General features: G+C 35.0%; 1 protein-coding gene, 2 long non-coding RNA genes and 1 other non-coding gene across 4 annotated transcripts; 1 reads left to right on the top strand and 3 right to left on the bottom strand.

Moving 5' to 3' along the window:
* Window positions 1-7,138: 7,138 nt before the first annotated feature.
* On the bottom strand, window positions 7,139-7,968 carry LOC121232303 (uncharacterized). The gene is made up of 2 exons (XR_005930693.1): window positions 7,871-7,968; window positions 7,139-7,353 (listed from the first exon to the last, which is right to left on the bottom strand). It is a non-coding gene; the product is annotated as an uncharacterized lncRNA (long non-coding RNA).
* A 15,268-nt stretch (window positions 7,969-23,236) lies between these two features.
* On the bottom strand, window positions 23,237-44,441 carry LOC107948142 (uncharacterized). The gene is made up of 3 exons (XR_001697251.2): window positions 44,203-44,441; window positions 24,464-24,548; window positions 23,237-23,626 (listed from the first exon to the last, which is right to left on the bottom strand). It is a non-coding gene; the product is annotated as an uncharacterized lncRNA (long non-coding RNA).
* Window positions 44,442-45,843: 1,402 nt separating this feature from the next.
* On the top strand, window positions 45,844-46,553 carry LOC107943093 (glycine-rich protein 5). Its single transcript, XM_016876823.2, has one exon. The coding sequence runs from the start codon at window positions 45,968-45,970 to the stop codon at window positions 46,289-46,291; it is 324 nt and encodes a 107-aa protein (XP_016732312.1). The 5' UTR covers window positions 45,844-45,967; the 3' UTR covers window positions 46,292-46,553.
* Window positions 46,554-49,911: 3,358 nt separating this feature from the next.
* On the bottom strand, window positions 49,912-50,018 carry LOC121204291 (small nucleolar RNA R71). The gene has a single exon (XR_005899219.1). It is a non-coding gene; the product is annotated as a small nucleolar RNA R71 (small nucleolar RNA).
* Between the last annotated feature and the right edge of the window lie 22,071 nt (window positions 50,019-72,089).

The raw sequence follows: 72,089 nt of genomic DNA, 5'->3' as shown, positions 1-72,089 counted from the left end.
TTTTCTAAAAAAATTGTGTTTATTGATGTAAAATATAACTTAAATAAAATTCTAAGCATCTTAATTTTCACATAATTAATATTAGAATTATATACCAATTAAAATTTAAGTTTAGTTTCATAAATAGCATTTGGTAATTAGACATATTCAATCAAGTAGCATTTAAGAAAATTTACTGGTACAAAAATGAAGATTTTTTGTATTAATAAGTTAAAATTATAAAAAAGAATGAAGAATTATAAATTAATTTTTCTTCGAAGATGTAGTATTAAATCATATTCGAACAATGATGATGAGATAATATGATATTTTAATATTATTTTTTTATAGTTTTTCTAGAAGTTTATACTATGTCAAGCAAACTCGCTTAAATTTGATTTTTTTTATCTATATGTTATTTGTTTGATGCAAGTGAAAAAAGTTTTGTGGGTTTGTTTTGGAAAGAAAGTTAAATTTTAAAAATTATTTTTTAATCACTATTATTAATTATGTTTATTATATTAGTTTAAATATATTTTATGTTTATCATGAACTATTGTTATAAGTTCTTTTACTTTTTTTTTTCAAATTAATGTTATAGTTTAATTTCTTATATAGTTCTAAAATTGTATATTGTTTAAAAACTAAAAAAAATTAACATTATTAATGTTAAGCAATAATAATTAAAAAAATATTAATTAAAAATTAAACGCATAAATTTAGATGCAATGCATATGACCATAACATCTAATTTGAGGAAATTACTCAGTCAGATTGCCAAGTCTTTGGCATTGACTACAACCGCTTCATTGGCATCCTCATTTGCTATTCCTTTTTTGCTTAGGCTTAGTTTAGATGAGCGGCATGTTTACATCTGGTGAGGTTAAAATCAACTGTATCGATGTGATTAGTTATTGTAGTTGTGAGATTGGATACTATAGTGATGAGATTAGAAATAGCGGTGGGTATGTGTTTGAATTTAAATGCAGCTGTAGCGGTGAGGTAAGAATAAAAAATTATTATTAATGACATTAGATTAAAAATGATATATAATAAAAGTTTTTAAAACTATTTTACTTTTACGAAATTACTAAAAACATATGAATTTTAAATTTATTTAATAAAATATTAAAATATATATTTCGTTATTTTATTAAAAATATTTTAATTAATTACATAATTATTTTAAATTATTTATTAAATAAAATGATAATCATTTTTAATTGTTTTTTATAATTAGTTATTTTTTTAACAATGAAAAATATTATTTTTATAAAAAATAACATTATATTTGGATTAAATTTTATATATTTACTTAATTAATTGAAGGAAAAAAATAAGTCCAGCTCCATATGCCTATATTTACGGAGTGAAAGGACTAAAGAGAGCGGGCAATTTTTCTTTTTAATAAAAAAGAAAAAGAAAAAGTAAGGGTTAGTATTGGAAAATTACACTGTCACTATAGAGGGTTATTTCTACTGAAGCATTTTTCATCAATAAAAATTGGGAAGTTCAATTCGATACAAAGAATTAATTGAAACTCACCACAAGTCATCCAAACACTATTTTACACAACAATCGAGAGAAAAACGGGACTAAACACACTGAACCATACTCAACTGAGCATCAAAGGCGGCCTAGCTGGACACTACGATTTCCAAGTGTTCCCCTTTCAGCGTCCTCAATTTTGCAGTGTTCTCAAATTTGTCTCTGAATACTAAACATTGCAACTCAGTTTGAATCCAATATCACCTTTTGAATTATTACTTAATCTCCCATCTTGTTGCCTTATGCTTTCCAATTTTTGCAGCTCAGGATGTAATTTTAATGTTATTTTGCGACTTCCTTTGCTAACTTATTCCCTACTGATATTTGGTCTAGCAAGACTATTATTATAGCTGCCACTAATTTCAAATTTTTGTTGCTTGTTAGCAAACCAAAGCAGCTCAACCTCGATGATCAACCCTGGTTGCAATCATCCAAAATTATTGCCTTTAAAGTTGCTGCAATATCTTCAAGTTTGCTACTGTTACATTCTTTAATCGACACCTTTCTCCTTCAATTTTTGCTGATTCAAATTACCATTGGGTTATCTCTAACTTGCAGCTGCTTTTGACTTTTGCTATTTGATGCTATTTGATATAATTTTTGCTTGTTTCCCTTCTTAGAAATATGCTCTAATGTAAAGTGTGAAATGAATTAACTTGATTAAGAAACTTCTTGTTACTCGTACTGCCTGAAACTCCAAAAACACAGATACTCGATGTCCCTATTTTCACGTCCATGTTACTCGTACAATTCAGCCAGAAACCCAATAAACACATACTCGATGTCCCTATTCTCACATCTACGGAAAGCTACACCCCACAGACGTTACCACCCCATGTTTCTATTCTCACATCCAGTGACTGAGCCTGAAAATTTTTTTGAGGGTGAAATTATATTATATAGTTTTACAACAATAAGAATACAATTTTGTTATTTTAATAGCTCATATCTTTAGAATTTTTAAAGGGTTGAATCAATTTTTATCATTTTAAGGGGTCAAAGTACAATTTTATCGTTACTAATTTAAAATTTAATAAATTATAAAAGGTCTAAATTAAAATTTTATCATTTTCGGGGGGCCATGCCCCCCTAGGTCTCTACTACGCTCCACCACTGCTCACACCACCGAGTGATTACACCCAGGGGTGTAGCTAAGGGCTAGCAGGGGCCCTAACCCCCCCCCACAAAAAAAAGTGAGAAAATTTCCACTTAGGCCCTTTAAAGATTTTAAATTTTAAATTAGTAAAAGTAAAATTAAACTTTGGGTCCCCTAAAATTGATTAAAAATTTGATTTAATCCTTTAAAAATTATAAAGATATAGGCTATTAAAATGGTAAATTTGTATTTTTATTATCATAAAAATTACAATTTAATTTCGATTCCTCCTAAAATTTTTTTTGGCTTCATCCCTGATTACACCCCATTCATGGCTACCACTCGGTATACTTATTTATACATGCATAACTATGTGAGCCTGATAAAAGGAACCCACAAAGGGTTCTCACAGGTGGCTATATGCCCTTACATTTATGTATATTCATAGAGCGTATATTGGTAGATGCCACGAATTTTCTTAATATGTGCAAGTGTACATAATCACTAGAAAGTAATATAGTTGTAAATACTAGAGTTATCGTCTCCACAGGGACTGATTTTAAAACATAAATTGTGTAGTTAACAAATGACAACTTGGAAATAAAATATAAAATTTTATTGAATGCAAAGAACCGTCCAAGGCAATTTAATAATAGTAACACAAATTGTAACACCCCAAAATTTTAGTTTTTTGAATTGTTAAAATTTGTTTAGTGAATTGATCTGGTTCTTCGGTTAAGTGTGGTGTTTGTGTGTGAGAGGTCTTGTGTTCAAATTCCTTCCCTTGAATTTTTGTTATTGTTGTCACAACCCCTATCTTTGAACATCTAGTTTGTATATTATTTTTGCCTAATTGATGACAAGAATGAGCCAATTGGTTTAGTGGTAAAGCTTTAGCTTTCCAAGAGGTCTTGTATTCAAATTATTGTGCATGTAAACTAAAAATATTTTTTCTATTTCCTGTCAGTGTCACCCATGTGGTAGAGATTAGGTTAAATTCAAACTTTGGATAATCTGATAAGTTGTCAGAAAATAGGTTTGGTTAGGATTTTTATTAAATGATTAAATTAATTAAAAAGGATTTCTCAAAAATCTCTCCTACGTTTCCTACACACACTCTCTCAATTTGCCGTCCATTCTCCCATTTTCCCAATTTTTCCCTTCCTTATCTTTTTATTGTATTTTCTCTGTTACCTTCAATTTCTTTTCTTTCCTTGCTGTCAACATGATTTCCAATAGTTATTCTTACGATTTCAACCCTTTTTCATTTCTTTTGTTGTTTTAGTCTCTAATTTTTTTGATTTGGTGTGTGGGATTTGGAGTTCCATAGTCGTGGTAAGTGTCGCGTAAGTGTAGTGTTCATTTTCCTTAATATTATTGTTAAGAAAGATGTTCTTGAGAAATTTTATTCGAGAAGGTTTTGTGGGTGTTGAGTGTGTTTTGGTGTTCTTTTATGGGAATATGTTGGGGAAGATCGTGAGGCACCTAACTCTTTTCCGGTGAGTAAAGTGTATTAGGAATCGGTTCCTCTCTAGGTAAGGGTTGAATATCTTAGCAATTGTGGCCGTATTGTTAATTTAGGTTTGATGTGCGATTGTTAATCGATATGGTTTTGTGGTGTTTTAGGGTTTGAAAGTGTGTCGTAACTTCACGTTTCAGAATAAACCAAGTGTGTAACAATAATCTCAAAAAAACAACGAACGGCGTGAAGCTAAAAAATTCCCTATCGACACCACATGATTGTGTGCTAGATCATGTGAGCCACACGAGTTGGATTAAATGGGTTGTATGGGTCACACGAGCGTGTGTTAGGCTGTGTTCTGTAAAATTTAGTTAGGGTCGTCTTCGAAGTTCAATTCAAGGTTAGCCACTTCGTAGGTTCCGTAATGTGTTATGTATGACTTATAGATATGAAATATGATATTCAACTTCCATTAGTGCAGTTTCTGAAAGCATGACAAAATGTTCTGATATGTATAGCATGTATGATATATATGCATATGTTATCCGATTAGTGTTTCCATGTGCATTGGGGTAGGATAGTGATATGATGGAGCAAGTATTGACAGTTTAATGATTTGCCTTATCTGTTGGTTTTAAACTACATATATGTTTTGGTGTCTTAACCACAATTATCTTATTTTGGCAAATTACCACACTATATCTGGCAGCTTGACTGCACTATTCTGAAAAGTAACATTCACTCACTTATAGGTGTCTGGGGTTGGATGGGTATTATTATCCTTATTGATGTGTAGGGGTGGACGAAGATGATTTATAGTGGATGGGGGTAGGGTCTGTATCTGTATCAGTATTTATATATGTATCTATGTCTAGAGGTGCATCTGTATTCATATCTATTACTGTATCTGTATCTTTGCTGTTTGTATGGGTTGAGTTACACACACTGAGCTTATTAGCTCACACTGAGCTTGTTAGCTCACACTTTACTTTTACCCTCTCAGGTAATCAACAAACCTAGGAATGGATGGCTTGCAGGAGTTTGGGTTGGATTCTTTGAAATAAAATGGTTATTAAAAGACTTTGTGGTTATCATGGACTTTTCGGACTTTTTGGGCTGTAAATTATTTTAGGACTTTTTCTCCTTTATTTATTTGCTTTAACGAATTTACAACTGCTATATTTCTAAATAGCAAAATTATTTCTTTTACAAACTAAGCCACAGTTTAATATTTTATAACTTAGAGGATTTTCGCTACAAAACAAGTGATCACTCAAGTGATTTTCTGTAATAAAATAAATAGTTTTAGTAAGTATTTCCCAAAAAATTGGAAAGCGACTTAACAACATTAACATTGTTCTATTACACGATTTCAAATTAAAATTTGGTTTTAAAACAAACTTATGTAATTCCTCAAATTAAAGATTCAGCCATAAAACGAACTTCAAGATTGAATTTCTTGACCAAATTACAAATATGCTCCAAATTGAATCACTTATAACCATCTTTAAGATTCAAGACTGCACTCAAAATGAGAAGCTCTGTCACTTGTTTACTAAATATGTTGTTCAACTCTTGCAATTGTTGATCTATGGTAACTATAAATATTTCTACTCGATAATGATGTGCCATTGTCATAGTCTTCTTTTGTCTTCCTTGTTGCCGTAAAGATTTAAGTACATCAAAATAAGGAGTGTCTATGTCTGGAATCACAATGCCATACCACTCACAAAATTCTTTCCCATTTTGCAATAAACTCTCCCAACCATCATTTCTTAAATTCTAAATGAAATTTTTTATAGTGGAAGCCAAGTGCATAATATTTACAATATCTATCCTCCATACTCAAGATCAATTCTGACCTCTTCCCTTCCATTCTCTTTTAAATTTGGCCAAAGTGGGGGAAATTGCAGGTGGCGCCCTAACTTTGATAAAATTGCAATAACGCCCTCAATTTTAGAAAAATTACAATGAAACCCTAAAAGTTTGTAAAGCTAAAAAAATCACCCTAGTCCAATCCTAACTAGAATTTATCTCTTATCCTTCTTCAAAATTTAAATAGAATTAAAATTTCATCACCTTTTTTTGTCTTAATTTGAATTCAATTTGATTTGTAATAATAATATTTAATATTAAAATTTTAATTTATATATATAATTTTAATTATTATTCTATGCTTTCTATAAATTAATTATTAACCCCTCTAATTTTAATTGTAACTGAAATTTATTTTTTACGAGTTAACTTTAAATTTTAAGCTTCGATAATAATATGCATAAATTTATGATGAAAAATTTAATTTTTTTAACTTAACATAAATGTGAATTGCCATGTGGATGATAGGCCAACAATTAAAATTTTTTTTAATTTAAAAAAAATTCAAAAAATATTATATTTTTTAATTTTAAAAAAAATTAATTAATTGCATATGGATATACTCGTGAACTATTATTCTTTTTTTAAAAAATACTAACAGATAAGCGTATATTACCAAAAAAAATTTAATAGTTAATAGTTAAATGTAAAGGGATAGAATTTGATAGATTTTTTTGAGCCGGCTTCTAAGAAAAAAATATGTTATTAGTGTTTAATATTGAACTAACTGTAGAAGTTAGGTTAAATTAAACTGAATAAAATATAATGTACCCAACAATTTGATTTGTAATAATATTATTTAACATTAACATTTTGATTTATATATAAAATATTTTTTATTATTTTATACTTTTTATAAATTATTTTTGAAAAAAAATCATTAACGCCTCTAAATAATGTACCCAACAAGTTGGGGTGTATCCTTAATCAATGACGTGACCATCTTCTCTGTGTATAACTTTGGTCAAGGCAAAACCAAGCTATGAATTTGTTGGACACGAAACGACCAAATCTGAACCACTGTGTTTGGCTTCACACTATCCCTGTTGTTCTTCAACACTTTACTGTAATATCCATTTATGATATATGACAAGCCCAATTACACAGTCTGAGTGTTGATTAACTTGGTTCTGATACCACTAAATATAACACCCTAAATTTGACCTAGACGACAAAGCTAAGTTTAAAATGTCACGATATTTATCTAGAACACAATTATACCTAAAGCGAGCCTTTTGCTATCATAAAGTTATAAACATCCAATATCCCAAACATAGTTAAATCTCAGTGGTTAATAAAACAGTACAGAATTAAAACATAAGTTCACACACACATATAAGTCCAATAGACGACTGAGTCCCACATCCGTCGGCCGTTTAATTCTGTGAATTCCCTGAAATACATACGAATAGTTAGAGTGTTGCAGTATAGAATGGAACATAATTCAACTATACTATGTCTCAAAACTTTGAAAATCTTGTGTATCCAAATACAATTTGTTATCATCATTTACATGATAACCTAAACAAATTCAGATGCAAAAATGTCCAGAATGCAGTAGAATAGTTATAGACGCACATAATCCACAACACATTAGCAGATACAAATATTATGATGATACAGATACATATGCAATTTCTTAGTCCAACCGTTATGTAACACCCCCGTACCCGAGACCATCGCCGGAGTCGAGCACGAAGTGTTACTAAACTTAATTCATCAATTAAACAACTTAAACAACTTATTACCAACCATGCATGACAACCAAGCATATGCACATCACCAATATCAAACATAACATAAATAACTAGATTTATAAGTCAGAATCATTAGCTCACTAAAGACCAATATATTTAGCCAAATTATAATAGCACATGTTATAAAATTAGGTCCCTATACATGCCACTCACTTGATAATTCTAGCATATGTGTTTATACTGTCAAGGTGTTGGCTTGATAGTGTGATGCTGCCTCCGACTGTCTCCAACCCTGAGCTAACCTGACAACACTAAAAGAAATGAAAAGGAGGGGGTAAGCTTTATGCTTAGTAAGCTCACATGAAATAATAATAAGCAATTTACTAACATGCTTCCCACAATAAAACTAACTCATTTGTACATTTACACATGTTCTGGTTAAGCTATTTTCTTGAGTAATAGTCACTAAATCATTTATATTTAGAGCTACAGAACTCCAAATTAATATCTGTAAATTTTCCCAAAAACTAGACTCATATATCGTTCTACCATAAAATTTTCAGAATTTTTGGTCTAGCCAATAAGTACAGTTTATTATTCAAAGTCTCCCCTATTTTGCTGTTTAACAGCTTCGACCTTTCTTCACTAAAATTTATTTATCTCATAGTACAAAACTCAGATGATGTTCTCGTTTGTTTTTATTAAAATTAGACTCATCCAAGATTCTAGGCATATAAATTATACCCAAAAATTATTTTTATATAATTTTTAAAAATTTTTCCAAGTCAGAACAGGGGATCTGGAATTCATTCAGACACTGTCTCACAAGAATTCAAATATCACATAATATGGAATTCTTTTGCTTCCCCTATTTCTTTATGTGAAAATAGACTCAATAAAATTTAATTACATATTTTATTTGAAATTTAATTCAACTTCCACAATTTTTGGTAAATTTTCAAATTCATGCACTGCTGCTGTCCAACACTGTTTTACTACTAAAGTTCACTTTTGCACAATTTCACATAATCCATTCCATTTTACCGAGGTTCGCTCAAATATCGAGCATATTGCTCATAAATTTAATTAAACATATACTTGCACTTGTTCATCACATAATCACTTTCACATTTATTTTCACTTAATCAATTTCCCGTTGAACTCATCGAAATAATAACAGATACACAATTGCCTGCACATTTTCTCATTTCCACACTTGTAGCCGAAGCTATCTGGTACCCATAGTAGCCTGCACTTAGTACTACACACGTGACCTAACCATCTGATACACGTAGTAGCCTGCACTTAGTACTACACACGTGATCGAAGTTATCAGGTACGCATAGTAGCCTGCACTTAGTACTACACACGTGATCGAAGTTATCAGGTACGCATAGTAGCCTGCACTTAGTACTACACATGCAACCAACAATCTGGTACACGTAGTAGCCTGCACTTAGTACTACACACCAGACCTCACAATAGCTCATTTGTATCGTTTCTATTCCGAAGGTTCAATCGGGAAATTCGTCACTTTTCAACATTTTACTAAATTGCCCTAAATCAATTTAAATTCATAATTTACATCAAATAACCATTTGATAGGTAGCCACATTTCATATGATATCAAAATATATTAACATAAAAAGAATCGATAGATTATTTATATACGAACTTACTCAAAGTGTCGATCTCACTATCCATAGTACCAATTGTCCATTCATAGTATAATAAGACACAACTCAAATAGCAAATTAGCTTTTAAGAATTTACATAACATAAATCACATATTTCATATATCACTTGTCATGTATCATCATTTTCTTGCATTCAATGTAACATTCTTTCATGTCATATTTCCACATCCTAAACACCATTCCATCAACTTTTCCAATATATTATATCATAAAATATATGCAATAATAGTAAGAAATATAATTCAAACATAACATTGCATTATTATTATCATACGAACTTACCTCGATACAAAATATTAGCAATCGAGCCTACTCCTTGTAAACTTTGTTTTTCCCTCGATCACGACTTAAATCTCGTTTCTCTTGATCTATAATACCAAATTAATTTATTTAATACATACATTCATCAAAAAATCCTTTAATACGAACTTTGGCAAAATTACCATTTTGCCCCTAAACTTTTGCATAATTACACTTTTGCCCCTAGGCTCGGGAATTAAACTTCATCCCTTATTCTTATGTTTTATGACATGCTGATCATTTTTCCCTTCTATGACAACATCAAATTCTCACTCTAACATGCACTTATGACTATTAGGTATTTTTACCGATTAAGCCCTTTTACTCGTTTTCACTTAAAACCGAGTAGCACAAGTTGTCTAACATAATTTAAAACCTCATATTCTATCATAAAACACCAAAATACACAAATTTCACCTATGGGTATTTTTCCAAATACGAACCCTAGGTTGAATTATTGCTTGCATAAGCTTAATCAAGTTACCGGGATTCTAAAAACGTAAAGAACTTGAAAACCGGGGCTAGAATGGACTTACTATTGAGCTTGGAAAGCTTGAAAACCCTAGCCATGACTTCCCCCATGCTAATTTCGGCCTCCATATGGAGAAGATGACCATTTTGTGTTATTTTTCCCATTTTATTTCATTTAATATGCAAATGACCAAAATGCCCTTACTACTAAACTTTCAAAAAAATTCCATCCATGTCCAATTTTTGTCCACAAACTTCAAAATGGTCTAATTACCATTTAAGGACCTTTGATTTAAAAAAACTCATAACAATTAAACACTTCTAACATGTAAAACTCAACTTTTGCACTTTTTACAATTTAGTCCTTTTGACGAAATTGAGTGCCCAAACATCGAAATTTTTGAACAAAATTTTCACGGAATCATTCCGTGAAATCGTAGACCATAAAACAATAATAAAAATGAAGTTTTCCTCCTCGAATTTGTGGTCCTGAAACCACTGTTCCGACTAAGCCCAAAATCAGGATGTTACACGTTACACACCATCTTCGTTCCTCCCCTACACACCAATAGGTATATTATACCTAAATATCCCTACACACCTCATACTGTCAGTATGACACATTGCAGTGCTTACAGTCTCACTACTAGATTAGCATAATATATAGGTGATTTGACCACCAATTCAACACAAAATACTTACTTCACTTCATAACCTCCCCACATGCAATTTCAGAATATATTTCAGTCACATATATATAAGACACGGTTGCAAAATAGTCACACAATTAAATATAACAAATGCTGATATCCGAAATATCTATCTCATTCCAATGTCTAGAGTCATATAACATTCATGATAAATAAATTCATACAAATCAGTTCAATTCATTGGACGGCTTACCTGCCTTGTATGTTAATTTCCACACTAACAAGAACTTAAAATTCGGGCTCCTATGCCCACATGGTCTGCACACGCCTGTGTGCCTTACCCGTATGTCTCAAATATAAACTCAGTGAGTCACACAACCTGGACACACGCCTGTATGTCTCACTCGTGTGACTCTAATATGAACTTAGTAAGTTACACGGCCTGCACACACGCCCAAGTGTCTCAGCCGTGTGACTCTGGCATCTCATTTCCCACACACGGCCTCTCCTATACCCATATGGTCATCCATGTGTCATCGATAGTCTTGATTTTGGCGAAGGAAAAATGCAGAAAAAGAAGGGTTTCAGTATCCACCTGAAGAAGATTGAACGTAGAAGCAACAGAGACACTCCGAAACCTAAAACAGTCAATATCTGTCTAGTTACACAACTTAATCAAACTTACAAAACTAATTAAATAGTCAATCAAACATATTAAAAATCTTAACGCAAATCTCAAACTCAAAACAACCATTACCTTCTCATGATAGAAAAAATTCACGAGCCTAAGACGTCTGGGGAACAGGTTTCCTCGGAACCTTCTCCTAACGAACACCAATTGAACGTTTAGACAAAGCAATTAAGTAATATACTCAGGAAATCAACTTTGATAAAAAAAGACGACAATAAACGACAACAAATGCTAACGGAATTTTAACACCAAAACTTACTGAATTGACTTCCAGTGAAGGACGACAGAGAACGAAACTCGTACAATAACCGCAGCGAAATTAACTAGTAGAATTTTGGAATTAAGCAACTAAAATTTGAGAAAAAGAAAATAAAATGAAAGTAAAAAATAGAAGGAAAGAAGAGAAGAGGAGAGGGAAAGCTACGTTACTAAAAAAATAAAGAAAATAAATAAGATTATTTCAAAACTCACTAACTAATCCCACAAAGTAACCAAAAACATATCACCGCTTCGCTTACACAAAGACTCAAACATGGGACCAGAGAATAGGCAAATATTTAACCAGTGAATCAACAGGCTCATTCTTGACACAAAAGATCATAGAATTAAACTTACGAAAGGAACTTGGGCTAATATCCAAATAAGAAAATTACAAATTCCAAAATTAACGCAAATCGAACCTCAAATCACAAATAAGCAAATAGAACACACAACCACAAAGGCAGACACATATTCATTGACACAACTCAACATTAAAACTCAAATTTTTGGGTGATACAACTCTCTCCCCCTAAAAGAAAATTTCGACCTTGAAATTCTACCTAATTCAAACAGATGCAGATATTGTTGACGTATTGAATCTTCAGCTTCCCAGGTGGCTTGCTTAGTACCGTGATTCTGCCATACAAATTTTACCAAAGGTACAGTCTTCCTTCGCAAGATTTTAACATCTCACTCTATAATCTGAAGTGGCTCCTCCTCGAAGGTCAGGTCAAGTCAGGTCTCACCTTAATTTCCTCTATAGATTAAATGTAGGAAGGACCAGACCGATACTTCCACAACATGGAGACATGAAACACGTTGTGGATTCGATCAAGCTCAAGCAGTAACTTTAGCTGAAATAGAACCGATTTCACCCGTTCCAGAATAGGGTAAGGTCTGATGAATCTCAGATTTAACTTGCCTTTGTGTTCAAATCGCAGAACCTTTTTCCATGGTGATTCCTTCAAAAATACTTGATCACCCACAGATTATTCAATATCCTTTCTTTTTAAATAAGCATAAGACTTCTATCAGTCCAAAGTAGCTTTTAGACGATCCTGGATCAATTTAACCGTATTCTTCATTTCAGACACCAGCTCAGGACCCAAAACCCGTCGATCACTCAACTCGGTCCAACAAAAGAGAATACAACACTTATGGCCATACAGGGCCTCGTAAGGTGCCATCTAAATGCTAGACTAGTAGTTGTTGTTATACGTAAATTCAGCTAATGGTAGGTGATACTCCCAACTGCCCCCGAAGTCAATCACACAACTCCGCAGAATATCCTATAACATCTGAATAACTGGCTCAGATTGTTCGTCAGACTGAGGGTGATACATATTACTGAAACCCAATCGTGTACCTAATGCCTCATACAATTTATTCTAGAATCAAGAGGTGAAATGCAGATCCTTATCCTAATTAATCAAAATCAAAAGTCTGTGTGACCTCACAATCTCAGACACGTGTAGCTTTGCTAACCTCTGTAGTAAATAATCGGTCTTGATTGGTAGAAAATGAGCATCAGGGGTAATCCACTAACGAAGTCCATTGTTACACTTTTCCACTTCCATTGGGGAATCTTGATGGCCAGAAGCAACCCCAAAGGTAATTGATGTTCAGCCTTCACTTTCTGATACGTTAGATAGTGAGAAATGAAGGTAGTCACTTCCAATTTTAACCCCAGCCACCAGTACAGTTCTTGAAGATCACGATACATTTTATTTCCACCAAGATACATAGCGTAAGGACTACAATGCGCTTCCTTTAGGATCGACTGTTGCAACTCACGGTCCTTAGGCACACAAACCCGACTTCTAAAACACAAAACCTCGCCACTGTTCAAACCAAATTCGAAAGCTTCACCAAACTCAAGTTGACGTAAATTTTGAATTAATGACTCATCATTGAACTATTTAGCTCGAATCTGCTCAACCCGAATGGGCCTGACTTGCAGTTGGGTCAATAAACTCTCGTTATCAAACAAACTCAATCGAGTGAGATCAGACATCGCTCGATGGTTAAGGGTGTCGGCTACCACATTGGCCTTATCAGGATGATATTCGATAGTGCAGTCGTAGTTCTTAAGCAGCTTCACCCATCTACGCTGTCTGGGATTCAACTCCTTCTGAGTTAATAGGTACTTGAGACTCTTGTAATCGGTGTAGATGATACACCTTTCACCGTACAGATAGTATCTTCATATCTTTAGAGCGAACACAACCGTAGCCAGTTCAAGATCATAATTAGGGTAATTTTCATTCATTTGTCTTAAGCTGTTGAGAGGCATACGCTACCACCTTACCATATTGCATCAATACACATCCTAAATTGACGTACGACATATCACTATAAACCACGAACTCCTTACCTGGCTCGGGCTGGACCAGAACAAGAGCTTGAGTTAAAATAGACTTGAGTTTTCCAAAGCTCGACTGGTGTTCCTTAGGCCACTTAAACGGAGTATTCTTTTACAGTAACTTAGTCGAGGGAGATGCTATCAGAGAAAATACTTCGACGAACCGCCGGTAGTAACTCACTAACCCGAGGAATCTCTAAAGTTTAGATCTATTCTTCGGTTGTTTCCACTCAACTACAGCCTCAACTTTCTTGGAATCGACCCAGATTCCATCAGCCGTCACAACATGCCCTAGAATTACAACATCAGACAACCAAAATTCACACTTACTAAACTTAGCATAAAGTTGCTTCTCACAAAGAGTTTAAAGTACGATGCGAAGATGCTTATCATGTTCAACTTCAATCTTTTAGTATATCATAATATCGTTAATGAAAAAAACTATAGATCGATCCAAATACGATTGAAATACCTAATTCATTAAGTTTATAAATGCAATTGGGGTATTAGTTAACCCAAAAGGCATAACCAGGAACTCGTAATGTTCGTAACGAGTGCTTAAGGTAGTTGTGAACACATCTGTCTCCTTAACTTTAAACTAGTGGTATCCTGAAAAAAGATTGATCTTGGAAAACACAAAAACTTCACGAAACTGATCAAGAAAATCGACGATTCTCGAGAGCAGATACTTGTTTTTGATTGTTAACTTATTCAGCTGACGATAATCAATACACATTCTCATTGTACCGTCTTTCTTTTTGATAAACAGCACCGGTTCTCCCCACAGAGACACACTCGGCCTAATAAACCCTCGGTCAAGAAGCTCCTGAACTTGGGCTTTCAGCTCAGCCAGCTCTTTTGGTGCTATGCGATAGGGTACAGTCGACACCGGAATTGTCCCCGGTATCAAATCAATACCGAACTCAACCTTCTGGTTCGATGGTACTCTTGACAATTCATCTAGAAAAGCATCCAAAAAATCTCAGATCATCGATAATCCTGATTTTGGAGAAGGAAAAAGGCAAAAAAAGAAGGCTTTTGGTACCCACTTGAAGAAGATTAAAAGTAGAAGCAATAGAAACACTCCAGAACCTAAAAACAGTCAACAATTGTCTAGTTACAGAACTTAATAGAAGTTACAAAACTAATTAAACAGTCAACCAAACATGTCAAAAACCTCAACATAAATCCTAAACTCAAAACAACTTTACCTTCGCACGATAGAACAAATTCACGAGCCTAAGACGTTTGAGGAATAGGTTTCCTCGGAACCTTCTCCCAGCGAACACCAATTGAATGTTTAGACAAAGAAATTGAGCAATACATTTAGGAAACCAACTTTGATAAAAAAAAACGACGACAATAAATGACAAAGAATGCTAACAGAATTTTAACACCAACTTATCGAATTGACTTCCAGTGAAAGAACAACAGAGAACAGAACTCTTACGATAAGCACAACAAAATTAACTAGTAGAATTTGGGAATTAAGTGACTAAAATTTGAGAAAAAGAATATCAAATGAAAGTAAAAAAGAAAAGGAGAGGGAAAGTGATAAACCGTAATTTATACAAATTTTTATCCCATGCTTAGCACATTTATGGATGATTTCTCCTTAGATTTGGTGAATTCGATGCTCCTAATTCTTTAATTTCATGTTTTATACTTAGGTGAGCATAGGAGAGTAAAAAGAGCGAGAAATGTGCCAAAAATGGAGAAAATAGACCAACATGGAAAATCAACACGACCTGGACTTCCTCACATGGGTAAGCCACACGACCGTGTCCATTTGGCAGAATCGAAGCATGACTTACATGGATAGACCACATGCCTGTGCCTATGTAACAGCCTTGAACATGGATTAAAGAAATCGCACATGGGCGTGTTACACGAACGTGTCCCTGTCGAGCCCAAGTTTAGTTCTATTCGAAAAAGGCCACTCTTGAGGGCTTTTAGGCATTCTAAAGCCTATTTAAACACCGGAGGAGGAACTTAGAAGGGAGAAACAGAGTAGGAGGCAAGGAATTACTCAAGGAAAGCCGATTGATCCATCTCAGAAGCCGAATTCATCATCAAGACTGAAGATCTCCCTTCAATTTTCTTCAGGAGTTTTGGGTTTTCTTTATGTTTTGTTATCTTTCTTCTTTTGAGATGTTTTCTTTCATAATTATGAACTAAACCCCTAAGATACCTAAAGGGAATGAAATCTAAGACGGATCTTGTTATTATTATTTGAATTATATGATAAATATTTGACTTGTTCTTAATTATGTGTTCTTAATTCTTGTTTTAATATTCCAGGATATTGATTCAAGTTAATGCGCTTATTCAAAGGAGCAAAAGTCCCTGTCTAAGAGTAAATTTGTTGTAATTAAGCAGATTTGATTACACGCCTAGAGATAAGGTGACAAGATTTTGCCGAATTAGGGTGAAACCTAATAAGGGAGTCTATAGATCAAGTTAATGCAACAATAGGGTGTTAATTAGAAAGAGATTTCAATTAATCAACCTAGGGTTTGACGTTATTAGTCTCGAGAGAGATAATAATATAACTTAGGGATTTCTACGGATCAAGTCAAATGAATAAATCACTTGATTCAGAGTCAAATAACAAGTCTAGGTGGATTTTTCCTTGGGTATTCTCTTAATCAATCCAGTTTTCCCAAAAGCTTTTCCCCAATTTTCTCTCTGTGCGCCATTAGTTTAGTTAATTAGTTTAGATAAACAAATCCCTTAATTTTTAGGCTAGATAATAAAAAGAAAGTAATTACTAGTACTCTTGGTTTCTTTGGGTTCGACAATCCGGTCTTGCTAAAGCTATACTACTGTTCGATAGGTACACTTGCCTTCATCATGATAATAGTTAGTTTCAAGAACGGTCAATTATAAATTTTTAAAACTTATCGCGACGAGTATATCAGAAAGTTACGTTACTGAAAAAATAAAGAAAATAAAGAAGATTATTTCAAAACTCATTTAACTAATCCCGTAAAGTAACCAAAAACATATCACTGCTTCGCTTACGCAAAGACTTGAACACGAGACCAGATAATAGGCAAATGCTTAACCAGTAAACCAACAGGCTCGTTCTTGACACAAAAGAGTATAGAGTTAAGCTTAAGGAAGGAACCTAGGCTAAGGTTCAAATAAAGAAATTACAAATTCCAAAATTAACGTAACTCTAACCTCAAATCACAAATAAGCAAACAAAACACACAGAGGCAGACACATATTCATTGACACAACTCAACATCAAAACTCAAATTTTGAGGCGTTACACTCTTTTTATAATAATTTTTTTAAGTTGTTGGGGGGAAATCTAAAATTATTTAATCTTTTCTACAAAGTTTTTAAATAGCCTTTAGCATTTGCAAAAAAAAGTTAGTAGGGCCTAAGGCACCTTCTAGCCCCCGTGATGTTTCGCCCCTGGTACCAATAATCTCATCTTAAGGTTTCATAATTATTCTAGCTAATAAAAGTTTAGCCCATAATCACCAAATTAAAAATAATTAAGAAAAACTCAGCCATGGTTCAAGATAACAAAAAGAAAAGAAATAAAATGTAAATATGATAATACTCTAAAATGACGTGTTTTTATATATTAATCATGTGTTTATTTTGAGCTTGAGCCTACTAATTTGAGCTATTTATGTCTTTTTATCTTTTAGGGACTAAATTGGAGGCAAAAAGTAAATTCAAGGGAAAAACGTCAATTTGGAGATTAAATGGGCCAATATGCAACGTGGGACAAATATGGTGCCAAAAGTGCAAACATGGAAGGCACAAGGACTTAAAAGCAAATAGAAGAGATTTTATTTTGGAAGACTCTATTTTATTTTATTTTATTTATATTAGGATAATTAATATTAAAGATAAATATTAGGATTATTTAAATTTTAGGATTTTATTTTAATTATCTTTATTTATCTTTAATTAAATATATTTGTCTTTTTAGAATTTAAGTTAAATTAGACTATCTCCCTAGCACTATAAATAGGGGGTGAAGTGACTCTATTTAGTGGATCTTTTCTGTAAACACTCTCCCCCTAAAAGTCTTTTGTTCTTTCCATATTTTTTTCTTTTAATAAAATTTCTTTTTCCATAATTTTCTTTTCTTTTCCACCATTATCATGAGCCACTAAAACCCTTCTAGCCAAAAGTTGTCAATATTTCCCCAAAAAGGGTTCTTGAGGCCTAGAATCCGTACTTAGCCTTCTCGCCAAGTATTCATCGTTTCTCCGCACTACGGGCTGACGCTTCCGTCCATGGCCCTTAAGAAGTAAGCTTTTTAGCATATGCAAAGGCGGCCGTTTGTTAACTTACTGCGTCAGAGGTTGGCGAGCCAAAGAGACAAAATGGCGTGGGATTCGCCATTGAGAAGCGTTGATCTAGCATAGATTACTGGCTAGAGTCAGGTTCCCTAAAAATCGTAAGTCTAATAATCTTTGGAGCTGGTGGTCGTAGGCGTTCTATTCCACTATAACTGGCTTACTTGAGTCGAGAAGGATCATCCAAAAGCCAAGGATTGAGCCCAAGGCAGAATAAGACAATCGGAGGCTGGAACTTTCCCATAAGAATTTCTTTTCTCTTAAAACTCTCTTTATTATTTTTATTATTTTCGTAATCATAATTTCAGTAAACTTTAAATTCTGTTTTTATTTTATTTTTCGCTTCCAAAATTAATTCTTAAATTCTGTTTTTTTTCCAGGAACGCAGGTTTTCTTGGGCACGATTCTGCCCAGGATTTCGAGAAACAAGCATTTGTATAATCCGGTCCTTGAGGATTCAACCCTACTTCCCCTTTAATATTTCTTTTTCATTATTTTACAGGGAATAGGATATTTTTGGTGCTATCAATGACGCATTAAAAGAGAAAAAGCGAAGAGATTTCAAGCCAAATAAGGCAGTTCTCCTCAATTAGTTCTTCTCTTTCTTCCTCTTCTTATCTTCTTTTTTTCAAACTTCTCTTCTTTTGAAACCGGGTGTTCTCTTTTGTACCAGTCGACTCTCCCCTTTATGTTTTGAAAATAAGGTATTTAAATCCCCAAAAGATGGTAAGGGCTAGGTCAACTCCCCTTTTCATTCTATTTATGTCCTCTTGGGAGTATTTGGGCCTTTCAATTTTCGCGGAGCCTTTATTCCTTCTGATTCTTAATCATCATCAAGAATTGATTAAGAGAAGGGTCAAGCCCAAAAGCTGATGTGGTGCTCTTTAAATGTGGGGGCCTCCAATCGTTCTCGTTGGGCTTGATGTTACAGTTTTGTTTCCACATCAACAATTTGTTAGTGGATTAATGGAAATTTTAACCTCAATGATTGATTGAAACAATTATCTTAATTATAGTGACTAAATTGAGGAAACAAATTAGAATGACCAAAATATGATAAACCCTATTTTAGAGTGACTATAGTTGTAGTTTACCCATTAAAGTATTAACGAGTTTTCATTTAAAGAAAATATGAGTTTAAAAAAGTAAAAAACCTTAACTAAGTATATTATTGTTAATTCTCTAGCCCAAATATAAACTTAAAGCAAGTTTCGATCACTTATACTATATTTTTAAAATCAATTTAGAAGATAAAATAGGGTAAAAGTAACAAAATCTCTATATTATATTTTAGAATATATTTTAGTATTTCTATTGAAAAATGGACAAGTTAACTCATATAGATTAGATGAGTGAGCAAAACAAAGCCTCTTTACAATTGCGTCGGTAATTTTTTTTGTGTGTTTTTATATAAGGTATAATAACAAATTTAACTCTCAAATTTTACATATTTATTCAATTTGACCCCTACTTTCTTATTGAAAGTAAATTAGAAAATTTGAAACTAATCAGGCTACATTGTCAAAAAGTGTAACAACCTGGTTTTAGCTAAATCGGAACAATGATTTTGGAACCACAGATCTGAGCTCGTAAAATTATTTTAATGTTATTTTATATGTTTACAATATGTAAATATGTATGTGTGAAAGTTTCGTTTTCTAATTTTATCATTTAATAGCTCAATTTGAGAAACAAAAGGACTAAATAGCGTAAAATGCAAAAGTTCCATTCTATTTGATAAAAGAGTCTAATTGCTATGGCTTATTAAATGTGAGATCCTTATGTGATAATTATACCCTTAAATATCTTAGTGGACATTTATGGACACTTATTTAAGTGATATTAAAAGGTTATTACAAAGGTTAATTTAGTAATTTATATATAACTTAAGTAAAATAAAATAAATCATAATGTATTATCATCATCTTTTCTTTATTCCACTGATAATACAAAGAAAAGAAAAGCCATGGATGTGTTTTAGGGTTTGGTAATTTGGAAAATTAATTGTAAGTTCATTTTGACTCGATTTTAGATGATTTTTATGTTTTTGTGATCGTTGCTTCGTGTTCTAGCTAGCCTGTGTCTTAATTTTCAAAATTTTTGATGATTTTTTGAGTTGCTATTGATGAATGCTTGAGCTTTTGAATGATTGTTGATGAATTTTAAAAGCTTGATGATAGATATTAAAGTTTTGTTAAATGATTTTTGACAAAAATGTCAAATAGGGATTAAATTGTGAAAAGTGTAAATTGAAGGGTTAAAATGTGAAATAAATGTGAAATATGGGCTGTTAGGGACCTATAGAGAATTCGGCTAGCATGGATTGTTCTTAAATTTCATGAATTTGTAATTTTATTAAATAGGGACTAAATTGTAAGAAATGTAAAAGTTTAGGGCCAAATTGCAAATTGGCTTAAATATGTGTTTGTAGATTGAGTTGGTGATTAAGTGGATTAATTTTGAATATATATAGATCAAGAATGAAATAAATTGGATTTAGATCGAGGGAAATCGAAAGTTATCGAATAGTTGATCCGGTTCCTCTATTCTGACTACGAGGTAAGTTCATATGCAAATAAATGTCTTTAAAATGAATTATATGTGTTTGTTTGTCATTGAATTGTTATAAATGTTGAACGAGTAGTTACGAGAAAGAATTGACAAAGTTACAACATCCAGAATTCCTGTACGAACCTTAGGAATAGTATAGGATACGAATGTCATGACATTAGGTTATCGAGATGTGATTACATGTAAGACCATGTCTGGGACATTGGCATTGTATTGTGATTATGTGTAAGACCATGTCTGGGACATTGGCATCGTTAATCAATACGTGTAAGACCTTGTCTGGGACAGTGGCATCGATATGTGATAACATGTAAGACCATATCTAGGATATGGCATTGTCCGAGTTTATGTGATTTTCGAGTATCCTTAATGATTCCGAACGGTTCAACGGGAAAAGTCAAGTCGAGAAAGAATATGTGAATGAGCCAAGTGGCTCAGGTATGTATGGAATTCACACGAGGATTGAAAAGGGGAAGTATGTGATGAATTGATTAAGACATTGAATATACATGTTGAATGAGAAAGGTTTGTGAATTTGAAAGTGATTAGTTATGTTTAGTATATTTGAATTGATATGCAAATATTCATTTGATGACTTTATTTGTCTATGGCTTACTAATCTTTTAAAGCTTACTTTTTGTGTTCTTTCCCTATTTTATAGATTATCGAAGCTATCTCGGACTCGGGGATCGTCGGGAAGCATCATCAAACTATCGATCATCTCGTTGGTACTTTTGGGAGCTTTGTATATATGGTATATGGCATGTATAGGCTAGTGTCATATTTGTATGTATTGAGTTATAGTATTAGCCATGAGATTTGCCTTGTAAATGTTGGTATGTATGGCAATTTAAGTTGGCTTGAATTGTGTTTGGTTAGTAATATTTATTGATGTATATAATGCCTTATATGTTGACTTGTTTGGTGTGGTTATGTGTTGGTTATTTTGGATAGTTGTAAGTTGGTGTATTAATGCTTGGAAGATTGGCATATTGTGGTTTGATTTTGAGATGATGATATGGTGCAATTTGTGTCATGATATAGATGATAATTTGATGAGTAAATGCATTTAGTAGCTATGTAAGTTGTGATGATTTTGGCTTAATGATTTCATATGTTTGAATATAGAATTAAGTAGTTGAAATGGTTGAGGATAGATGGCATGATATGTGAATGGAATAGCATGTTTTGGTTGCTAAAATATGCATCAAAATGGTACTATATGGGTTGCTTTGTGTGCATAAAAGAAGGGTGGCAAATTGGCTTTACAAATGGCCTATTTTTGTCCACACGGGCAGAGACACGGGCGTGTATCTTAGCCGTGTGCGACACATGATCATGCTACACGATCGTGTGTCCTCTGAGGTAACCTTTCGAATTAAAGTCAGTATACCCTACAAGTTTGGTACGGCCTAGACACACGGGCGTGTCTACTAGTCATGTGTGGCACACGGGCTGGAACATGGGCGTGTGGTCGGCCATGTGACCCAAGTCAGTAACCCCTCCAGTTTTCCCATGGCTATGGCACACGAGCGTGTCCTCGGCTATGTGGTAGAAGTCAGTATGTATGCCCTATTATCACTGTAACACCCCTTACCCGTATCCGTTATCAGGATAAGGTTCGAGGTATTACCGGAAATTTACATTTAAAATATACTGAATCGACTTTCCAGGTTTAGCTCAGATTTGAAACTTTTAGGCATTCACATCTTTTCCATTAAATGGGACTTTAAGGCCCTAAATATACATAGAGATAGTTCGGGATAAGACCGGGAACATTTAATAACTTTAGAAAATTTCCTTACTTAGAAGTGTCACACGCCCGTGTATGATGGGCCGTGTAGTCACCCACGCCCGTGTTGCCTAGGGCACGTCTATGCCTCTAACCCGTGGGCAATACTGACTTTTAGGCACGGCCAAGACACGCCCGTGGGCTCAACCCGTGTCCAAAACTTGAGCATTCTGTTAAATTAACACGGCCAAGACACATACCCGTGTGTCATACCTATGTGCTAATTTGACTTAAAGATTTAGATGCAGGGGACACACGACCATACCATACGCCCATGGGGATAGATAGTGTGTCACACGCGGCCTAGACACAAGCCCGTGTGTCTAACCATATGGATCTTAATAGGCTATTTTCCAAGCCTTTTGTCACCCCTTTCTACTTCTTCTTCTTCTTATAGATACCAAATTCAAAGTAAAACATGATTATACACTTGTAAATGATCTTGATGAAGTTAGTTGTATGAAAACCTCATATCATTGGTTTCATACAAAAAGGTTATTTCTCATCTAGTAGTTATGGGTTCTTATGTTGTTGTAGCACATTCAAAATTTGGCTCGTTTTTGAACTCATTGCCAATTGTAGCAACCCATCATATAAGAACATAAACATGCATATAAAGACAAGTCATAGCCTACTTTCAATTATGCCAATTTCCATGGCCTTATACAAAAAGATGAATACATCTTTACATGCCTCCATTTGGCAATTCAAATGACACATATGAAAAAATACTGAAAGCTCTATACATGCCATTAACAAAATAGAAGTGTCTTTATACCAAAGCTTAACTAGTTGATAGTGTGTTGCTTCTCCAACCGTCTTCCAATCCTTATGAGTCCTCGAGCTCTATAAAATAGGAAAAAGAGAGGGGGTAAGCATTTTCATGCTTAGTAAGCTCGAATAACCGGAAAGTAAACTTACCGAGTAATTAGCATACATCCACACTTAAATCATGAAATCATCAATTATGAAATGATTTCCTATCACATGCACTCAATCAATGAGTTAATCACATAACAAAGCATCATGTAATTTATGTAGATGAGCTCATCATTCATCATCTTATTGACGTACGTCATATTAATCCCGTTGAGTTTCTAGGAAATCTCGATGGAATACCCATTATCCGTCAATTCTTACGAATGATTATTTCACATATATGCACTCCCGCGAACCTCACATCTCAGGGTAGGATTACCAGTCCAGGCTGAATCCCCCATATCATAAACTCATAAGGTGATGTCGAGATTACCAGTCCAGGCTAAATCCTTTATAGTCACAAACACCCTTAATGAGCTCGGATCTGAATTACCAATCTAGGCTAAATTCAGACCCTAATAGGATTACCCGTCCGAGCTAAATCCTCAATGCACATATATTCTTCGGGAGGCTCGATCATTCAAGGAACACCCGTCCGGGCTAGATCCTTTCCATACTTGAGATCACGGATTACCCGTCCGGGCTAAATCCTTACTGCAACACATGTAGGATCTCTTTACACATATCAATGAGGGTTTATCCATCGAATTCCCTTTGTCAACCTCATCCGAGACATTTTTCACATGTTACCATCAAATATACATTTCCATGATATTTCTTACTAATAATAAATGCAATCATCATGTATTCATAAATCATTCAATAATGCATATTAGGGGTTTACTTTAAGTTATTCGAACTTACCTGGTATTCGTTTCAGAGATATGTTTCGGCTATTCCGAAACCTTACGTTTACCACGGTCGACCTCCGAAATTTGTTCCTCGGGGTCTATAACAGCAAAATTAACTCATTAATACTCCACATTATACATTTCAAGTTTAATATCTACCTCCGGTCTAAATGATCGTTTTGCCCCTAACCCTTCACATTTTTACGATTTAATCCCTAGGCTCGTATAATGAAACACATGCACTTTTTATCTTACCCAAGCCTAACTAAACACCTTTCCTTCTTACGGTAGCCCACATTATCCATTATTTTCTCATTTCTACCACACATTTATATCTTTTGCAAAATAGTCCCTATAAGGTTTTCTCATGAAAATCAACTAGGAAAAGATATTTAACACAAATTAATATTTCATATTCCTCCATAATCTATCAAAATACAAGAAAATCATGCATGGGTAAATTTTTAAACATGAACCCTAGCATGAAATATGGGTAGAAATGGAGAGAGCAAGCTACCAAGATTTCAAAAATACAAAGAACACTAAAAACGGGGCTTGGGAGCACTTACTATTGAGTTTGGAAAGCTTGAATGTGACATCCCTAAAGTGACCCTAGTCGGAAAGCGGTTTCGGGACCGCTAAACTGAGTCACCAAATTATTTGAATATGATAATTATTGTCTAAAATATGTGAATATGAATGTGTGAAAGTTTTAGGCTTCGATTTAGTAAATTGCATGTGAATTTAGTCAAAAAGACTTATGGGTGACATTTTTGAAATGTGATAGGCTAATCTACAAGGACCTAATAGTGCATGTAATCGAAAGGGAGGACTTGCATGTCAATTTTCCCCCCTAATATGTAGTGGCCGGCCATGAGCATGGGTGGACAAGATGTTATGGCTAAAAACATGTCATAAACATGTTGGGGTAGTGCATTATGTAAGGATTAATAAAATAAATGGCATGGGCAATAAAATATTAGTGTTAGTAGAATGAGAAACAAAAAAAAAAGAAAAGAAAGGATGTGTGTGATTGTCCCCCCCATTGCCGTGAGTGAAGAAAAGAAAAAAAAAGAAAATTTGTTCATCCACTTTCATTTCTTTTGGCTGAAAATTCTAAGGAAGAAGGAAGGAGTTCTTGCTTCATGTTCGGTTGGTTGGTGTTTAGGAGGAGGAAATGTTGAAGAGATTCGGCCATGCTTGTAGCTAGGTTAAGGTAAGTTTGATGTTGTTCCATGAGATTCATGCATATTTTTTATGTTAGTTTGAGTTCTACCTAGCCTATGGTTTAAATCTTGCTATGTGATGAAGATGATACTCGGCCATGGGTGTTGTTTTCTTGGTTGGTGTTTGTTTCATGCTAAATCTAGATGAACAATGGGGGTTGTCATTTAGGTTAAGATCAAAGAAATTAATCTTGTTAAAACTTTGAACTAATAATGCCCATATGTGTGATAGCCGAACATGGACTTTGTTTAAAGTCTTGGTCAAAGGCCGGTTAAGTGTTTTGGAAATGATTAAGCTAGGCGTTTGATCTTTTTGGTTCAGCATAGTACATAAAATGTTGCTAGATGGAGAAAAAATTCAGCCAGCAAGAGGTGTGCTAAGGCCGAATATAATTTTGTATATTAATGAGTAATGCATGTGTTGAATTGATGGAATGGAGAGGATGTTTTAATAGTGCATATATGTGTATTAGCCAAGTTTTGAACTTGAAACAAAATGGTATTTGGTCAATACAAGTGACCATACTTGTAGAATGTATTAAGTATGCAATCGGCCTCAACATAGACATGCATGTTCGGCCACACGAATGAATGCATAGATTGATGTTGTACATTCAACCATAAGCTAGCATAATGAGACTTTAATAAGTTAAATTTGTTTGAATTAGCTCAAGAGCTTAGAGGACCAAAGTTGGATAAAGGAAAGGAAAAAGTGATCGAATAGCCGCCGAAATCGTTCGACAACATCCGAGGTAAGTTTTAAGTGATTAAACGTTCAGTGAATTCAATCATAATAGGACATAATGAGTTGATTTAATAAGATATGATGTGGCCATGATATGTCTTAAACTCAAATGGTAAGTTCATAAGTGTTTGGACTTGGAAATTTAAGAACAAATTGTAATAATTTGCTTTGGACAGCAGCAGTAATGTGATTTTAGAAAATCACTATAAATTGTTGGTGTGGAATTATAGGCTGCATAAAATATGTAATCAAGGCTTAATTAGTTTAGTTTCTTATAAAAGAGACCTTGTGAGCAAAGAAATTTCCTATAAAGAGATATTTAAAGTTGTGTGAGACGGTGTCAGAATGACTCCTAAATCCCCTATTCGGTTTTTAGAAAATCATTATAAATTGTAAAAAAATGGTTATAAGATAAAATTTATATGCTTAGACTCCTTAATGAGTCTAGTTTCAAATGAAATCAAATACAACACATTTTGAATTCTGTAAAATGAGAAATTTGATTCATAGTGAAGAGTGGTCAGATTAGTCAAACAGTGAAACAGGGGAAACTTTAAGAAAAATCTGGTATTGATTGGCCAAACCTAAAATTCTGGAAATTTTATGGATGGAATATATACGAGTCTATATTCAGGAAAAATTAACGGAAAGTGATTTGGAGTTTTGTAGCTCCAGTTATAAATAATTTAGTGACTATTGCTCAGGAAAAATAGCTTGTGCTGAATTTGAGATTATGTTGTAAACCTTGATAAACTTGTTTTAGTTGCTCATGAGCTATTGATTAAACCCATACGTGAATTCTAAATTGTGATATTGGAAAATGATAGATGTAGATTCAGCCAAGACTGTGTGTATACGTGAAAGTATATGTGGTATGTGAAGTATATTTGGATAATTGTGATGTGAATACATGAAAATTTATATTTTGATTTAGGATTTTATGTGATGGATGTGAACATGCTTATGTGTGATAAGGCCGAATGGCCAATGTGATGAATGTGAACCCGTATATATATGTGTGATAAGGCCGAATCGCTAATGTGATGAATGTGAACATGCGTATGCGTGATAAGGCCGAATGGCCAATGTGATGAATGTGAACCTGTATATATATATGCGTGATAAGGCCGAATGGCCAATGTGATGAATGTGAACATGCGTATGTGTGATAAGGCCGAATGGCCAATGTGATGAACGTGAACATGCGTATGTGTGATAAGGCCGAATAGCCAATGTGATGAATGTGAACATGCATATATGAGATAAGGCCGAATGGCCAATGTGATGAATGTGAACATGAATATGTGGTAAGGCTGAATGGCTAATGCGAAACGTGTATGAGATGGATATGTGGTAAAGCCAAATGGCTAATGTGAGATATGTACGAGATGTGTATATTGTGGCCAAATGACAAACGGTGAAAGGTGTATTATTAGATTTTTGGATGAGGCAAATGAACTACAAATATGACAGTCGATGTGAATGTTGTAACATGTGATTAAATGTACATGAAACTTGGAAATATATTCCGGGTAAGACCCGATGACTACGTGTGGAGATTTTGTCCGAGTAAGACCCGATGACTACGTGTGGAGATTTTGTCCGGGTAAGACCCGATAACTTCATGTGGAGATTTCGTCTGAGCTAAAGGTCTCGCCGATAATCCGAGTAGAGGTTAGAGCTATAAGACTCCGTAATAAGAATTGCATATAAATATATTCAACGCGAAAGGTTAAGCAGGTATGTACTCCAAGTTTATATGTGAGCTTGATTTGAACTAAATCATAAGGTAGTTATGTGATGCATATGAGAGCAATCTATGAGACTATTCCTATGATTATGTGACTTCGGATCAGTGTGAGAGGATATGTGAAATCATACAATATATCTATGTCACATGAGCTCACTTTTATGTGAAAGTTTATCTGCCTATTGTATATGATGAGATATGCATATTCGGTAAAGGGATGGTATGCCCGAAGGAAGAGTGAAATAAAAATATGAACTATGTTATAATTTGATTGTTATCTGTTGTCACTGCTTAAAACTTACTAAGCATCGTAATGCTTACTCCGTTTACTTTGTTTTCTCTATTTTATAGATCTCATTGCGAAGCTACAAGCTCGGGGATCATCAGCAACTAGTCACACTATCACTATCCATTGTTTGGTACTGCTACGTTTTGGATTATCTTATGGCATGTATAGAATAGACTAGTAGTGAGAGGATATTTTGGTTAATGTATATAAGCCATGCGAAAATGACATCTTTTGAATGTGTACTTATAGAAGTTTAAATTGTATCCCTGACTGTCTCTAGTACTTATCTAAAGGAATGTTCAAAAAAAAAATTTTACTGTTCTGATATGAGTTTCAAGACTGGTAATGCCCCTTTATCTATTCCGGCGACGAATACGGGATTGGGGTGTTACATTGAAACCCTAGCTATGGTGACAAGAGAATTTTAGCAGCTATGGGGAAGAAAATGACTGATTTTGGCTTGATTTTTCCCATTTTATTTCATTAAAAAGCCAAATGACCAAAATGCCTTCATGCCCTTTCTTTAAAATTTTAACCATGCAAGCCCTTTTTTGTCCAAAAATTTAGAATTTGGGTAAATTGCTCTCCAAGACCTTCTAATTCATAATCTAAAGATATTTCATACGAATTGCTTCTAGAAATCAAGTTTTACAATTTATTCAATATAGTCCCTAATTTCCAATTGGACATTTTATACTTAGATTTTCTTCATGAAACTTTAACACATGCATATATTCATATTCTAGGCCTCATAATAATCATAAAATTAATATTTTTGTCAGATTTGTGGCCCCGAAACCACTATTTCGACTAAGCCCTATTTCGGGATGTTATAATCACACAGCATGTAACACGGGCGTGTCTGGTAGCCGTGTGAGGCACACGGCCTGTTAACACGGGCGTGTGACCCTTTAATGTTGAAAATTTTCCTAAGTTTCTCAAACTTTGCAAATGTTATCAGTTAGTCCTAAACCACTTCTAAGCATGTTTTAAGGTCTCGTAAAGTCTTATAATGGACAACGTGAATGATTTGAAGGAATTTTATATATGAATGCATAAATGTTTATATTATGTATGTGAATGATGTGTATTGTTCGGTATTACCTCGCAACCTTATTCCGACGACGGATACGGGTTAGGGGTGTTATAAAAAGGCCTTAGTAACAATTAAAAAAATCAATTAAGCCCTTTTAAAATTTAAAAATTATTAAAACATCATAAAAAATTATAAACAAAATTTATAAAAAATTTATATATTTTAAAATTATAATTTTTTATTAAAAATAATTATATCGATCTAATAAAAGAGTAGGGTTAAATTTTTTTTTTTAAATCTTGTAACTATTAGATTTTAATGGCTCGGTACTATTATTTTTAATAAATATTATATAATTTTAAAATCTATATGTATATATAATTTTTTTATAATTTACATGATTTTTTAATAATGTTAATATTTTAAGAGGGATTAATTGATTTTTTTTAATTTGATACTAAGGCTTTTTGACCCTTTAGCCTTATTAGTTTAAAATTTTTTTAATTTACTTCCAATAAAATAGTATGGGTCAAATTGAATAAATGTGTAAAAGTTGAGGGCTAGATTTGTTATTATGCCTTATATATAAACACCAAAACAAACATTTAACGATGCAATTTAATAAGGGGTTGTTTTGCTCATTCATCTAACATACAAGACTAATTTGCCTAAATTTTCAATAAAGAAACTAAATTGCAATCCGTGGCATAGTATAAGAGATTTTATGGTATTTTTATAAGAGAATGAAACTATGTAACAGGAAAATAATTTTGAATATAAAAGCAAAATAGATATCCATAAATAATATTTAAATTATAATTAATTAATTAATTTAAAAGTTAAAATTTATAAAGGAGAGAACTAGTCTGCTACCCTAGCACGTTTCTGTTTGTCTTCTCTGACAGGGTTTAGGTTTATTTTGTTCTTTTGTGGCGGTGTTTCTTTTGAAAGTCAGAATTTACTCAATTATTCTCTCAATTGTATGAGATCTAATTCGTTTCCATGGAATCTAATTTTGCTGGGTTAACTCTCAATGAAGAAGAAGAGGCGATTTTACAAATACCGTCTTTTTCGATTCTAGAGAGGGAAGAATAAAGAATTTCGTTTGGTAGGGTATTTTCGATCAGCCAGTGTTATCCACTTTTCTGTTATGAAGAGTACGATGGCAAATCTGTGGCATCCGGTCAGAGGTGTTCGAATTTTGGATCTTGGGGAAAAATATTTCTGTTTCAATTTCTTCATAGTATGGATATGGAAAGGGTTTTGAAAGGCTTTCCCTAGACATTCAATAATCATCTACTGCTTTTACATGCTTTGAAGTAGGGGGAAGATCCATTAAAGGTCCCTTTAGTTTTATCGCCTTTTTGGGTTCATATTCATGATATTCCTCCAGGTTTCTTTTCTGAGGTTTTAGCAAAGCAATTAGGTGATTTCATTGGTACTTTTATGGAGTATGATGGTTCTAATATGGGAAAAGGATACCTGAATTTTTTACGAGTTAGAATTCAATTGGACGTAAGATATCCTTTAAAGAGGAAAAAATAAGTTTTGTTCTATGTAAACAGATCATGTCAGATTCAAATATGAAAGATTAACATTCTTTTGTTTTTATTGTGGTCGTTTGGGACACAGTAACTCCTTTTGTGAGGCAAGAATGGCATTAGGAGTCGAGACTACTAAAATGGGCTGGGATCTTTCGATAAGAGCACAAACAAGAAGAGTTCAAGCACAAAACAATGTCTGGCTACGTGAGGATGAAGAAGAAATAAGGGGAAGTCATTTCGACAGAAGTAGGCCATTTGATTATAGATCTTGGGGTGCGATAGATAACCCTAGAAGTGGGCTTTTTTTTATCCCATTTTAGGGTTTAATTTGGAAGGAAACTTGTCTACTATTTCTAAAAGAAGGGGAAAACAACCAGTTGATAAAAATCAATTTGCTATGGAACATGATGCAGAGGAAGGGATTTTAATAGGAGAAGAAGGAAAAAAAGAGGCAAAGAGGAGATTCTGAAGTATATATTGCTAGTAATAAAGCTACTAGTTTGACTAGCAGGGATAGGAGCATGGTGAATAGCAATCTTTTCATATCGGTGGCTGCCAAAAGGCAAGTCGACTGGCAACAATGAAAATCTTAAGTTGGAATGTTTGTGCTCTGGGGAATCCACGGACAATACGAAAACTTCGGTACTCGCTGAAGTTTTATAATCCCCAAATGTTCTTCATGGAGACTAAAATAAATAGAAATCAGATGGAAAGAATACGAAGGAGTTGTGGCTTGCATGATGGTATTGATGTAGAAGCATGTGGATCTAGAAGAGGTTTTTATCTGGCATGGTATGATGATAATACAATCATTCTTAAAAGTTTCTCAAAAAGACATATTGATGTGCATGTTGAGGATAATGCTGATGTAACAAGTGGAGATTTACAGGGTTTTATGGCTCTCCTTGTTTACAAGATAGGTGCAAATCGTGGGATCTTCTCGGAAACTTGAATAATGATGATGAGCTCCCATAGTTAGTTTGTGGGGATTTCAATAAAATTATGTATGGTCATGAAAAGAAGGGAGGCTTATCTCAAGAGGAGAGACGTATAGTTTCTTTTCGTACTATATTGGCAGATTGTCATTTATTTGATGTGGGCTATACTGGGAAGTGGTTCACTTGGGAAATAGGGAATCTACCAGAAACGAATATTCAAGAACGTCTAGATAGGGGAGTTGCTACTGAGGGTTGGATATCTTTATTCCCTGAGGCTACAATTCAACACCTTCCACATTCTTTTTCAAACCATTGCCCACTACTTATTACTACAGAAAAAAAGATAATGAGCGCCATAGAAGGAATTTCAAGTTTGAAGCTTTGTGGGTCTTAGAGGATTCATTTGGTGAGGAGGTAAAACGTATTTGGGAAAATTCAACAGGGGATTTGCTACTGAAATTGGAAAGGGTAAGGGAAGGGCTGGTTAGATGGGCTAGTCAAATTAGACATAGCAAAAAAGCAAAAAAGAAGGTGCTAACTGCCAGATTGGTTGAACTGCTAGAATCGAAAAGGAATGATGACAATTTGGCAGAACTTATTGATACAAAGATTCAACTTAATTTTGAGATAGAGAAGGATGAACGATATTGGGAACAGAGGGCGAGAGTTAACTAGTTGCAGTATAGAGATAGAAATACCACATTTTTTCATAATCAAGCAACACAACAACGACGAAGAAATATCATTCTCAAAATGAAATATGAGGATGGTAAGGAAACAAATGAGGTTTGGGAAATGGAAGCAATTGTTAGAGCTTATTTTCAGAATCTGTTTGCAGCTAGAAGGAGAGGAAATTGCGAGCACCTCTTGTCAGGAATTGATTGTTGTATTTCCGAAGAGGATAATTATCGACTGATGGAGAGATATACAAAGGAGGAAATTTGAGAGGCCTTATCCAAATCAGGTCTAACGAAAGCGCCAAGAGAAGATGAATTTCTGGCTTTATTCTACTAGAAATGTTGGCAAATCATTGGGGAAGATGTGAATCCTTTTGTCTACAAATTCTAAATAGAGGTATGGATATCAGTTTAATTAATAAAACTAATGTCATATTAATACCAAAAATCCCAAATCCTTCTAGCATCATTCATTTCAGACCTATTAGCCTATGTAATGTGTTTTACAAGTTGATAGCTAAGGTCATCGCAAATTGTCTCCGAATTATCATTGATAAATGCATAGATCTTGCATAAAGTGTGTTTGTACCAGGGAGATTGATTTCGGATAATGTATTGCTGGCCTATGAAATCCTTCATACTTTAAAATAGAAGAAGACGGGGAAAAAAGGAGTTATGGCGGCAAAATTAGATATGAGTAAAGCGTATGATAGAGTAGAATGATTTTTTATCGAAGAAATTATGAAAAGAATGGGTTTTGATCTAGGCTGGGTTGACTCTTTAATGAAATGTCTTTCTACAGTTTCTTATTCGGTGAATTTTAATGGTCATGTAGGAGATAGCTTTCGCCCTATAAGGGGCTTAAGACAGGGTGACCCTTTGAGTTCATTTCTTTTCTTATTTTGTGGAGAAGGTCTTTCGAGTCTAATACGATTGGCTATGAGGGGAAACATACTTAGAAGGGTCAAGGCAAGCAAAAGTAGTCCGCAGGTCTCATACTTATTATTTGCAGATGACTGCATACTGTTTAGGGAGGCTACAAAAAGAGGAGCTCAATCACTTAAGCGGATTTTGATTAAATACGGGAATTGTTCTGGTCAATGCGTCAACTATGGAAAATCTATAGTTTTGGCAAATCTACAGTTTTCTTTAGTTCTAATATACAAGAGAAGGCCAAAACAACAATTTCAAGGATTCTTGGTGTATGAAGTTCAAATAACCCGGAAAGATACCTTGGTCTTCCTAACATGGCGGATAGAAGAAAGAAGATGGCATTTCAAATTTTGAAGGATAGAATTAAAGAATAGATTGAGAGCTGGAGTGTTAAACATCTTTCTCAATGCGGAAAAGAGGTATTTATAAAGGCCATTCTTTAAGCTATTCCAACCTATACTATGGCATGTTTCTTACTCCCTAAATCTCTATGTGGAGCAATAGAAGGCATTTTTGTAAAATTCTGTTGGCAGAAAAATCGAGATAAGAAAGGCATTCATTGGTGTACTTGGAAAGATTTATGTTCTTTAAAAGAAGATGGTGGATTAGGCTTTCGAAATCTCGATAAATTTAATATTGCGTTATTAGCCAAACAAGGGTGGCATCTTATTAATTTTCCTAATTCTTTGCTTAGTCGTGTTTTAAAGGCAAAGTATTATCCAAGTACGGATTTCTTCAATGCGCAATTAGGAAATTTACCTTCGCTTACCTGGAAGAGTGTCTGGGTAGCAAAAGGAATCTTGGAGAAAGGATTATGTTGGAGGGTTGGCACGGGGGATCGTATTTCCGTTTGAGTGACTTATGGATATCGAGAGCTGAAATAGACGGGTTACAAAATAAGACTAGTAATGAAAATATAAGACAGTATCAGATTTGATTGATCCAGCTAGCAGAACTTGGAATACAAAATTAGTCATTAGTACCTTTAATGCGGATGTTGCAAGGAAAATACTGCAAATCCCTCTGGCAAAGACAACTTATGAAGACTTCCAAGTATGGCGAGAGGAATCATCAGAAGAATTCTCAGTCAAGAGTGCCTATAAACTATTATAGGGGGCTAATTCGGATCCTAGTAATAATTATTTATAGACCGAGACTAGAGATTTCTATAGGAAATTATGGAATTTACATCTCCCTCCAAAAATTAAAATTACAAATTGGAGAATTTCATGGAACTATATTCTTACTCAATCAAATCTAAAGAATAAAAAAGTGGTCACAGTAGCTATTTGTCCCAGATGTCACACCCTTGAAGAAGACAGCAATCATATCTTTCGGTACTGTCCTACAGCAATAGATGTGTGGTGAAATTTAAATCTTGCTTGGGTATGTAATAATGATCTTAACAGTATCTGGGAGTGGCTTACTTGGGTTTTTAGACAAGGAAATATTGAGCAATGTCGACTCTTATGTTGTGGTCTATGGACAATCTGGACATACAAAAATCAGTTAATTTATGAAAGAAAGAACTCTACAGGCAGAGATATCTCGAATCAAGTCATAAGCTACATTTTAGAGTTGAATGGAGTAGAATAGAAAAAACTTACTTTAAAAGTTGGTAAAGGTCATGAACATACAGCAAGAAGCACAAAGGTCACTGTCTTTGTAATATCCTGATTTTGGGCCTAGTCGAAATAGTGGTTTCGTGACCACAAAATCCGAGACAGAAATAATTATTTTATGATTATTTTGAGGTCTATGATATGATTGCATGATTGTGTGAAAATTTCGTGAAGAAATTTTATGCATAAAGTGCTTAAATTGAAATTAGGGACTAAATCGAATAATTTGTAAAACTTGCATTCTAGAAGTTTCTAGTATGAAATTGTTTTGAAATATTAATGAGGTCTTAAATAGTAATTTTACCAATTTCTAAGTCTATGGACAAAAATTGGACATGGATGGAATTTTTAGAAAGTTTAGTAGTAGTAAGGGCATTTTGGTCATTTAGGGCTAAAATGAATTAAAATACAAAATTAAAAGCCAATTTTGCTCATCTTCAACCCCATGGCCGAATATAGCAAGGAGAAACCATGGCTAGGGTTTTTCAAGCTTCCAAGCTCGATTGTAAGTCCATTTTAGCCCCGTTTTTCAAGTTCTTTACATTTTTGGAGTCCCGGTAGCTCGATTAAGCTTATGCTAACAATAATTTAACCTAGGGTTTATATTTGAAAAAATAACCATAGGTGAAATTTGTGTATTTTGGTGTTTTATGATAGAATATGAGGTTTTAAATTATGTTAGACAACTTGTGCTACTCGGTTTTAAGTAAAAACTAGCAAAATGGCTTAATCGGTAAAAATACCTAATAGTCACAAGTACATGTTAGAGTGAGAATTTGATGTTGCCATATAAGGAAAAAATGATCAGCATGTCATAAAACATAAGAAAATAGGCTGAAGTTTAATTTACGAGCTTTGGGGCAAAAGTGTAAATATGCAAAAGTTTAGGGGCAAAACTATAATTTTGCCAAAATATGATTTTGGGTCAATTTGAATAATGTGAGTCCTAATTAGACTATATTTTAAATGATAGAGCAAGGAAAACTGAAATTCGGGCTAAAATGAGGAAAATACCAAGTTGTGGACGAAATGGTAAAAGTAGCCATTTTCGCATACGAGGTTAAGTTCATATGTAAATGTTGGTAACATAGTTATTATTTTAAATGTTGTTATGTTATTTAAATGATATGATAATTATTATGAAATATTGTACTCGTGATAATTGTTTGATAATATGTCAAATTGTGTGATATACTTGGAAAATGTGAAATACTATCGAGTATCGGTATCGGCATTCCGTAGAAGATGATTGAGACACATGATTGGGAAAAAGGTCCCGTTGAACCTTAGGAATGAATTAGGATACAAGTGACATGTCACTAGGATATTTGGGCATCCGAACTCGTTGAGTTGAGTCCGAGTTCACTTATGGATGCGAATGTCCGAACTCGTTGAGTTGAGTCCGAGTTCGAGAGATGTAACTAGGCATCCGAACTCGTTGAGTTGAGTCCGAGTTCACTTATAGATGCGAATGTTCGAACTCGTTGAGTTGAGTCCGAGTTCGAGAGATGTAACTAGGCATCCGAGCTCATTGAATTGAGTCCGAGTTCACTTGTGGATGCGAACGCCCGAGCTCGTTGGGTTGAGTCCGAGTTCACTTGTGGATGCGAACGCCCGAGCTCGTTGGGTTGAGTCCGAGTTCGCTTATGGGCGGGTTACATAGTAGCTTGGCTACATATGTGGCACTTATGTGCAAACTTTCCATGTATCCGAATTATATTCCGATGTGTTCAACGGGTAAAATTTTACTCAAGCGGAGGAATACTCGAGATGAAAGGGACGTATTGGTAAGTGTTGTGAAATGAATACTTTGAACAGGTATGTACTTAACCCTCGGGTTGAAAACTCGATATAACAACAATATGGTAAGATGATAAATGAAAATGTGATATGAATGTCTCGGTGATGATTATGCAAATGATGTTTTATGTTTGCTTATATAGTTATGTTACTTGCTATTTGCATGTGAACTTACTAAGCATTTATGCTTACTCCCTCCTTTTCATTCCTTGTAGTGTTGACAAGCCAACTTGGAAATCGGAAACGGTCGGCAGCACGCTCACACTATCCGTATACCATCTTGGCATAATGGCTTGTATATTTTGAGTATGGTATGTATAGCATTATAATCATTTTGTGTATATGGTTTTATGATATGGTTATTGAGTGGTATGGAAATACTTGGTAATGATTAACCATTGGAATGGCTAATCATGATCATATTTGGTGTTATGTATGCTAAATTGCTAGCTAATCCATGGAAACCATGAAATAGGTAAATTTTACCATAAAATAGATTCAGACAGTAGCAATGATGTGAGTCTGAAAAATCACTAAAAATAGTAGAGATACAATTAGATGATGAATAATATATGGAATTGAAGAATTATGAGTCTATTTTCATATGGATGGAACAAAACAGGTATATGAGTTATATTTTATGAGATGTTTAAATTTTTGTGAAACAGGGCCAGAGCAATTTCTGGATCCCCTGTTCTGACTTTGGAAATTCACCATAAATTGTTCAAAGATAATTATAAGTCATAATTTATATGTACAGATTCCTTATTGAGTCTAGTTTTATTAGAAGCAAACGGTATAGTCATTGAAACTCTGTACAGGGAGATATTTGATTCGTAATACACAGAGGTCAGAGCAGCCAAACTCTGAAACAAGGGAGACTTTAACTAATAAACTGTACTAATTTGCTCGACCAAAAATTCTATAAAAAAATTAGTAAATATATATATGAGTCTAGTTTTAGGGAAAATGTACAGAATTGGATTTTGAGTTTCGTAACTCGAGATATAAATTTTTAAGCGACTATGACGCAGATTGTTAGCTTGACTGAAAATTTTAAAAATAAATTGTTTGAGCTATTTAAGTAATGAATTAAGTCTATTAACACCTCGTGTTCGACTTCAGTGACAGTCTCGGGTACGGGGCGTTACATTTGGTGGTATCGAAGTAGGTTTAGTCGGTTCTCAGAGTAACCTAGCATGTGTAAAAGTTTAGCTATACATGTCACTAATCTGTGATAGTGTGATGTCTTCCGACGCGTATGAGTACCGTCTTATTTAGACAGGGTACTCTCCAACCGAGCTGCGCCGACCATGTTTAATGTTATGTGAAGGTATTTGAGTAAAATTAAGATTATGATAAATCTCGGTTCAGAAAAATATGAATAAAAGTTTATGATACATATGTGATAAATATTCATATTTGCTTAATGCTCATACGATGTAGTGTATGTGGCTTACTTGATAAGATGAACGGAATAAATAGAAAGTAGTAGAGGTATGAATAAAGGTCATAATATCATGATACGAATGAAAATGTCCTTGTCTCGATTGGACGTTGAATGTTGATGAATGTTAATGATATACAATTTTTATGAGATAAAGGATTATAATGAAATGAACTTATCGATGTTAAATTGTTGGACTGAATTATATGATTGTAATGATATGTACATGATGATGCATGAAATGAAAGTTGTGATTGTGATGCAAATATCTATGTTTGTTTGGTCTTATATGATGTCATAAGCATGACTTAATTTAATTAAATGAATGGATAAGTAAAGCTATCTAGAAAACATAGAATGTATGCATAAGTATATTGTCTAAATGGACAATAGGAAAATTTGTGTAAGCCAACATGAATGTTGCATTGCCTGAATGAATGACATGATTTTGATGATGTTGCTATGATGATGGGAGTTATGTCATATGTGTATGTATAAGAAAGTCGAGTCAGAGGTCCTACAACCCCTCCCCCTTACCGAAGTGGTACTTATAATGGAATTTCATGAGATTTGTATTGAATAAGTTTCCGGTTGAGAACCCAAAGAGTTTAGTGATAGAATAATTATAAGTATGATCAGAGATTGAAAATGAGCTGATAAGTAAAGTCAGAGCCAGTAAAGTATCGGATTGACGTAAAGATTATTGGAGTTATGCACTATCCCAATTAGAGAAGGAATTCTCTTTGGTAAATCGAATTACTCAGGTGCAGGGTCGAGAAAAGTGTAAATCGAAATTTATTCAGAACTAGCCTTCTTTAGTGAATGGTTTAATATGAAATTTGTGATGGCAGAACTAGTTGGGGAAATGATATTTGACATGTGAACTATCTGAGTGTGATAGTTATGACTAGACAGATTCAGCAGTCTCTTTTGAGATGTTCTATGTGTTTACCCGTTCTCAGAAATATTTCTATGGCTATTGATCTTCTGAAGAAATTCTTGTTATATGGGAATATCTTCTAATTCTGGTGTTGGATGAAAGCATTGGTAGTTTGACTGGTTTATAATTTATATTGCTCTATTTCATCGGGTTTTCTATTTCATTTCGTCTGATAAGAATTGATGAGAGAATACATAAGATATTATGTTTCTGTTTCTTCTACTTGATGCTTCATCTGATATATATGTATGGGAAGATATATTGTTCTTGTTATATTTTATTCCAGTGGGATTAAATGATTTTTTTCTTTTGGACTTTCTTTCTTTGAAGAATTATCGGGGTATTCTGTATTTTCTCTATGAGTTTGGTTTTGGATTCTCCGGCATAGTATCGTATCTTGGGTTTCTTTATCCTGGATCTCTTTACTCTGGATTTTTTTATTCTGTTTTCTTGTTATCTTTGTTCCATAATTTGTCAATTATGACTCATGTTCGAAGTGCATTCTTCAGCTCGTGATAATCATGTCAAATATGACTATACTTCTAATTTGATCTTAGTAATGTGGTGATTTTACTATTGGGATTTTTCTATTTTGTGTAAGGATTTGACATCAATAAATGCATAAGTGATAAAAAGCGCGAGTTTCAGTCGGTATGGTGAATTATTTATTTGAAAGATTTCATGTGACAATTATGTCAGGATTATTTTTCTCAAGTCTGATAATAGAATTTTATTTTGTACTGATAAAAGAGTAAATAGTCTGAATGAGAAGTGTATATTTATTAAAAAGAGTTGGATATTAGTTAAAGTCACTACGAATGATAAGGTTTTCGTCTTGTGAAAGCTGAAAAGTTTATTACATGTTGACAGAGTTCGGATAGATGAGAATATCGGTAACCGAAGCGTCTGAACTAGACTAGTCTACATTGAGCAAATACTTCCTGACTTTCAGTAATGTACTGTTGTATGAATTGTGATGTGTTTCAAGACAGTGAGGTAATGTGATAGTTTAGAGCATTTGATGTCACATAAAATCGGAGTTGTTAAAGGGGTTAAAGCCGAGCATTGGGATCTATCAAAATTATCCTTGTTAGTGTTGATATTGGGATGGAAATGAGAAGGATTATTCTTGAGGCCATATTAGAATTATTTCCATAGCTGAAAGAGGAAAATGTGATGTATCCTATTATTAAATGTTTGGCGAGATCTATAAATCATATCGGTATTGAATGAATTCCTACTCATCAGATTCGTAGAATTTCTGGTCTTTTTGATTGTTGAATTTCTTGGAATTCTAATCTCCATTAACCAAATTGAGATCTGGTTTTATGTCAAGATAACAAGGGAAACGGAGAAGGGTTGAAAATTTAAGAACAATTAAGAGATCAGTTCGTAAACTTTCAGAATATATGAGAAATTAATGAGATATATTGGAGGCACCGCCTGAGTGAAAGTTCTTCAGCATCGAATATGAAATTGAAGAATCTAAGTGAAGACCACTTTTCTGGTAAGATTTTCGGGGACGAAAATCCCTAAAGGGGGGAGAGTTGTAATATCCTTATTTTGGGCCTAGTCGGAATAATGGTTTCGTGACCACAAAATTGAGATAAAAATAATTATTTTATGATTATTTTGAGGTCTATGATATGATTGCATGATTGTGTGAAAATTTCGTGAAGAAATTTTATGCGTAAAGTGCTTAAATTGAAATTAGAGACTAAATCGAATAATTTGTAAAACTTACATTCTAAAAGTTTCTAGTATGAAATTGTTTTGAAATATTAATTAGGAGGTCTTAAATAGAAATTTTACCAATTTCTAAGTCTATGGACAAAAATTGGACATGGATGAAATTTTTGGAAAGTTTAGTAGTAAGGGCATTTTAATCATTTAGGGGTAAAATGAATTAAAATACAAAATTAAAAGCCAATTTTGCTCATCTTCAAACCCATGGCCGAATATAGCAAGGAGAAACCATGGCTAGGATTTTTCAAGCTTCCAAGCTCGATTGTAAGTCCATTTTAGCCCCGTTTTTCAAGTTCTTTACGTTTTTAGAGTCCCGGTAGCTCGATTAAGCTTATGCTAGCAATAATTTAACCTAGGGTTTATATTTGGAAAAATAACCATAGGTGAAATTTGTGTATTTTGGTGTTTTATGATAGAATATGAGGTTTTAAATTATGTTAGACAACTTGTGCTACTCGATTTTAAGTAAAAACTAGCAAAATGGCTTAATCGGTAAAAATACCTAATAGTCACAAGTACATGTTAGAGTGAGAATTTGATGTTGCCATATAAGGAAAAAATGATCAGCATGTCATAAAACATAAGAAAATAGGCTGAAGTTTAATTTACGAGCTTTGAGGCAAAAGTGTAAATATGCAAAAGTTTAAGGACAAAATTATAATTTTGCCAAAATATGATTTTAGGTCAATTTGAATAATGTGAGTCCTAATTAGACTATATTTTAAATGATAGAACAAGGAAAACTGAAATTCGGGCTAAAATGGGGAAAATACCAAGTTGTGGACGAAATGGTAAAAGTAGCCATTTTCGCATACGAGGTAAGTTCATATGTAAATGTTGGTAACATAGTTATTATTTTAAATGTTTTTATGTTATTTAAATGATATGATAATTATTATGAAATATTATACTCGTGATAATTGTTTGATAATATGTCAAATTGTGTGATATACTTGAAAAATGTGAAATACTACCGAGTATCGGTATCGGCATTCCATAGAAGATAGTTGAGACACATGATTGGGAAAAAGGTCCCGTTGAACCTTAAGAATGGATTAGGATACAAGTGACATGTCACTAGGATATTTGAGCATCCGAACTCGTTGAGTTGAGTCCGAGTTCACTTATGGATGCGAATGTCCGAACTCGTTGAGTTGAGTCCGAGTTCGAGAGATGTAACTAGGCATCCGAGCTCGTTGAGTTGAGTCCGAGTTCACTTATGGATGCGAATGTCCGAACTCGTTAAGTTAAGTCTGAGTTCGAGAGATGTAACTAGGCATCCGAGCTCGTTGAGTTGAGTCCGAGTTCACTTGTAAATGAGAATGCCCGAGCTCGTTGAGTTGAGTTCGAGTTAGCTTATGGGCGGGTTACATAGTAGCTTGGCTACATATGTGGCACTTATGTGCAAACTTTCCATGTATCCGAATTATATTCCGATGTGTTCAACAGGTAAAATTTTACTCAAGCGGAGGAATACTCGAGATGAAAGGAATGTATTGGTAAGTGTTGTGAAATGAATACTTTGAACAGGTGTGTACTTAACCCTTGGGTTGAAAACTCGATATAACAAAAATATGGTAAGATGATAAATGAAAATGTGATATGAATGTCTCGGTGATGATTATGTAAATGATATTTTATGTTTGCTTATATAGTTATGTTACTTGCTATTTGCATGTGAACTTACTAAGTATTTATGTTTACTCCCTCCTTTTCATTCCTTGTAGTGTTGACAAGCCAGCTCGAAAATCGAAAACGGTCGGCGGCACGCTCACACTATCCGTATACCATCTTGGCATAATGACTTGTATATTTTGAGTATGGCATGTATAACATTATAATCATTTTGTGTATATGGTCTTATAATATGGTTATTAAGTGGTATGGAAATGCTTGGTAATGATTAGGCATTGGAATGGCTAATAATGATCATATTTGATATTATGTACGCTAAATTGCTAGCTAATCCATGGAAACCATGAAATAGGTAAAATTTACCATAAAATAGATTCAGACAACAGCAGTGACGTGAGTTTGAAAAATCACTAAAAATAGTAGAATTATAATTAGATGATGAATAATATATGGAATTGAAGAATTATTAGTCTATTTTCATATGAATGGAACAAAATAGGTATATGAGTTATATTTTATGAGATGTTTAAATTTTTGTGAAACAGGGCCAGAGCAATTTCTGGATCTCCTGTTCTGACTTTGGAAATTCACCATAAATTGTTCAAAGATAATTATAAGTCATAATTTATATGTACAGATTCCTTATTGAGTCTAGTTTTATTAGAAGCAAACGATATAGTCATTGAAACTCTGTACAGGGAGATATTTGATTCGTAATACACAGAAGTCAGAGTAGCCAAACTCTGAAACAGGAGAGACTTTAACTAATAAACTTTACTAATTTGCTCGACCAAAAATTCTATAAAAAAATTAGTAAATATATATATGAGTATAGTTTCAACGAAAATTTACGAAATTAAATTTCAAGTTTCGTAACTCGATATATGAATTTTTAAGCGACTATGACGCAGATTGTTAGCTTGACTGAAAATTTTAAAAATAAATTGTTTGAGTTGTTTAAGTAATGAATTAAGTCTATTAACACCTCGTGTTCGACTCCGGCGACGGTCTCGGGTATGAGGCGTTACAGCCTTCTTTGATGCGGCTTTTGACAAGAGATCCTTCAGATCAACTTCGGGTTTGGCAATACGTGATGAGAGGGGTGAGATCTTGGTTCCAAAACAGTTATCCACTCAGATATACCGACACCATTCGCAACGAAAGCACATGTAGGGTTATAAGGGGTGCAGTTAGCCATTTCCATGGGTTTTAACAGTTTACAAATAGTGGGGGACTCAAAAACAGTGATAAAGAAATGCCAAACAAAAGATCCAGACAAATCGATTATAGGAGCGCTCATCAGAGACATCCAAAGCAAAAAGACATATTTTCAGAATATCGAGTTTCATTTTATCCCTAGATCAGAAAATGGTTATGCTCATTTCCTTGTCAAAGAAGCCTTGAAGAGGGGAGTAGGATATTACCTGCAAGGGGAGGACCCAGGCCATGCTCGTCGCGAGAAGGAAAATCGTAGATTAAGGCAGCCAAGTTGAGAGCAGAAGAGACGAGATGAAAGAGACTAGAGAGGTTTTCAAAGAAATTGATAGCAAAAGTAAAAAGATAAGTTTTGGGAACTGGTATCATAAAAGCTGGAACGGTGAATTGAAATGAAAAGACAAGGAATAATGGCATCCAGCTGTGGTGATTGACAGGACAATCAATTAAGTTTTCTTTTTTTTTTTTTGAATTTTCCTTTAGTTTAGGGGCCTGATTCTTTATTTCTTCAAGTTTATTTGCTTCTTTCTTTGGGTCTTAGCCCATGATGGGTGACTATCTTTTTATGTATTTCTGTTTTAGTATTTTATAAAAGCCCAATTGATCTTTCACAAAAAAAAAATATATAAAGGAGATATCCAGTTTGATTCTATTTTATTATGTAAAACTCTCTTAATGCTTGGTTTTATATTTTATTAGATAAAGATAGAAAATAGGTAATAAAACTAATAATTTTAAAATTTAAAAAAAAACATAATTCATAAAATTTTATTTTGCCTAAAGTATCCATATTTATTCCTATTTTTTATTTAATTCAAAGTTTAATAGAGATTATAAAATTATAGATATTTAATTAATATTTTTTTCAAAACATCTATATTTCCCTTATTACTATTTTAAAACACCTAAATTATCCTATTAATTTCAATAACTCCCAAATATAATTTTATATTAGATATGGATTACATATTATTACTAATAAATCCTAGCTATTTTGAGTTACTCATCATGACTGAGAATTGATTTTGCCTTATACTTAGCTTATTTTTTTTATTATATATAATATTTAGAATTACCCATAATTTCTCCTCAACTCATAAATAGGAGGATAATTCACTTTACCTTACTCAAATCAACGTCCTCCTGTATCGACAATAATACTCATACCAATTAAATTAAAACCCAATCTACACATAACCTATTAAATTTGAATTCCACACTCTTTAAAGAAAATTATGATGCCCATATTTTGCAATTTCACTTAAGCTTACTTGATCATGAATAAATATATTTTTTATTTAGGATGGGTCACAAAGAGTTAAAAGAAATGATTACATGTTTTATATTTTTAATTAGATTTTTAAATGTATCATCATATTAAATTCGTTTGTAATATTTAAATATTTCATCTTTCGTAAAAATGCTTAATTAAATTAATAAATTTGTAAAAGAACATTTTGATCTAAATGACTACATATAGATGCACGAACACAATAGTGAATGAGAGAGCTTAGGAAGATAGAAATACAATGAGTTAGCGAATGGTAGATGTTTACATATGGCTATCATATATTATTGCTCAACTACAACTACAATTCACAGCTGTAATAAATTAAAAGAATCCACCTAATTAACAATTTATTACCACCAAAATTTATTAATTTTGCCAACTAATTTATGACTATTATTTATTATTATATTTTTACATAATACCTAAATAATAACCAAAATTGTAATGATTGAGAAAATAAAGCGCGTTCAATCTCAAAAGAGAAACATTTAGACTGAGGCACCAAATACTTAGCGCTCACATTAAACTCCATTGAATTCCCACAATGCTCTCCCATCTAACTATAGCTATCTACTTTGTCCTATAAAAGGAGATCCTCCTCAACCACAGAGGCAAGACATCATAGAGTGATCTACTGAGTTAAGAGTTTCAATTCTTCTACTTATTATAGTTAAATATCATATATGGCCAAGTACTTGAATGTTGTGCTTGTTCTTGCTCTAGTAGTGGTTCAAGCTACTGCAAGGAATGTGCCTAGCGATGCTGCTGGTCTCAATGACCAAAAGAACCTCCTCACATACGGTGGCATTGGCGGCTACTCTGGCATGGGTTCAAATGGCATGCCAATGGGTGGAGTTGGGAGTGTTGGTGGTATGACTGGCCTTGGTGGTACAGGTGGGATGGGCGCCATGGTAGGTGTTGGGTATGGAGGTGGGCCTGGCGCTGGTGGTGGAAATGAAGGTGGTGTTGGCATTGGCAATGCGCCTGGTGTCGTCCACTTTCCTTGAACTTTGCTGGATGGTTAAAATTTTAAAGCAACTAGTTTCTTGAACTTTGCTGGAGGGGTTTAAATTTTAAAGCAACTAGTCTAACTTACGTTAAAGAGTAATATTAATGTTGCTCTAGAGTGTGAAATGTTGTCCTGTGTTATGGGTTATGTGATAGGTCCATCTTTATTTTTTTTGTGTCGTGTTTTCTTTTGTTTTGTAATCCTTCATTGTCGTGGTTTTGTAGCCGACTTAAGGTAAATAAATTGATTTTGACAAGTTAGACTGATTGATATATATTTATATATACACATATGTGTCTCGGACCAGCCAGTTAACAACATGCATGGATGAGAAAAAGTTTTGTCATCAATAAGCTTATTATTTACTTACATATAAATTTAAAATCTTTATTTGATATATTTATTTTTCGCTTCATTCACACTACTTTGTTGTCAGGAACAAAACAGAGCAGAATCCAAATAAGAAAATTTATGCAGAAAAATTAAAAGCCTAGTTCCAGCAATAATAAAACACTAAACAAAGCAAAAATCACCACCTATTTTAAACACTTGTGTCAGATTCACACCCGCCAAAGCCAATGAGAACGTCATGTCATTACCATTCCTATTCACCAAAGAGAAGACAATGGTTCCAACCTTACGCTTAGCATATTCAATTTTTGAAAAAGTTGTCTGAAGCGACCAAGGTCTCAACCCCTTATTGATACACCAAGAGAACACCACCGAAGAGCCAACTTCAATTACTAGTGAATTAGAAGACTTCCAGTTTATAGATGCAAACACTTCGAGAGCCATTTTCACCGCTCCAATCTCAGCTTCCTCAACAACATATGAATCTGCAGCACCATAGAATAACCCTCTAGCAATCCCCTCCAAATCTCTCAAAATACCTCCACACCCCGCTTTGTCCTCTATCGCTATACCGCATACATTGAGTTTTAACCAACCATATGGAGGAAGTCTCCAAGAAAAAGCAGCAGAATTATCTTTGTGCGATTGGAAACACAAAAATTTATATACTTTTTCATACCCTTTTTAACTTAAAACCAGGCTATTCCGGTTAAATTCTTGTCGAAAAATAATTAAATATTATAAAATAATTAAATTATGTTAAAAATATGAAAAAATATGAATTTTAATTAATTTTATAGTTAATTTTGATTAAATTTGGTTATTTTTGACAGAATTACACAATTGGAGAAAAAGGGCCCGGTGAACACTGCGAGAAGAACTAAACCGAGAGTAATTTGAAGTATCGAGGCCAATTAATTTCCAGCCAAAGACGGTCCAGAAATGTGTATTAATTCATAATTAAATTAATTTTAATTTATTTCCTATTTAATTTAGGTTAAATGAATTAATTTTAATTAATTATGAAGAAAGAGCCTAGTGAACCGCACTGGTTGAACCGAATGGAGTGAGCCGAACCAGCCACTAATTGGGCTGACCAGAACTCTCCATTGGCTGACCCAAATCAGAAAATTAGCTGATAAAATATGCTTGCAAAAAGGCCCTTGAAAAACCTCCAAATTACGTTCAAACCCCACCTTTATTTTAGGCTTTGTAGATTTGCCCCAGCCTATTTTTAGCAAGGTTGAAAGCTTCAACCTTGCCATGTGTGTGGCCGGCCATGGGACGGCTCTCTTGGCTGCTGAATTTGCTATTTTTGGCAGCCATATTCAGCTATAAAAGCCACCCTATGCTTCCCATTTCAAAGCATCCCTCAACATCCCTCATTCCACAACATTCTCTTATCCTCTCTTCACTTCTCTCAAAGTTTCCTCTCCATTTTTCCATCCCATTTGCCCCTCCTCTTGTGCCGATTTCCTCTCTTGAGAAAGAGGTGCTCTTCAGCCATCTTGGGCTGCAATCAAGGATTCATAAAAGCCTTCCTCGGTGAAGACAACGGAGACTAAGAATGGAGCAACAGTCAAGCTGCAGAGAAACACTGGATTTGCTTTCTGTTCCCTTTCTTTTTTATTTCTGTTATTTTTATAATGAGCGTATCTATGAAAAATATTGTTGTTGAAATGGTTATTTTAATCAATTTATCTTGAATTTAATTCGTGTTGGGTTGATTATATTTTGCCTACTTGAATTATTAAATTAGTGTTTATGTTGTTATAGGCCTCAGTGAAATGCTTGATTAAGTAAAATCATGCTTAGGTTATCTGGCATTATAATTGTTTAGATAACTAAAGAATTAATTGTTTAAACGGATTGAAATTGCAATTAATGGACTCAGTACTTAATCAGTGCATGTTTAATTCTTCTAAGGTAACTGAAAATTAAATCAGCATTGTATTTGGCAATACATATGCCTTGCATAACTTGTAAGATTGTTGTGATTAAATTGTTTCAAGGTATGGCTACTTTGTTACTTCACAGAATCTTTTACATGTTTATTAATTTGAATTAATCAGTTGAATCGACATAGGAATATGCAAGAGATAATTTAATTCAATAAGTATGTATGTGCGATAGCATGTTTACTTTATTAAATCTATTTAGTCGGTTGAATTGGCATAGGGATATGTTCAAGAGATAAATGGAATTCTTTTAATTAGTAAATATGTTCATAAGTTAGCAAATTACTGGGTTGCCGTGAATTAATTCATAACAGCATAAGCACGAATTTAATATTTCTAAGTTAAAAAGGTATAATTAATCCAACACAGTTATGTCATCTTGATTAAATCTTAGTTGAAATCGTGCACTAGAACTCTTTTATTTTATTTAAATTGTTTGCTTAGTTTTAAAATCTTAGTTTATAAATCACTCTTTTCAAACCAAAATTATTTTTACCTCACCAAAGTGTTTAAATTAATTTCATAAATATTGCTTTTTATAGTCCCTGTGGATACGATAACTCGACATTTACTTGTCACTTTATTACTTGTTACGATTGTGTACACTTGCACATTTCCACCATTCCAAGTTTTTGGCGCCGTCGCCGGGGACTGTTTTTTTAAAAAAAATTATTTGTGAATTTATTTTTACATTTTGGTTCTTTTATTTTCCTGTTCAATTTTACTTACTTAATTAATTCTTCTCTGATTATTTTAGGTGTTTATGAGTATTGACCGAATTATCGACTTACTCCCAGTGGACCCTGAAATAGAACGAACCTTTCGCCAACGAAGAAGACAAGCGAACCAAAGAAGGACCGAAGAGATGAATTTCGAGAATATCAATCAAGGAAATAGAGCAAACCTTGCTCAAAATCTTATCCTTATTGCTGATGATAGGGATAGAGCTTTACGAAACTACACCGTGCCAGTTTTTAATGACCTTAATCCAGGTATTAGAAGACTCGAGAGCGAGGCACAACAATTCGAGCTGAAGCCAGTCATGTTCCAGATGCTTCAGACAGTGTGCCAGTTCAGTGGAATGCCTACTGAAGATCCTCATCTTCATTTAAGACTGTTTATGGAGGTGAGCGACTCTTTCAAGCTAACTGGAGTACCTAAAGATGCATTACGATTAAAACTATTCCCGTACTCGCTGAGGGACAGAGCTCGAGCCTGGTTAAAGTCACTACCACCAAACTCAATTTCTACATGGCAAGAGTTAGCAGAGAGATTTCTTGTGAAGTACTTCCCGCCTAGCAAGATTGCTAAGCTGAGAAATGAGATTACTGCTTTCCAAAAAATGGATGATGAGTCCTTGTATGAGGCATGGGAAAGATTCAAAGAGTTATTACGAAAGTGCCCTCATCACGGAATTCCACATTGCATCCAACTTGAGACATTTTACAATGGTATCAACACTCACACAAGGATGATAGTAGATGCTTCTGCTAACGGTGCTATCTTATCTAAGTCTTACAATGAGACTTATGAAATCATCGAGAGGATCGCCAGTAACAATTATCAGTGGCCAACCAATCAAGCAACGTCAGGAAGATGAGCTGCCGGAATCCATGAAGTGGACGCCCTCACTTCACTTGCATCCCAGGTATCTTCGATATCTTCAATGTTAAAGAATCTTATCACTAATGGGTCTAACAGTTTTGCAGCTCAACCACCTAACCAATATGAGAATATAGCCTGTGTCTATTGTGGGGAAGTACATGTGTTTGAAGAATGTCCGTCAAACCCAAAATCCATGTACTACATAGGTAATCAGAACTAGAACTGAGGAAGGCAAGGGTTGCAATCCAACTTTTACAACCCATTGTGGCGAAATCACCCCAATCTTTCCTGGAGTAACCAAGGGGCTGGAGGCAGTAACAACTACGCCCAACCTAGACCAACCCAGTTGCCTAGTTTTTCACAGCAAGTTCAGAAACCAGTTTAGGCTGAATCGTCCAATAGCTTAGAGAATTTATTGAAGGCATACATGGCAAAGAATGACGCCACTCTAAGGAATTTGGAGAATCAAGTAGGCTAGCTTGCTACTGAACTTAGGAACCGTCCACAGGGTGCTCTACCTAGTGATACGGAAAATCTGAGAAATCCAGGAAAGGAGCATTGTAAAGCACTAACATTAAGGAGAGAAAAAATGGTAGAGCTCAACATCATTGAAGCTGAAAGGAGCATGCTGAAGCTCAAGATTTGGAAGAAGTTCAACCGAGTGTTGAAGTTCCAGTTCCACTAGAACCAGAACCTGCAAGACCTGAAAAGGTAACCTCAGAACTAGCCAACTCTGATCAGCCAACCACTCCGTTAGCAGCAAAATTGCCGCTAAAGACAAATTAACTAGTACCAACTCCAGTATATAAACCTCCACCACCTTACCCACAAAGACTCCAGAAGCAAAAACATGAGGTCTAATTCAAGAAGTTCCTTGACGTACTCAAGCAACTTCATATCAACATCCCGTTGGTTGAAGACTTGGAGAATTTTAGACGGTCGCTTTGACGAAGGAATGCAGTGCATATCTTCAAGACAAATTACCCCCTAAGCTGAAGGATCCTGGGTGTTTTACCATACCATGCAACATTGGAACAACTTATTGTGGTAAGCCACTATGTGACTTGGGTGCAAGTATCAACTTGATGCTGATGTCGATATTTAAGAAGTTGGGGATAGGTGAAGTTAGACCTACTACGGTTACACTTCAACTAGCAAATCGATCCTTAGCACATCTAGAAGGAAAAATCAAGGATGTATTGGTACGTGTAGATAAGTTTATATTTCCTGCAGATTTTGTAATTTTAGATTTCGAAGCAGACAAAGAAGTACCAATTATCCTGGGGCGACCGTTCGTAGCAACCGGAAGGACACTTATTGATGTGCAGAAAGGCGAACTTACTATGCGCGTTCAGGACGATCAGGTAACATTTAATGTTTTCAAGTCAATGCGATTTTCTGACGCAATAGATGATTGTTCTGCAGTATCTGACTTAGAGGATTTCATAGTGGAGAAGGAACTCAACTCTGTTGAGGATCCTCTGGAAAGAATTTTGACATCAGACCCTCCAAGTGATGAATAGGATGATGAAAACTTAGTTTTGCTAGAAGCTAATCAAAAAGGATTTAATCCACAATCCCGTGATTGTTTCAGCAGAGTTAACTACTGAGCAAGAAGAGAAACTTATCTTAGTTCTGAAACAATTTAAGAAGGCTATTGGATGGACCATAGCCGTTATTCGCGGTATTAGTCCATCTGTATGCATGCACAAGATCATCTTAGAAGATGGTGAAAAAGAGATGATCGATGGACAACGAAGGCTGAACCCCATCATGAAGGACGTAGTGAAAAAAAAGATTATCAAGTGGTTAGATGCGGGTATCATTTACCCCATTTCAGACAGTTCATGGGTAAGTCCAGTCCAGTGCGTACCAAAGAAAAGAGGTATCATGGTCATAGAGAATGAGAATAACGAGTTGATACCGACTAGAACAGTTACGGGATAGAGAATCTGCATCAATTACCGGAAGTTGAACAAGGCAACTAGGAAGGATCACTTCCCTTTGCCGTTTTTAGACCAAATGCTGGATAGACTCTGTGACAGCCCTAAATTGACCCTAGTCGGGAAGTGGTTTCGGGACCGCTAAACCGAGTCACCGAAGCATTTGAATGTGATATTTATTGTCTAGAATATGTGAATATGAATGTGTGAAAGTTTTAAGCTTCGATTTAGTCGATTGCATGTGAATTTAGTTAATAGGACTTATGTGAGAAAATTTAGAAATGTGCTAGGCAAATGTAAGTGGCCTATTAATGCATGTTATAAGAATGAAGGGTTTGCATGTCAAATATCCATTTATTTTGAGTAGTGGCCAGCCATGGATGGGTCATAGATGATAATATGAATTTCCTATTAGCATTATGGGTTTAGAAAATAAAATAGTGAATTAAGAATGATAAAACATGAGGTGAGTGGGAGGAGAAACCAAAGTTGTCCCCCCCTTACTCCCCATTGCCGTGACTAGACAAAGAAAAGAAAAAAAATGTTCATCCTTTAACATCCTTGGCCGAAAATTCTAAGGAGGAAGGAAGAAGAAAGGTTGAAGAGGTTCGGCCATGCATGTAACTAGGCTAAGGTATGTTTGATGTTGCTCCATGAGATTCATGTAATTTTTAGTTGTTAGCTTGAGTTCTACCTAGCCCATGGTTTAAATCTTTGCTATGTAAGGGAGATGATAGAGTTTGAGTGCTCAACAAAAAGGATTGGATGTGAGTGTGTATGAGAATTTGAAAAAGGTAGGTCTTAGCAACTTCATGAAGCATTCGGCCATGGTAGGAAGTGGAAGAGAAATATAGTTGTTGTTCATGTTAGATGAAGTAGAGAAGTTGTGTGCTAAGGCCGAATGTGACTTTGAATATTATTGAGTAATGTATGTGTTTTGAATTGATGGAATGGAGAGGACGCTCTAATTTTGTTATGAACAATTATATGTTAAATTAAGGGTTGCTAAGTTAGCTATTAAGGTGAAGTGCAAATGTTAGTATTTGATTACTAGTGTATATAGGTGTTTTAGCCGAGCTTTGAACTTGAAACAAAATGGTAATTAGTCAATACAAGCGACCATATTTGTAGAATGTATTAAGCATATAATCGGCCTCAACATAGACATGCATATTCGGCCACATGAGGTAGATTGGTGTTGCATGTATTCAGTTAGAGGCAAGCATATTGATGCTTTTATCTTGGCTTAGATAATCGGCTAAAAGAGAGTGTGGGCTAATATGTTGAGTTGATTCATGATTTCATATATATATGACTCTAATGTCTAATGTATATATGGGTTAAGTACCTTGAGTTTCTCTTTTTGATGTTCAAATGATTAAATCAATTTATTTGTTAAATTAAGCTCAAGAGCAAAAGGGACCTAAATCCGATAAAGGGAAGGAAAAAGTGATCGAATAGCCGTCGAAATCGTTCGACAACATCCGAGGTAAGTTTTCGAGTAATGAAACTTAGTTTACGATATAATTAAGTCATGACGTATAATCATAACAAATATACGGTGATATAATGATTCTACTTGAATTATGTGTTGAGTTAATTAGTCTATACGTATGATGGGTAGCCGTATGTGCATAGAAATCATGTCATGAAGCAAGCCGAATCATGCTGTTCGTATGTGGCTATTGAGGCGAAAATGGGAATGCTTAATAATTGATTTGTGTTTGAATTCTAGTTATGAAAATGAAATAAAGATGTGTCATGATTTACTGATATGTGCATGAATATTCGGATGCTAACGGGGTTAAGTCCCGAAGACATTTGTGCTAGTGATTAATTCCGGGCTAAGTCCCGAAGGCATTTGTGCGAGTTACTAATTCCGGGCTAAGTCCCGAAGGCATTTGTGCGAGTTACTAATTCCGGGCTAAGCCCCGAAGGCATTTGTGCTAGTTACTATATCCGGGCTAAGTCCCGAAGGCATTTGTGCTAGTGACCATATCCGGACTAAGACCCGAAGGCCTTGTGCGAGTGGTTATATCCGGCTAAATCCCGTAGATAATTGGGTTTGGGAATGAGCGATCTTGCTGTAATAATTTCAATTAATACGCTCGTAAAATCCCAACAATGAGGTATGTTTCGTATGTGCATTGAGATAATTGATTCCTTCTAAATAGTACTTGCTCAATCGATTAACAAGCTTCCAGCTTTTAGTCTAGTTGATTTCTTATGTATGAATATAAGGGTTTGAAATGTGAAGTAGGTATGATTGTGAGAAAATGTGTATATGAAATTATTCGTTTAGTCGTATGAATGCTATACTTCAGTTGTGCATGATTTCATTGCTCAAAACTTACTAAGCATTAAATGCTTATTCTGTTTCTTTGATTCTCTGTTTTATAGATTTTGGTTCGTCAGCTATCGGACTCGGGATTGTCGAAGTCGAAGTCGTCCACACTATTAAAGCCCTTTTGGTACATTTTTGGTTGAACTCTGACAATGGCATGTATAGGACTACCCTTTTTGTTGTTGGTCATGTACCCTTGGTTTTGTATAAATTTGGATAGCCATGCGAAAATGGCTTATATACTCTTTGAGTATAGCATTATAATTGTTTTGTATGTTGTTCATTGAGAGGTATGGAAATGTTTAGTAACGATTAGCCATTGGAATGGTTAATCATGATCATTTTGGTGCTTTGTATGACAAATTCTAGTTGATTCTTGGAAAACCATGAAATAGGTAAAGTTTACCTTAAAAACAGATGCTGACAGCAGCAGTGGTGTGGATTTGAAAAATCACTAAAAGTAGTAGGAATAGAATTAAATAGTGAATAAATTATGTAATCGAACCTTGATGAATCTAATTTCATATGGAAGAAACGAAACAAACATATGAGTCGTATTTTAACAGATATTTAAGTTTTCGTGGAACAGGTCCAGAGCGATTTCTGGATCCCCTGCTCTGACTTTGGAAATTCACTATAAATTAACCAGAGATAGTTAGAGGTCATGCCATATATTTATAGATTCCTTTTTGAGTCTAGTTTCGTTAGAAACAAACGGCATAAGTAATAAAGAGTTGTACTGGAAGATATATAAGTCGTAACACATGAAGGTCAGAGCAGTCAAACCCTGAAATAGGGGAGAATTTAACTAATAAACTGTACTAATTGGCTTGACAAAAAATTCTAGAAAAAAATTTGTAGATGGATATATGAGTCTAGTTTTAGGTAAAATTTACGAAACTTCTTTTCGAGTTTTGGAACTCAAGATATGATTTTTAAGGTAACAGTGACGCAGTTAGCCAGCTTGTCTAGAAATTTTTAAAATGGACTGTGAAAATCAATGAAATAAGTCTGTAAATACCTCGTGTTTGACTCCGGAAACGGTCTCGGGTACGGGGTGTTACAATTTTATTGGTATCAAAGCTACGGTTTATTCGATTCTAGGACTACCGTAATACGTTTGGGTCTAGCTATACATGCCATTATGCGATTATTTGATAGTGTGGTGATTTCTGACAATTGAAAATGTGTTTATTTATAGTAATGGATCCCGATCCCAACCGAGCGGTAGCTGATGATCTTGAGAGTGTAGCGCCTGCTCCCGCACAAGGATCAACGCCGGCGGACTCTCAACCTATTGCTAGTAATCCGAACGATGAAGCTAGACAAGCTTTTTATAGCGTGATGAATGATTGGTTCAACCAATACATTCGAACTAATACGGCTGTTCCACAACCTCCATTCCCGACTAATACCACCCCCGTACCTACAATACCTCCGGCAACTGACCAAATAAGGTCAAATAAGCCCCCAGTTGATAGAATCCGAAAACACGGGGCTACTGAATTTAAAGCTACAGACAGCGATGATGCCGAGCAAGCTGAATTTTAGTTGGACAACACTATTCGGGTACTCGATGAGTTATCTTGCACACCCGATGAGTGCCTAAAGTGTACTATCTCCTTGCTACGTGATTCTGCCTACTATTGGTGGAATACGTTGACTTCTGTTGTGCCCAGAGAGCAAGTAACTTGGGAGTTTTTCCAAACTGAGTTCCGGAAAAAGTATATCAGTCAGAGATTCATGGATCAAAAACGGAAGAAATTTCTTGAACTTAAACAAGGTTCCATGTCGATTACCGACTATGAATGAAAGTTTGTAAGGCTTAGCCGGTACGCTCGAGAATGTATCTCTTCAGAAGCCGTGATGTGTAAACGTTTCGAGGATGGGCTGAATGATGATATAAAGCTCTATGTTGGCATTTTGGAAATCCGAGAATTTGTGGTACTTGTCGAGCGAGCTTGCAAAGCCAAGGAGCTCAGTATGGAGAAAAGAAAAGCTGAGGTGGGAGCAAAGGAGTTTCGTAAGAGGTCTTCGGGGAAGCCCTTCCAACAGTCATCGAAGAAATTTTGATATGACTTAGGCCGGTCTAGAGACACTTCGGGTTTTTCTAGACGAGATCGCGACCGACCCCCTGTGAGTGCACGAGTCACTTCGGTCGCTAGTATTGTGGTAAATGGCATTCGGGGAGTTGTAGATTCCATGACCGCTCCTGTTACAAGTGCGGATCAGCTGACCACTTTATTAAAGATTGTCCGAGATTGTCTGAACAGAACGTAAATCAGAGTGGGAAACCTGGTGCTACTACTGCTCGGGGTAGACCATCTAGAAACACGGGCAATGCTAATGGCGGTCAGAGAGGGTATAGAGATGCTACAACCAGATCTGAGGCTCGTGCTCCTGCTAGAGCTTATGCTATACGCGCACGTAAGGATGCTTCCTCGCCAGATGTTATTACCGGTACTTTTACTCTCTTTGATACTAATGTGATTGCTTTGATTGACCCTGGTTCTACTCATTCTCATATATGTGAAACCTTAGCATCCAGTAAGACTCTACCTGTTGAGTCTACTGAGTTTGTAATTCGGGTGTCAAATCCTTTGGGTCGTTACGTGCTTGTCGACAAAGTGTGCAAGAAATGTCCCCTAGTAGTCCGAGGTTACTGTTTTCCGGCTGATTTGATGCTTTTACCGTTTGACGAATTTGATGTTATCCTCGGTATGGATTGGTTGACCGTACATGATGCAATTGTAAATTGTAAAAGAAAAACCATCGATTTAAGGTGTGTAAATAACGAGGTAATCTGAGTCGAGTCTACTGACTTGAATAGGTTGCCAGCTGTAATATCATCGATGTTGGCTCAGAAATATGTAAGAAAGGGGTGTGAAGCATACCTTGCGTATGTACTTGATGACAAGGAGTTAGAAAAGAAGCCTCAATCTGTGCCAGTGGTTTGTGAATATCTGGATGTTTTTCCCGAAGAATTACCGGGTTTACCACTTGATCGGGAGGTAGAGTTTGGTATTGAGCTTGTACCTGGGGCTACACCGATTTCGATAGCTCCGTATCGTATGGCACCAACCGAGTTAAAAGAGTTGAAAGCTCAGTTGCAAGAGTTGACGGATAGAGGTTTCGCTCAACCAAGTTTCTCACCTTGGGGTGCACCAGTATTGTTTGTGAAAAAGAAGGACGGAACCATGAGGTTGTGCATCGACTATCGTCAGCTGAATAAGGTGACAATAAAGAATAAATATCCGTTACCGCATATTGATGATTTGTTTGATCAACTAAAGGGAGCCTCGGTGTTTTCAAAGATAGATTTGAGATCGAGTTATTATCAGTTGCGAATTCGAGATTCGGATATACCCAAAACTGCTTTCAGAACGAGATACGTTCACTATGAATTCTTAGTGATGCCGTTTGGGCTCACTAATGCCCCCGCGGTATTTATGGATTTGATGAATCGGGTCTTCAGACCGTATTTGGATCGGTTTGTAGTTGTGTTTATCGATGATATTTTGGTCTATTCGAGAAATGAAACTGATCATGCTGAACACATGGGATTAGTGTTGCAAACTTTACGGGATAAGCAATTATATGCTAAGCTCAGTAAGTGTGAGTTCTGGTTAAGAGAGGTTAGCTTCTTGGGTCATGTGTCTATATCGGGTATTCGAGTTGATCCGAAAAAAATTTCGGCCATACTTAACTGGAAGCCTCCAAGAAATATTACTGAAGTTCGGAGCTTTTTGGGACTTGCCAGTTACTACAAACGCTTTGTAAAGGGTTTCTCGATGATAGCCACACCAATGACGAAACTACTTCAGAAAGATGTTAAGTTTGAATGGACAGAAAAGTGTCAGAAAAGTTTCGATCAACTGAAAACTTGTTTGACTGAAGCTCCAGTACTAGTGCAGCCCGAATCAGGCAAAGAGTTTGTCATTTATAGTGATGCATCCTTAGTTGGGTTGGGTTGCGTATTGATGCAAGAGGGTCGAGTCGTAGCTTATGCGTCGAGACAACTGAAGCCACATGAGAAAAATTATCCGACCCATGATCTTGAACTAGCTGCCATCGTGTTCACTTTGAAAATATGGCGACATTACTTATTTGGTAAGAAGTGCCATGTATATTCGAATCACAAAAGTCTCAAATATTTGATGACTCAAAGAGACTTGAATCTGCAACAAAGGCGTTGGCTTGAGTTGTTGAAAGATTATGAGCTTGTCATTGACTATCACCCGGGAAAGGCTAATGTGGTTGCAGATGCCTTAAGTCGTAAATCACTGTTTGCTTTACGAGCGATGAATGTACACTTGTCTGTTCTATCCGACAATGTGTTAGTGGCAGAATTAAAGGCCAAACCATTGTTGATTCATCAAATTCGTGAAGCTCAGAAAGTCGATGATGAACTGGTTGCAAAACGGGCTGAATGTGTTTCGAATATGGAATCAGAGTTTCAAATTGATGATGACGATTGTTTGAGGTTCAGAAATCGTTTGTGTGTTCCAAGAAGTTCAGAACTTATGTCGATGATTCTGAACGAAGCTCATTGTAGCCGAATGTCAATCCACCTGGGGAGTACTAAAATGTACAACGATCTGAGACGTCAGTTTTGGTGGCATGGTATGAAACGAGACATTTCCGATTTTGCTTCGAAGTGCTTAGTATGTCAGCAAGTGAAGGCGGAACATCAAGTGCCTACGGGTTTACTTCAGCCGATCATGATACCTGAATGGAAATGGGATCGAGTCACGATGGATTTTGTATCTGGGTTGCCAGTGTCGGCAAGTAAGAAAGATGCGATTTGGGTTGTTGTTGATAGATTGACTAAATCGGCTCACTTTATCCCCGTACGCGCGGACTTTTCATTGGATAAACTAGCTGAATTGTATGTTTCTCAGATTGTGAGATTACACGGGGTACCTATTTCTATTGTGTCGGATAGAGATCCGAGATTCACCTCACGATTTTGGAAGAAATTGCAAGAAGCTTTGGGTACCAAGTTGCATTTTAGCACCACTTTTCACCCCCAAACCGATGGTCAATCCGAGTGGATAATTCAGATACTTGAGGATATGCTGAGATGTTGCATCCTCGAGTTTAGTGGTTCATGAGAGCGGTATTTACCTTTGATTGAATTCGCTTACAACAATAGTTTTCAATCAAGTATTAAGATGGCACCTTACGAGGCTTTGTACGGTCGTAAATGCCGTACACCATTGTTTTGGACCGAGCTCGGTGAAAGTAAAGTTTTCGGAGTTGATTTGATTAAAGATGCTAAACAGAAAGTAAAAGTAATCCGAGAAAGTCTGAAGGCAGCCACAGATCGTCAGAAGTCGTACGCGGATTTGAAACGAAAAGACATTAAGTATCAGGTGGGGGACAAAGTGTTTCTTAAAGTTTTACCTTGGAAAAAGATACTCAGATTTGGCCGTAAGGGCAAATGGAGTCCGAGATTCATTGGGCCGTATGAAATCTTCGAACGAGTTGGTCCAGTTGCATATAGGTTACTTTTACCCCCTGAACTTGAAAGGATCCACAATGTTTTTCATGTTTCGATGCTTCGAAGTTACAGATCTAATCCTTCGCACATAATAAGTCCCTCCGAGGTTGAAATTCAAGTCGATATGAGTTATGAAGAAGAACCAATTCGTATCCTAGCTCGTGAAGTAAAAGAGTTGCGAAACAAAAAGGTTCATTTAGTAAAAGTGTTATGGCTCAAACACGGGATGGAAGAAGCTACTTGGGAACCCGAGAACTCTATGAAAGAACGATACCCAAACCTATTTACCGGTAAGATTTTCGGGGACGAAAATTTCTTAAAGTGGGGGAGAGTTGTGACAGCCCTAAATTGACCCTAGTCGGGAAGTGGTTTCGGGACCGCTAAACCGAGCCACTGAAGCATTTGAATGTGATATTTATTGTCTAGAATATGTGAATATGAATGTGTGAAAGTTTTAAGCTTCGATTTAGTCGATTGCATGTGAATTTAGTTAATAGGACTTATGTGAGAAAATTTAGAAATGTGCTAGACAAATGTAAGTGGCCTATTAATGCATGTTATAAGAATGAAGGGTTTGTATGTCAAATATCCATTTATTTGAGTAGTGGCCGGCCATGGATGGGTCATAGATGATAATATGAATTTCCTATTAGCATTATGGGTTTAGAAAATAAAATAGTGAATTAAGAATGATAAAACATGAGGTGAGTGGGAGGAGAAACCAAAGTTGTCCTCCCCTTACTCCCCATTGCCGTGACTAGACAAAGAAAAGAAAAAAAAATGTTCATCCTTTAACATCCTTGGCCGAAAATTCTAAGGAGGAAGGAAGAAAAAAGGTTGAAGAGGTTCGGCCATGCATGTAACTAGGCTAAGGTATGTTTGATGTTGCTCCATGAGATTCATGTATATTTTTAGTTGTTAGCTTGAGTTCTACCTAGCCCATGGTTTAAATCTTTGCTACGTGAGGGAGATGATAGAGTTTGAGTGCTCAACAAAAAGGATTGGATGTGAGTGTGTGTGAGAATTTGAAAAAGGTAGGTCTTAGCAACTTCATGAAGCATTCGACCATGGTAGGAAGTGGACGAGAAATATAGTTGTTGTTCATGTTAGATGAAGTAGAGAAGTTGTGTGCTAAGGCCGAATGTGACTTTGAATATTATTGAGTAATGTATGTGTTTTGAATTGATGGAATGGAGAGGACGCTCTAATTTTGTTATGAACAATTATATGTTAAATTAAGGGTTGCTAAGTTAGCTATTAAGGTGAAGTGCAAATGTTAGTATTTGATTACTAGTGTATATAGGTGTTTTAGCCGAGCTTTGAACTTGAAACAAAATGGTAATTAGTCAATACAAGTGACCATATTTGTAGAATGTATTAAGCATATAATCGGCCTCAACATAGACATGCATATTCGGCCACATGAGGTAGATTGATGTTGCATGTATTCGGTTAGAGGCAAGCATATTGATGCTTTTCTCTTGGCTTAGATAATCGGCTAAAAGAGAGTGTGGGCTAATATGTTGAGTTGATTCATGATTTCATATATATATGACTCTAATGTCTAATGTATATATGGGTTAAGTACCTTGAGTTTCTCTTTTTGATGTTCAAATGATTAAATCAATTTATTTGTTAAATTAAGCTCAAGAGCAAAGGGGAACTAAATCCGATAAAGGGAAGGAAAAAGTGATCGAATAGCCGTTGAAATCGTTCGACAACATCCGAGGTAAGTTTTCGAGTAATGAAACTTAGTTTACGATTTGATTAAGTCATGACGTATAATCATAACAAATATACGGTGATATAATGATTCTACTTGAATTATGTGTTGAGTTAATTAGTCTATACGTATGATGGGTAGCCGTATGTGCATAGAAATCATGTCATGAAGCAAGCCGAATGATGCTGTTCGTATGTGGCTATTGAGCCGAAAATGGGAATGCTTAATAATTGATTTGTGTTTGAATTCTAGTTATGAAAATGAAATAAAGATGTGTCATGATTTACTGATATGTGCATGAATATTCGGATGCTAACGGGGTTAAGTCCCGAAGACATTTCTGCTAGTGATTAATTCTGGGCTAAGTCCCCAAGGCATTTGTGCGAGTTACTAATTCCGGGCTAAGTCCCGAAGGCATTTGTGCGAGTTACTAATTCCGGGCTAAGCCCCGAAGGCATTTGTGCGAGTTACTATATCCGGGCTAAGTCCCGAAGGCATTTGTGCTAGTGACCATATCCGGACTAAGACCCAATGGCCTTGTGCGAGTGGTTATATCCGGCTAAATCCCGAAGATAATTGGGTTTGGGAATGAGCGATCTTGCTGTAATAATTTCAATTAATACGCTCGTAAAATCCCAACAATGAGGTATGTTTCGTATGTGCATTGAGATAATTGATTCCTTCTAAATAGTACTTACTCAATCGATTAACAAGCTTCTGGCTTTTAGTCAAGTTGATTTCTTATGTATGAATATAAGGGTTGGAAATGTGAAGTAGGTATGATTGTGAGAAAATGTGTATATGAAATTATTCGTTTAGTCGTATGAATGCTATACTTCAGTTGTGCATGATTTCATTGCTCAAAACTTACTAAGCATTAAATGCTTATACCGTTTCTTTGATTCTCTATTTTATAGATTTTGGTTCGTCAGCTATCGGACTCGGGATTATCGAGGTCGAAGTTGTCCACACTATCAAAGCCCTTTTGGTACATTTTTGGTTGAACTCTGACAATGGCATGTATAGGACTACCCTTTTTGTTGTTGGTCATGTACCCTTGGTTTTGTATAAATTTGGATAGCCATGCGAAAATGGCTTATATACTCTTTGAGCATAGCATTATAATCGTTTTGTATGTTGTTCATTGAGAGGTATGGAAATGTTTAGTAACGATTAGCCATTGGAATGGTTAATCATGATCATTTTGGTGCTTTGTATGACAAATTCTAGTTGATTCATGGAAAACCATGAAATAGGTAAAGTTTACCTTAAAAACAGATGCTGACAGCAGCAGTGGTGTGGATTTGAAAAATCACAAAAAATAGTAGGAATGAAATTAAATAGTTAATAAATTATGTAATCGAATCTTGATGATTCTACTTTCATATGGAAGAAACGAAACGAACATATGAGTCGTATTTTAAGAGATATTTAAGTTTTCGTGGAACAGGGCCAGAGCGATTTCTGGATCCCCTGATCTGACTTTGGAAATTAACTATAAATTAACCAGAGATAATTAGAGGTCATGCCATATATTTATAGATTCCGTTTTGAGTCTAGTTTTTTTAGAAACAAACAGCATAAGTAATGAAGCCCTGTACTGGAAGATATATAAGTCGTAACTCATGAAGGTCAGAGCAGTCGAACCCTGAAATAGGGGAGACTTTAACTAATAAACTGTACTAATTGGCTGAACCAAAAATTCTATAAAAAAAGTTTTAGATGGATATATGAGTCTAGTTTCAGGTAAAATTTACAAAACTGGTTTTCGAGTTTTGGAACTCAAGATATGATTTTTAAGGTAACAGTGACGCAGTTAGCCAGCTTGTCTAGAAATTTTTAAAATGGACTGTGAAAATCAATGAAATAAGTCTGTAAATACCTCGTGTTCGACTCCGGCAACGGTCTTGGGTACGGGGTGTGACAGACTCTCAGGGTGAGATTACTATTGTTTTCTCGATGGATACTCGGGGTACAACCAGATTACGGTAGCACCGGAAGATCAACACAAGACCACATTCACTTGCCTGTATGGTACATTTGTATTTAGACTTATGCCATTTGGTTTATGTAATGCACCTACTACATTTGAAAGACGTATGATATCTATTTTCACTGACATGGTTGAGAAAATTTTGGAAGTTTTCATGGACGACTTTTCAGTGTTTGGAGATACGTACGATGATTGCTTAGCCAATCTGGCTAAGGTACTTAGGCGATGCGAAGAAACGAACCTAGTACTTAATTGGGAAAAGTGCCATTTTATGGTACGAGAGGGTATCATTCTGGGGCATCGGATAACAAGACATGGGATCGAGGTAGATAGAGCAAAAGTAGATGTTATTGAGAAACTCCCACCTCTAACATCTGTAAAGGGTGTTAGGAGCTTTTTGGGCCATGCCGGGTTCTATCGAAGATTTATCAAGGACTTCTCCAAAGTTGCTAAACCTTTACGCAAATTATTGGAGAAGGACACGATATTTAAATTTAATGAGGAATGCTTAAAAGCTTTCAATGACTTAAAGAATCGATTAGTCACGGCACCCATAATTGTCACACCAGACTGAGACTTGCCATTTGAATTGATGTGTGACACAAGTGACTTCGCAATACCAGCTGTCATGGACCAGTGAAGGAACAAAGTTTTTCATCCCATCTACTATGCAAGCCAAACTCTAATAGGAGCTTAGTTAAACTATACGGTAACAGAAAAAGAGTTACTTGCTATCGTATTTGCTTTCGACAAGTTTCGATCTTATCTTGTAGGTACCAAGGTAACTGTCTATACAGACCACTTGGCAATTAAATATTTACTTGCCAAGAAAGTCACTAAGCCGAGGTTGATCCGATGGGATACTTCTACTTCAAGAGTTCAATTTGGAAATTCAAGATCGAAAGGGAGTAGAAAACCAAGTAGCAGATCACTTGTCCAGATTGGAGCCGCAAGAAGGGAATTCTCAACTTCTACCGATTCAAGAAACATTTCCAGATGAACATATACTGAAGGTAAGTCATGTCCATAATACCCCTTGGTTTGCTGATATTGCTAACTTTTAGCTTGTGGTTTAATACCGTATGATAAGACATATCAACAAAGGAGAAAGTTTCTTTACGATGTGAAGTACTTTTTTTGGGAGGAACCATATCTATTAAAAAGTGTGCAGATCAGATGATTAAGAGATGCATAGCAGAAGAAGAAATACCGAAGATTCTATACCACTGTCACTCAGCCCCAAGTGGGGGTCATTTCGGAGGAACTCGTACTGCAGCCAAAGTATTGCAAGCCGAATTCTTTTGGCCAACACTATTCAAGGATGCATATGCATACGCAAAGAGTTGTGACCGATGTCAAAGAGTTGGAAATGTCACCAACAGAAATGAGATGCCTCGAACAAACATTATTGAGGTCGAATTATTTGATGTTTGGGGTATTGATTTTCTTGGGCCCTTCCCTTCGTCTTTTGGTCACAAGTATATACTAGTAGCGGTAGATTATGTGTCCAAGTGGGTCGAGGCAGAGGCATATCCGACCAACGATACTAGGGTTGTGATGAAGTTTTGTAGAATCACGTGTTCACGAGGTTTGGAAACCCGAGAGCCATCATTAGTGATGAAGGGTCCCACTTTGTGAACAAGTGGTTAAAATGGTTACTAGACAAGCACAGGGTGAAACACAAGGTTGCAACGGCTTACCATCCGCAGACGAATGGACAAGTTGAACTAGAAAATAAAGAAATCAAGGGCATATTGGAGAAGGTAGTTTGCCCGAACCGACGAGACTGGTCCAAAAGACTAGATAACGCTTTATGGGCCTACAGGACAGCATACAAGACCACTTTAGGGATGTCACCCTATAGGCTGGTTTTCGATAAAGCATGCCATCTACCTTTGGAGTTAGAGCACAAAGCTTATTGGGCTCTTCGACGACTCAACTTAGATCCTAAGCTCGCAAAAGAAAGACGGATGTTCCAACTCAATGAGTTAGAAGAATTCCGAATGTTCTCATATGAAAATGCCAAATTACTCAAAGAGAGACTCAAGAAATGGCATGACAAACACATCCGGGTTCGAGAATTTGAAGCAGGTCAGCAAGTATTGTTGTTCAACTCGAGATTGAAGTTCTTTCCAGGTAAGCTAAAATCACGTTGGTCCGGTCCATTTACAATTCACAGGGTCTATCCATACGGAGTTGTTGAACTTCGAGGTAAGAGAGGTAATTTTCAAGTTAATGCTCACGTTTGAAACACTATTAGGGGAATAAAACCGAACGGGATAACGTCTCGTTCATTTTATCAGATATTTAATATTTTTTTGTGTTTTGTTTAATGAATAATTTAGGGTCTATTTTTCGGGTTTAGTGTGTTTAAATAAATTCTGTCTAGGAGGTTGGAACTTAAGCGGGACCATTTGTGACCCCTCTAATCTTTCTTGGGAATTTATTTTAACATAATTTCCAAGAAATTTTTCCCTAATCAACAAACTAAATTTTTGTTTTTAAATAAAATGATCAATTTGATCCAATTTTTAATTTGCAACTCAATTTTTAATTTTCATTGAGTCTAGGGACTTAAATTGAATATTTTTTAAAGTTTGATTGCTCTTTTTGTAAATAATGAAAATTAGGTGCCTTTCTTTGTAAATATATTTTTTAAAGGCATCTAGAAGAAATATTTTTATTTTATTTTTAACATTATTAATAATTTGATAAGCTTTAATATATAATTACATTCATTATAATTTATATATTAATTTTTATCAACTTAGATTAGAATTAGGATTAATTTAATTTCAATTTTATTTATGTTTATCTTAATAAATAATATCAACTGATAATTCTATATGCTTATATTTAATTATTAATTGTTGTTAAATTTGAGTAGGATTATAATTAAACTCTTATCTTTAATTATTAAATTAGACTAAGAGTTCTATTTTAAGTCCTATTACTTATGCTATAAATACCACCTTATACCTCCCATCCATGCATCAACCAAAAACCAAAACACCTTGTGCCGCAACACCCCTAGCTCCAGCAGCCTAGTCGGCAAACACCCAGTAGCATCACGCTGCGCGACCCGATTAGCACCCAGCTCCTACTTGTGCGCCGGCTGTTTCAGTCCAGAAGCTGCCTAGGTCGCATTTTGCTGTTTTAGCGCCTCACCTGCGCACCCTTGCTGCTACTGCCCAGGCCACATCCCAGCTCTCGCACAAGCTCCAAGCCTACTTCTTGTTGCACACCCTTGCGTGCTGCTGCTTGTTCTATAGCCTTGTGCGGCACCCTCTTTGCACACCAAGCCTTAAGCCAAAATTCTTCAACCCTTCTCCTTTTAATTTTCCATCTTTTTCTTGCATTAATTTCTTTGAGTTCTTATATTTTTCAAAAAGGTCAATTATGCCTCGCAAGAGAACTCGCGCCTATGCTCAAATCGATGAAACACAAAGCAAGTTCTATTGTGTTGAAGCTAAAGTGAGATACGAAAGTACCTACAAAAATCAACAGATGCATCCTGAGAAAGGCTTCACACTGAAGGAGAGCAACTACAGAGGCTTCATGGCACGTATTCGTCAAATGCTGAAGCTCTCAACTGGGAACTATTTTGTGAAAAGAGACCTAGTGTGGATGAGGAGCTAGTTCGTGAGTTTTACGCGAATTTAACTTCAAGCAAGATGACAGAAGTCCCTGATCGTTGAATCAAGGTACCTATAAATTCGAATGCTATTAATGAGTTCTTTGAATTACCTGATTTCGAGAACGACGAGTATTCATCTTTGATGAGCAATATCAAGGTGGAACTTCTGCAAGAAATTCTTGAGGAGCTTACAATTGAAGGTTCCAATTGGACTGTGTCGAAACAAGGAACCCACACGTGTCGAAGAGAATACTTAACACCTATTGCAAAGGTATGGTTTTATTCATCCGTTTCAGCCTTCTGCCTAGCTCACATGGGACTACAATTTCATTGGAGCGAATGGTCTTACTATACTCGATCTTAACGGGTAAGACCATTGATGTGGGAAAGATCATCCTGAAAGAAATTCGAAACTGTGCCGCTAGACGTTCTGGCCCTGCTTACTTCCCCTTTACAATAACTATTCTATGCTTGAAAGTAGAAATTCTTGCTAATGTCAAGAAGACAGGGTACACCCAAGGCACAATTACAGATTGGGACCTCTACCGAGTAGCCGGAGACTCAGTTCTACAACAACGAGTTGAAGAAAGTGAAGAGCCTGAGGAACCTGATGAAAAAGATCCCACGATGCAATCATTTGAAGTCCCTGATAAGGTGGACCCATTAGAGCCAAAAGATGAATCGGATGTTGGAACTCCAATGTTTAGAGCTCAGTTGCCTAGCCCAAACTTTCGAGATGAGTTGTCAAATTTGATGGACTTAATGCAACACATGCAATGGCAGCAACAAGCATACTGGAGATACTAAAAAATAAGGGATGACTCGATTCGAAGTGCTTTCTAGAGAATATACAATGACCCATTTATTTTTGTGCCTGAATTTCCATATTTCATATTCGAGCCATGGACTCCACTCTCGAAAAAGGAGCGAAGCGATTCATGCAAAGGCAATATTGATGGAGCAAAAGATGAGTCCAAGTTGGAAGGATCTGCAAATAAATAAAAGGGAGGGATCTTGACTCTATTTATTTATTTGTTTTTAGGTTATTTTAGGATCAAGTTTAAATTAGGAACTTTTGTTTCTGCATAATAAAACAAGAGAAGGAAATCCTGAATAAACATGGACAAGTCATAAAGTATAAAGTGTGGCAATAGGTATATACATGTCTAGGATTGGATTTCAAAAGAGCTTGGTACTTAAGCAGTCACATTGACTCACCTCCTCTTTTCTGAATTCCTACCTCGTGTATAGTATCTATTCACTTTAAACAATGAGGACATTGTTCATTTTAAGTTGGGGGGACCGAAATTTGAAATTATCTTCATCTAGAATAAAATTTTCTTTTAATTATGATTAGGGTATATTTCTGTTCAATAAATTTGAATTTGTTAAGTATGCTAAACTTGAGTATGAATAAAGTTCTATTTTTTTAATAAATTATTATGTAGTTTAATGATGACATAAATGTATTTTTAATAAAGCATACAACTTCATACCATAAAATTTTTATCTCTTTATGAAAGTTAGGTATGCATGAAAGTTAAGTCTTTAGAATTGACTTAGTAGTTTCTTGAGGCGAAATCCTAGAAGCTTGGAACATTGGAAATGATTTAGGCAGCTGTTGTTTGGACCGTTTGAGCCTTTCAAGCCTACCATGGTAAATTTTATCCTTTGAAACCTAACTTTGAGACTATATGGCCTAATTTTAGGAACCTATACAAATTTAGCCCATCACATTTCTCTAATTATCTTTAAATTGCCCCAAACACTAGACTCAGTAATATTCAAGAATATTGTTTGAAAATAAGTTGGGGGAGTTGAAAAGAAATATCAAATGCTAAAAAAAACACATATATTTGAAAAAGAGCATGTGAAAGTTGGTGATTGAAGGTAATTTTTTTTGATGGTTCGATTTACACTGAGTTTAGGGTTTTTAGCCAAAATTTATCTATCTTTTTACCTACCCCTAAGCCCAACCACGTTACAACCTTATTAAAGACCTATTGATTCGAAGTTCCAAAGTTACCTACATTAGTGGAGAGAATTGCTTTGTTCAACATATGAAGACATAGGTTAAGCTTAATGATTGCAACTTGATATTGAATAAAGGATTAAAAAATTGAATTGGTAGGAATCAGCATGTCTTTATCAAGAAACATTTAGTCTAATTTTGCTATTGTAATAATTGTTGAGATTAATTTGAATAATATGAACACTTGAGTAGCAGAATGATCAAATTTCTTATTCTTTGAGCATAAGTATACCAAATTCATAATTTCGAGAAAATGTTGTTCTGAAGAAGGTTTTCAAAGTGTTTATGAGAAATTCTTTCAAAATTTGTGCATTACTCGGGACGACCAATGATTAAGTTTGGGGGTGTGGAAACACAAAAATTATATACTTTTTCATACCCTTTTAACTTAAACAGGCTATTCCGGTTAATATTGTCAAAAATAAAAATAAAAAATTAATATGTAAAAATAGAAAATTAAAATTTAATTAATTTTAGTTAATTTGATTAATTTGGTTATTTTGACAAAATAACAATGGAGAAAAGGCCGGTGAACCCTACGAGAAAAAAAACAGAGAGTAATTGAAGTTCGAGGCCAATTAATTTCTAGCCCAAGACGGTCCAAATGTGTACTAATAATAATTAAATTATTTTAATTTATTTCCTATTTAATTTAGGTTAAATGAATTAATTTTAATTAATTATGAAGAAAGAGCTAGTGAACCGCACTGGTTGACCGAATGGAGTGAGCCGAACCAACCACTATTGGCTGACAACTGTCATTGGCTGACCAAATCAAAAATTAGCTGATAAATAGCTTGCAAAAAGGCCCTTGAAAACCTCCAAATTACGTTCAAACCCCACCTTTATTTAGGCTTTGTAGATTGCCCCAGCCTATTTTTAGCAAGGTTGAAAGCTTCAACCTTGCCATGTGTGTGGCCGACCATGGAGGGCTCTCTTAGCTGCTGAATTTTCTATTTTTAGAATCCCTCTTCAGCTATAAAATCCACCCTATGCTGCCCATTTCAAAGCATCCCTCAACATCCCTCATTCCACAACATTCTCTCATCCTCTCTTCACTTCTCTCAAGTTTCCTCTCTATTTTTCCATCCATTTTCCGTTCCTCTTGTGCCGATTTCCTCTCTTAAGAAAGAGATGTTCTTCAGCCATCTTGGGCAGCAATCAAGGATTCATAAAATCCTTGCTCGGCAAAGACAACAGAGACTAAGAACGGAGCAACAGTCAAGCTGCAGAGAAACACTGGATTTGCTTTCTGTTCCCTTTCTTTTTTATTTCTGTTGTTTTTATGATGAGCATATCTATGAAAAATTTTTGTTGAAATGGTTATTTTAATCAATTTAGCTTGAATTTAATTTGTGTTGGGTTGATTATATTTGCCTACTTGAATTATTAAATTAGTGTTTATGCTGTTATAGGCCTCAGTGAAATTCTTTATTAAGTAAAATCATGCTTAGGTTATCTGGCTTATAATTGTTTAGATAACTAAAGAATTAATTATTTAAAACGGATTGAATTGCAATTAATGGACTAGTACTTAATCAGTGCATTTTAATTCTTCTAAGGTAATGAAAATTAAATCAGCATTGTATTTGGCGATACATATGCTTGCATAACTTGCAAGATTGTTATGATTAAATTGTTTCAAGGTATGGCTACTTTGTTACTTCACATAATCTTTACATGTTTATTAAGTTGAAATTAATAGGTTGAATCGACATAGGAATATGCGAGAGATAATTTAATCAATAAGTATGTATGTGCGATAGCATGTTACTTTATTAAATCTGTTTAGTCGGTTGAATTGGCATAGGATATGTTCAAGAGATAAATGTAATTCTTTTAATTAGTAAATATGTTCATAAGTTAGCAAATTACTGGGTTGCCGTGAATTTATTCATAACAGCATAAGCACGGATTTAATATTTCTAAGTTAAGAAGGTATAATTAATCCAACACAATTATGTTATCTTGATTAAATCTTAATTGAAATCGTGCACTAGAACTCTTTTATTTTATTTAAATTATTTGCTTAGTTTTAAAATCTTAGTTTATAAATCACTCTTTTCAAACCAAAATTATTTTTACCTCACCAAGTGTTTAAATTAATTTCATAAATATTGCTTTTTACAGTCCCTGTGGTACGATACTCACTTACTGTCATTATACTTGTTCGATTGTACTTGCAATTCCACCATCCAGCGCACCCCATACTTGAGGAGCTAACCACCACTCTCCTGCATCATGAGTCATTTGAGAGACAAATCCACAACAAGCCCTACGAGATTGAAAACCAAATTACCATTTTTACACCCTTCACAAAAACCAAAGCATTGCTAGCCATAACCAAATTGCACCTCAAAAACATAAGCTCCAAAGCACCAGAAACAAAAATCAAAAATCACAAAAAAAGGGAGACTTTTTCTTACCAAAAAAAAATCAGTAAGTCTACATTTGCTTTCGCCATATAATAAAAAACAACAAGGAACAAATAATACCAACAAAAACACATACAAAAAACACACTTTTAACCGAGAACACTCCAATTTATCATTAGACCAACACAAATCTATCCTCTATTTCTGAAATCAATATTGTGCAATTCATCCTATCAGCCAAAATTTTACACATCTCATTTTCCCTATCCATCAAGGTCTAGAAACTAGCCTTCCAATTAAAGCACCCAGTCCCTAAATTACTTAATGAATCT

This window comes from Gossypium hirsutum, chromosome A07 (assembly GCF_007990345.1).
Source record: "Gossypium hirsutum isolate 1008001.06 chromosome A07, Gossypium_hirsutum_v2.1, whole genome shotgun sequence".
Lineage (NCBI taxonomy): Eukaryota > Viridiplantae > Streptophyta > Magnoliopsida > Malvales > Malvaceae > Gossypium > Gossypium hirsutum.
The sequence above is the reverse complement of the archived record's forward strand: the minus strand, read 5'-3'. Positions and strand labels throughout refer to the sequence as shown.

Bases quoted from the DNA above. Each gene is read 5' to 3' on its own strand.
- LOC107943093 (XM_016876823.2), top strand. From the start codon at position 45,968: ATGGCCAAGTACTTGAATGTTGTGCTTGTTCTTGCTCTAGTAGTGGTT.